Source organism: Salmo salar, chromosome 23, assembly GCF_965601325.2.
Source record: "Salmo salar chromosome 23, fSalSal1, whole genome shotgun sequence".
Lineage (NCBI taxonomy): Eukaryota > Metazoa > Chordata > Actinopteri > Salmoniformes > Salmonidae > Salmo > Salmo salar.
Window position 1 is genome coordinate 1,513,998 of NC_138313.1, and position 72,089 is coordinate 1,586,086.

General features: G+C 43.6%; 1 protein-coding gene across 1 annotated transcript; it reads right to left on the reverse strand.

The window, feature by feature from the left end:
* Positions 1-14,370: 14,370 nt before the first annotated feature.
* On the reverse strand, positions 14,371-51,587 carry LOC106583884 (aspartate beta-hydroxylase domain-containing protein 1-like). The gene is made up of 5 exons (XM_082967837.1): positions 51,459-51,587; positions 31,777-31,983; positions 24,008-24,215; positions 23,553-23,666; positions 14,371-14,591 (listed from the first exon to the last, which is right to left on the reverse strand). Exons 1-5 carry the CDS (start codon positions 51,585-51,587, stop codon positions 14,482-14,484), a joined length of 768 nt encoding a protein of 255 aa, XP_082823963.1. The 3' UTR covers positions 14,371-14,481.
* Positions 51,588-72,089: the final 20,502 nt, after the last annotated feature.

Below are 72,089 nucleotides of genomic sequence, written 5' to 3' on the forward strand. Positions count from 1 at the left end.
TGAGCACTGCGCCCAGAAAAATACGCGTTGCGATACAGACTAGACGTCATGTTGGGGAGATCTAAAATCGAAAATACTATGTAAATAATCCATTACCTTTGATTCTCTTCATCAGATGTCACTTCCAGGTATCACAGGTCCATAACGAATGTAGTTTTGTTCAAAAAAGCTCATCATTTATGTCCAAAAATCTCCGTCTTGTTAGCACATGATCTAAGCCAGCCGGACTTCTCGTCATGAACGAGGGGAAAAAATATATTTACGTTCGTTCAAACATGTCAAACGTTGTATAGCATAAATCATTAGGGCCTTTTTTAACCAGAACATGAATAATATTCAAGGTGGACGAATGCATACTCTTTTATAACGTATTGGAACGAGGGTACCCAACATGAACTCGCGCGCCAGGTGTCTAATGGGACATCATCGTTCCATGGCTCTTGTTCGGTCAGATCTCCCTCCAGAAGACTCAAAACACTTTGTAAAGGCTGGTGACATCTAGTGGAAGCAATAGGAAGTGCCAAAATATTCCTCAGCCCCTGTGTTTTTCAATGGGATAGGTTTAAAGGTAATACAACACATCAGGTATCCACTTCCTGTCAGAAAATGTCTCAGGGTTTTGCCTGCCAAATGAGTTCTGTTATACTCACAGACACCATTCAAACAGTTTTAGAAACTTTAGAGTGTTTTCTATCCATATATAATAAGTATATGCATATTCTAGTTACTGGGTAGGATTAGTAACCAGATTAAATCGGGTACATTTTTTTTATCCAGACGTGCAAATGCTGCCCCCTAGCCCTAACAGGTTAAAGCATGTTGGTATTACAGACTTAATCAGGGACATGTTGAAAATGTCAGTGAAGACACCTGCCAGTTGGTCAGCACATGCCCGGAGCACACGTCCTGGTAATCCGTCTGTCCCCGCAGCCTTGTGTATGTTGACCTGTTTAAAGGTCTAGCTCACGTCGGCTATGGAGAGCGTGATCACACAGTCGTCCGGAACAGCTGATGCTCTCATGCATGCCTCAGTGTTGCTTGCCTTGAAGCGAGCATAGAAGTGATTTGGCTCGTCTGGTAGGCTCGTGTCACTGGGCAGCTCGTGGCTGTGCTTCCCTTTGTAGTCTGTAATAGTTTGCAAGCCCTGCCACATAAGACAAGCATTGGAGCCGGTGTAGTATGATTCAATCTTAGCCCTGTATTGACACTTTGCCCGTTTGATGGTTCGTCGCAGGGCATAGGATTTCTTGTAAGTTTCCGGGTTAGAGTCCCGCACCTTGAAAGCGGCAGCTCTACCCTTTAGCTCAGTGCGAATGATGCCTGTAATCCATGGCTTCTGGTTGGGGTATGTAAGTACAGTCACTGTGGGGATGACGTACTCAATGCACTTATTGATAAAGCCAGTGGCTGATGTGGTGTACTCCTCAATGCCATCGGAAGAATCCCGGAACATGTTCCAGTCTGTGATAGCAAAACAGTCCTGTAGTTTAGCATCTGCTTCATCTGACCACTTTTTTATAGACCGAGTCACCGGTGCTTCCTGCTTTAATTTTTGCTTGTTTGCAGGAATCAGGAGGATAGAGTTGCGGTCAGATTTACCAAATGGAGGGCGAGGGAGAGCTTTGTATGCGTCTCTGTGTGTGGAGTACAGGTGATCTAGAATTTCTTTCCCTCTGGTTGCACATTTAACATGTTGATAGACAATTTGTAGAACTGATTTAAGTTTCCCTGCATTAACCTGTCTGGGCTAGGGGGCAGTATTTTCACAGCCGGATGAAAAACGTACCCAATTTCAACAGGTTACTACTCTGGCCCAGAAACTAGAATATGCATATTATTAGTAGATTTGGATAGAAAACACTCTGAAGTTTCTAGAACTGTTTGAATGGTGTCTGTGAGTATAACAGAACTCATATGGCAGGCAAAAACCTGAGAAAATTCCAAGCAGGAAGTGGAAAGTCAGAATTGTAGTTCTTCTTTTGATTCTCTATCGAAGCTACAGTGTCTGTGGGGGACGTTGCACTTCCTAAGGCTTCCATTGGCTGTCTAAAGCCTTCAGAAAGTGGTTTGAGCATTTTCCTGTCAATGGACAGATAATAGGAGCTCAGTTTCTGAGTGGTCTGCCTGGCAACAAAGGGATTGGATATGCGCAGTCACGCGAGCACGCCGTTCCTTCTTTTTCTTCTTGAATGAATATGCTATTGTCCGGTTGGAATATTATCGCAATTTTACGTTAGAAATACCATAAAGATTGATTTTAAACAGCGTTTGACATGCTTCTAAGTACGGTAATGGAACTTTTGACTTTTCGTCTCTCGTTCCGCGCTCGCGCGTTACACCTCTGGATAAGTGATCTGCACGAACAAAACGGAGGTATTTGTACATAAATATGGATTATTTCGAACAAAAACAACATTTCTTGTGGAAGTAGCAGGCCTGGGAGTGCATTCTGATGAGGATCAGCAAAGGTAAGAGAATATTTCTAATACTAATTCTGAGTTTAGGTTGCCCCAAACTTGGCGGGTGTCTGAATAGCTCGCCGTGATGGCTGAGCTATGTGCTCAGAATATTGAAAAATTTGCTTTCTCCGTAAAGCTATTTTAAAATCTGACACAGCGGTTGCATCCGGTGGTAGTCTATCTATAATTCTTTAAATAATTGTTATATATTTTGTCAACGTTTATGATGAGTATTTTTGTAAATTGATGTGCACATTCACCGGCCGTTTTGGTGGGAATACATTTTCTTAACATCACGCGCCAATGTAAAATGCTGTTTTTGGATATAAATATGAACTTTATCGAACAAAACATACATGTATTGTGTAACATAATGTCCTAGGAGTGTCATCTGATGAAGATCGTCAAAGGTTAGTGCTTCATTTAGCTGTGTTTTGGGTTTTATTGACAAATGTCCTTGCTTGGAAAATGGCTGTGTGATTATTTTTGTCTATGTACTCTCCTAACATAATCTAATGTTTTGCTTTCGCTGTAAAGCCTTTTTGAAATCGGACAATGTGGTTACATCAAGGAGAATTGTATATTTAAAATGATGTAAAATAGTTGTATGTTTGAGAAAGTTGAATTATGACATTTTGTTGTTTTTGAATTTGCCGCCCTGATATTTCACTGGCTGTGTGACGCTAGCGTCCCACCTAGGCCATAGAAGTTAAAGTCTCCGGCTACTAGGAGCGCCGCCTCTGGGTGTGGTTTGCTTATTTCCTTATACAGCTGACTGAGTGCGGTCTTAGTGCCACAATCTGTCTGTGGTCGTAAATAAACAGCCACGAAAAGTATAGCTGAAAACTCTCTAGGCAAGTAGTGTGGCCTGCAATTTATCACAATATACTCTACTTCAGGTGAGCAAAATCTAGAGACTTCCTTAGATTTCGTGCACCAGCTGTTGTTTACAAATATGCACAGACCGCCCCCTCTTGTCTTACTGTTGTGTGCTGTTCTATCTTGCCGGTGCAGCGTGTATCCCACTAGCTGAATATCCATGTCGCCATTCATCCACGATTCCGTTAAACATAGGATATTACAGTTTTTGATGTCCCGTTGGTAGGATATTCGTGATCGTACCTTGTCTAGTTTATTGTCCAATGATTGCATGTTGGCGAGTAGTATTGATGCTAACGGCAGCTTTCCCACTCGCCTTTTCCGGGTCCTGACCAGGCATTTGTCCTCTGTACCTGCGTCGCTTCCTCTTGCAAATAACGGGGATGTCGACCCTGCCAGGTGTTTGGAGAATGTCTTGTGCTGCGTCTTGTTTGTTGAAGAAAAAATCTTTGTCTAATCCGAGGTGAGTGATCGTTTTCCTGATATCCAGAAGCTCTTTTTTGCCGCAAGATACGGTTGCAGAAACATTGTGTACAAAATAGGTTACAAATAACGCGAAAAAAACCACATAATAGCACAATTGGTTGGGCGCCCGTAAAACTGCTGCCATTTCTTCCGGCGTCATTTTAGGTAAAAAAAAAAAAAAACATTAGGTACAATAATAGAAATATACATGTAAATAGGCCTAAACGTAACATAATATTGCTATAATCCTACCCTGAAAGAAATGATGTGTACCCAGAAGCACCTCTCTGACATAGGGTCCAGCATATCTCTTGATGATTTCTTCCTCAAAGAAATCTCGAGCCATGATACCTGAAAATGGAGGCAAGAGTGAATGATTGTGGAACACATAACAGTCTGTGAGGTGTAGGTTACAATATTTTATGTACCTTTTTCTCTGTAAATAGCCAAACTTTCTATCAAAAATCAAAATGGGCCTGGTCCCTGGCAAGAAATTGCCCCCCCACACATGGAGTTTGAGTGGATGCCGGAGCTGAGAGGATCACCAAAACCAAAGGTATTTTGGTTTCAGAGCATTTTATTTAAAAAAAGACAGTATATAGAAAATAAACATTCTCTGAGGGCAGATATACGGGTGACAGCTGATGCATTGGTATAGAGCCAGGCGGTATTGGCGGAGAGTCACTCCTCATTAGCAGAGAGTCAGGCGGCATTGGCGGAGAGTCAGGTGGAAGATGACACGTTGAAAAGAGCGAGGGACGAGATGGAGTCGCAATCCATGCCAGGCACACATGTGAGCTCTGGAACTCCACCTCCGACAGAGTCAACGTACGTGGCGGGTTCGTCAGGTCGTCGGTTCACCCTGACATTTCCATTCCTCTTCTGACAACAGAACTTGACCAACTGCTCACCAAACACAGCAAGGGTCACCCGGCCTGTTATGCTGTTCTGCTATTACAAGGATGTGTAACTGATGAGAGATACCACGAGTGGGCACAGAATACAAACAAACATAAAATACTATTTCAAAATGCTGATGTTTATTTAGTTATGGATCCATAACGAATTACTATGGGAATAAATATCACTGAATTACAGAAATATTGGAACAAAGTTGTCTAATGAACCTCTTTGGGAAAGGCGTACCGCTAGCGCCCGGCCTCGACAACATCCGGTGAAATTGCAGAGTGCGAAATTCAAAAATACAAAATTCGTAATATTAAACATTCATGAAAATACAAGTGTTATACATCGGTTAAAAGCTTAACTTCTTGTTAATCCAGCCGCTTTGTCAGATTTCAAAAAGGCTTTACGGCGAAAGCATACCATGCGATTATCTGAGGACAGCACCCTGCGTACAAAAGCATTAAACATTTTCCAACCAAGCAGATGCATCACGAAAGTCAGAAATAGCCATCAAATAAATAATAAATAACTTCCTCTGTTTGCAATTCAAAGGGTCCCAGCTCTTTTGTTCAATAAAGATCTTCTTTATATCTCAAAAAAGTCTTTTTTTTGGCGCGCTTGACTCAGTAATCCACAGGTTTCCCTCGTTCAAAATGCATACAAAATGAATCCCAAACATTACCAATAAACTTGGTCCAAACAAGTCAAACAACGTTCCTAATCAATCCTCAGGTACCCTAATATGTAAATAAACTCTAAAATTTAAGACGGAGAATAGTATATTCATTACCGTAGATAAATAACGAAGTGCGTGCCCTCACCGGAACGCGCAACAAACACTACAGCCAAAATGGGAGCCACTTACAAAAACTGCAAATTCTAGCTCATTTTTCAAAAAACAAGCCTGAAACTCTTTCTAAAAACTGTTGACATCTAGTGGAAGCCCTAGGAACTGCAACCTGGGAGGTATTCCTTTTATATTCCCATTGACAGCCATAGTAATCAGGGGTGAGCTGAAAAAATAATTCTGGATGGATTGTCCTCGAGTTTTTGCCTGCCATATCAGTTCTGTTATACTCACAGACATTATTTTAACAGTTTTGGAAACTTTAGAGTGTTTTCTATCCAGTACTATCCTAGCTTCTGGGCCTGAGTAACAGGCAGTTTACTTTGGACACCTCATTCATCCAAACTTCCGAATACTGCCCCCTATCCCGAAGAAGCTAATGAAGGTAAACAAATTGTTGCTTACTGGAAAATACTCTTCCAAACACACAGTCACTTTGTACAGCGCCATTATTGGTATTAGCAGGGTTATATTTTGGCCTTTATAAATATTATTTTGGCCTTTATTAAGATTACAATCGCTCACTGTTGTTTTTTTTAAATGATATAATCTCCAAAATATGGTTATATATAGCCTTCCTGCTGTGGACGTCTATTTCAGCACCGTTTCGCGCTGCTCCGAGACAAGCATGGAGAAACGAAAATGTTCAAATATTCCATGATATTCTTAAGATATATGTGTTAACTGAATACAAGCAAGTGATGTCTGCTAAATAATCAAGTTAGGTTTCTCCAGAAATAAATAATTTTAAATAACAAACTGGCTTTATTTACAAATTAGTGAGAATGTCTCATCCCATGTTCAAGAATTGCCTTTTTCTCGCTCACTCTAGGTTAAATTACATTTACATTTACATTTAAGTCATTTAGCAGACGCTCTTATCCAGAGCGACTTACAAAATGGTGCATTCACCTTATGATATCCAGTGGAACAACCACTTTACAATAGTGCATCTAAATATTTTAAGGGGGGGGGGGTTAGAAGGATTACTTTATCCTATCCTAGGTATTCCTTAAAGAGGTGGGGTTTCAGGTGTCTCCAGAAGGTGGTGATTGACTCCGCTGTCCTGGCGTCGTGAGGGAGCTTGTTCCACCATTGGGGTGCCAGAGCAGCGAACAGTTTTGACTGGGCTGAGCGGGAACTGTGCTTCCTCAGAGGTAGGGGGGCCAGCAGGCCAGTGGTGGATGAACGCAGTGCCCTTGTTTGGGTGTAGGGCCTGATCAGAGCCTGAAGGTATGGAGGTGCCGTTCCCTTCACAGCTCCGTAGGCAATCACCATGGTCTTGTAGCGGATGCGAGCTTCAACTGGAAGCCAGTGGAGAGAGCGGAGGAGCGGGGTGACGTGAGAGAACTTGGGAAGGTTGAACACCAGACGGGCTGCGGCGTTCTGGATGAGTTGTAGGGGTTTAATGGCACAGGCAGGGAGCCCAGCCAACAGCGAGTTGCAGTAATCCAGACGGGAGATGACAAGTGCCTGGATTAGGACCTGCGCCGCTTCCTGTGTGAGGCAGGGTCGTACTCTGCGAATGTTGTAGAGCATGAACCTACAGGATCGGGTCACCGCCTTGATGTTAGTGGAGAACGACAGGGTGTTGTCCAGGATCACGCCAAGGTTCTTAGCACTCTGGGAGGAGGACACAAGGGAGTTGTCAACCGTGATGGCGAGATCATGGAACGGGCAGTCCTTCCCCGGGAGGAAGAGCAGCTCCGTCTTGCCGAGGTTCAGCTTGAGCTGGTGATCCGTCATCCACATTGATATGTCTGACAGACATGCAGAGATGCGATTCGCCGCCTGGTTATCAGAAGGGGGAAAGGAGAAGATTAATTGTGTGTCGTCTGCATAGCAATGATAGGAGAGACCATGTGAGGATATGACAGAGCCAAGTGACTTGGTGTATAGCGAGAATAGGAGAGGGCCTAGAACAGAGCCCTGGGGGACACCAGTGGTGAGAGCGCATGGTGCGGAGACAGATTCTCGCCACGCCACCTGGTAGGAGCGACCTGTCAGGTAGGGCGCAATCCAAGCGTGGGCCGCGCCGGAGATGCCCAACTCGGAGAGGGTGGAGAGGAGGATCTGATGGTTCACAGTATCAAAGGCAGCAGATAGGTCTAGAAGTATGAGAGCAGAGGAGAGAGAGTTAGCTTTAGCAGTGCGGAGAGCCTCCGTGACACAGAGAAGAGCAGTCTCAGTTGAATGCCCAGTCTTGAAACCTGACTGATTAGGATCAAGAAGGTCATTCTGAGAGAGATAGCAGGAGAGCTGGCCAAGGACGGCACGTTCAAGAGTTTTGGAGAGAAAAGAAAGAAGGGATACTGGTCTGTAGTTGTTGACATTGGAGGGATCGAGTGTAGGTTTTTTCAGAAGGGGTGCAACTCTCGCTCTCTTGAAGACGGAAGGGACGTAGCCAGCGGTCAAGGATGAGTTGATGAGCGAGGTGAGGAAGGGGAGAAGGTCTCCGGAAATGGTCTGGAGAAGAGAGGAGGGGATAGGGTCAAGTGGGCAGGTTGTTGGGCGGCCGGCCATCACAAGACGCGAGATTTCATCTGGAGAGAGAGGGGAGAAAGAGGTCAAAGCACAGGGTAGGGCAGTGTGAGCAGGACCAGCGGTGTCGTTTGACTTAGCAAACGAGGATCGGATATCGTCAACCTTCTTTTCAAAATGGTTGACGAAGTCATCCGCAGAGAGGGAGGAGGGGGGGGGGGGGGGGGGAGGAGGATTCAGGAGGGAGGAGAAGGTAGCAAAGAGCTTCCTGGGGTTAGAGGCAGATGCTTGGAATTTAGAGTGGTAGAAAGTGGCTTTAGCAGCAGAGACAGAAGAGGAGAATGTAGAGAGGAGTGAGTGAAAGGATGCCATGTCCGCAGGGAGGCGAGTTTTCCTCCATTTCCGCTCGGCTGCCCGGAGCCCTGTTCTGTGAGCTCGTAGTGAGTCGTCGAGCCACGGAGCAGGAGGGGAGGACCGAGCCGGCCTGGAGGATAGGGGACAGAGAAAATCAAAGGATGCAGAAAGGGAGGAGAGGAGGGTTGAGGAGGCAGAATCATCAGATAGGTTGGAGAAGGTTTGAGCAGAGGGAAGAGATGATAGGATGGAAGAGGAGAGAGTAGCGGGAGAGAGAGAGCGAAGGTTGGGACGGCGCAATACCATCCGAGTAGGGGTAGAGTGAGAAGTGTTGGATGAGAGCAAGAGGGAAAAGGATACAAGGTAGTGGTCGGAGATTTGGAGGGGAGTTGCAATGAGATTAGTGGAAGAACAGCATCTAGTAAAGATGAGGTCAAGCGTATTGCCTGCCTTGTGAGTAGGGGGGAAGGTGAGAGGGTGAGGTCAAAAGAGGAGAGGAGTGGAAAGAAGGAGGCAGAGAGGAATGAGTCAAAGGTAGACGTGGGGAGGTTAAAGTCACCCAGAACTGTGAGAGGTGAGCCATCCTCAGGAAAGGAACTTATCAAGGCGTCAAGCTCATTGATGAACTCTCCAAGGGAACCTGGAGGGCGATAAATGATAAGGATGTTAAGCTTGAAAGGGCTGGTAACTGTGACAGCATGGAATTCAAATGAGGAGATAGACAGATGGGTCAGGGGAGAAAGAGAGAATGTCCACTTGGGAGAGATGAGGATTCCAGTGCCACCACCCCGCTGGCTCGATGCTCTAGGGGTATGCGAGAACACGTGGGCAGACGAAGAGAGAGCAGTAGGAGTAGCAGTGTTATCTGTGGTAATCCATGTTTCCGTCAGCGCCAGGAAGTCTAGGGACTGGAGGGTAGCATAGGCTGAGATGAACTCAGCCTTGTTGGCTGCAGACCGGCAGTTCCAGAGGCTGCCGGAGACCTGGAACTCCACGTGGGTCGTGCGCGCTGGGACCACCAGGTTGGAGTGGCAGCGGCCACACGGTGTGAAGCGTTTGTATGGCCTGTGCAGAGAGGAGAGAACAGGGATAGACAGACACATAGTTGACAAGCTACAGAAGTGTTGTTTCTTGTATTATTGTCTCCTGTGTCTTTAGAGAACTGTTTCACTTTGATATCCTTTTTCTTCTGTCCTGATTTTCTCTTTCTTTTCTTCTGTTAACTAGATATTCTTTGTTGTTCTTCGTTAGCTAGCTAGCTTCTTCCAAAAGAGTCCCTAGCAACTGCTTAGCAACTGGTAAACAATTCAGCTAGCTAAGATAACTACAATTTTATGAAAAATAGTTATTTTTCAAAAGCCTATCTTCTTTGTTTGTTGCTTGTTTTTTCTCCTATTCAGTCTTGCAGTTTTCTTTTGCTTTTTTCCGATGTACTTCACTCTAAAAATCATGTAAATTTCAATATTTGTAGGAGCTCATTTTTCAGCTGCTGCATGAAAATGAGTTTTTAAATTAAAACTAAATCTCCAAAATATCATTACTTTTTAAACAAAGCGATTATTATTAATTCATTTAGAATTATATAAAAGCCCCTTAGATATTCTCACAGATCCTAACAGATAATTCCCCTGAGATATTAATTTAGAATCCTCCAATCCTCTAAATGTAATTATTGGCGGAGAGTCACGTCACTGAAACAAATATTTTTAGATATACTGTAGGCCTACCACAGGCGAAATGAGTCTCACTAGTTTTGAGTAATGTGCTGTTAAAAATGGTGTAGGTCTTATTTATTTAAAGAGCATATTGTAGTTGGAAGCAAAAGCTTACAACTATTTTAGCACCATTTTGCGCTGCTCTGAGACAAGCATGGGGACTGGTCTTGATAAATCAATGAGATTTTTATTTTCACTTAATCTCCGTTTGGGTATTGGTTAGACTAGAATTAGAAAATTAGTTATGGATCCATAACGAATTACTATGGGAATAAATATCACTGATTTACAGAAATATTGGAACAAAGTTGTCTAATGAAGGCAAACAATTTAGAATCCTCACATCATCTTATGCTGTAGCCTACTCCCGACCGTCACGTTGTACAGTGCCATATTTTTCATTTTTCTCGGAAAAGAAACACCATAATATTAATCAAATTAATTAAGCCAAATTTCTTAAAATCAATTCCATATACAATGTTATTACAAAAAAGGTTTTAAATTCTCTGGTAATGCCAATATGGAAGACTATGAAATGCTTCTCAAAGATGCCATCTGGTGGTTAAACTAGCACTAACTTGCATTAACAGAAAAAATGGTTGACAATTAAATAACGTGCCACAGAATGCTGCAGGTGTGCTGCAGTATGACGCAACTTTTAAAGGCGAAACCACTATGTTCACCCTCGGGTTGGTATTGTCATCAGAACAACGACTAAGAGTGATTTATCTATTTTACAAGCATTCCGTACACTAGAAATAAAGTATTTCCTCGTTTCCCATGGCAAATCTACTATTTCAGATAGAGTTTTGTACATTTGAATGTTGCAGTAATAGGACCTAAGCCTAGCATTTGAGTGAGAGACAATGTTATTTTGACAGCAGGCCTGATCCAAATGACTCGACTGCCACCGCATGGAGAGAAAGAGAACTGCTCATTTTCAAGGAATCACAAGGCTCATTTGAATTTCCTGATGCAACAGGAAATTTCTCTGTGACGAGTGATCAAGTTAAGATCCAACATCTGTAGTGTCGTTTTAACTCCAAAAATATTAACACCATAACCAGAGTAGTTTCAACACAAAATGGGGGTGGGACCATATAAACACCAAAATAGTGTTACATTTGGCTCCATAGAAGTTGAATTAACTCTTGCGACATTACCGTGCAATAGCACCTCGCATCAAATGAAAGATTCTGGCTTGCCTACAGGGAAGCACGGGGGAACCATTCCTCCCTACCTGAACTAAATGGTCAAGTCCTACACTCCGGCATGAGCACTCCATTCTGCCACCTCTGGCCACTTGGAACCTCCATCCCTGCGAGGGGACAATTCCCACTCATCCCAATTTCAGTTATTCTCTTTTGTGGCACCTCAGTGGTGGATCTAATGCACTTTGGATTAGATAGTCTTCTAAATGACTAAAATATAATGAAAATATTGAATGAGAGCATATTTGGACAATTTTATTAGCTGCATATTCACATACAGTGCAGAGCATGCTTCATAAGTGCTATGATTTGTTCTTACAGACTATGCTTGTCACTACCACATGATTGTGTATATACACAATAATGTGGTATTGAAAAGCATGAGTAGGTGTGTCCTACTCATTCCAGGGTTTTTCTTTATGCCAAGAGTGTGCAAAGCTGTCATCAAGGCAAAGGGTGGCTACTTTGAAGAATCAAAAATATCAAATATATTTAGTTTTGTTTAACACTTTTTTTGGTTACTACCTGATTCCATATGTGTTATTTCATAGTTTTGATGTCTTCAGTATTATTCTACAATGTGGAAAATAGTACAACTAAAGAAAAACCCTGGAACAAGTAGGTGTGTCAAAACTTTTGACTGGTACTGTACATGCATGCTCACACAAAAAAATGTATTGAGTCAAACAAAATGAAATATCTATATCACTGTATATGCCAAAAGGGGTCACCGTAAATAAACATCAGGCACAATTGAGAAAAGAATAGATAGAAAACAGGCACAACAAAATAAGAAAATAAATAGATAAGAGTCATAAAACAGGAGTTAATTGACTTTTTCCCCACAGTTTCTGCAGTTACTTGTGGTATTTACTAGTTTGTTGTGGGATTCAATAAATTAAGTTGAGCACATGTTTATGAAAAGCATGACTACAGTCGTGGCCAAAGGTTTTGAGAATGACACAAATATTAATTTTCACAAAGTTTGCTGCTTCAGTGTCTTTAGATATTTTTGTCAGATGTTACTATGGAATACTGAAGTATAATTACAAGCATTTCATAAGTGTCAAAGGCTTTTATTGACAATTACATGAAGTTAATGCAAAGAGTCAATATTTGCAGTGTTGACCCTTCTTTTTCAAGACCTCTGCAATCCGCCCTGGCATGCTATCAATTAACTTCTGGGCCACATCCTGACTGATGGCAGCCCATTCTTGCATAATCAATGCTTGGAGTTTGTCAGAATTTGTGGGTTTTTGTTTGTCCACCCGCCTCTTGAGGATTGACCACAAGTTCTCAATGGGATTAAGGTCTGGGGAGTTTCCTGGCCATGGACCCAAAATATCGATGTTTTGTTCCCCGAGCCACTTAGTTATCACTTTTGCCTTATGGCAAGGTGCTCCATCATGTTTGAAAAGGCATTGTTCGTCACCAAACTGTTCCTGGATGGTTGGGAGAAGTTGCTCTCGGAGGATGTGTTGGTACCATTCTTTATTCATGGCTGTGTTCTTAGGCAAAATTGTGAGTGAGCCCACTCTCTTGGCTGAGAAGCAACCGCACACATGAATGGTCTCAGGATGCTTTACTGTTGGCATGACACAGGACTGATGGTAGAGCTCACCTTGTCTTCTCCGGACAAGCTTTTTTCCAGATGCCCCAAACAATCGGAAAGGGGATCCATCAGAGAAAATGTTTTTACCCCAGTCCTCAGCAGTCCAATCCCTGTACCTTTTCCAGAATATTAGTCTGTTCCTGATGTTTTTCCTGGAGAGAAGTGGCTTCTTTGCTGCCCTTCTCGACACCAGGCCATCCTCCAAAAGTCTTCGCCTCACTGTGCGTGCAGATGCACTCACACCTGCCTGCTGCCATTCCTGAGCAAGCTCTGTACTGGTGGTGCCCAGATCCCGCAGCTGAATCAACTTTAGGAGACGGTCCTGGCGCTTGCTGGACTTTCTTGGAAGCCCTGAAGCCTTCTTCACAACAATTGAACCGCTCTCCTTGAAGTTCTTGATGATCCGATAAATGGTTGATTTAGGTGCAATCTTACGGAGCAATATCCTTTTTGTGCAAAGCAATAATGACGGCACGTGTTTTCTTGCAGGTAACCATGGCTGACAGAGGAAGAACAATGATTCCAAGCTCCTTTTGAAGGTTCCAGTCTGTTATTCGAACTCAATCAGCATGACAGAGTGATCTCCAACCTTGTCCTCGTCAACACTCACACCTGTGTTAACGAGAGAATCACTGACATGATGTCAGCTGGTCCTTTTGTGGCAGGGCTGAAATGCAGTGGAAATGTTTTTTGGGGATTCAGTTCATTTGCATGGCAAAGAGGAACTTTTGCAATTAATTGCAATTCATCTGATCACTCTTCATAACATTCTGGAGCATAGGCAAATTGCCATCATACAAACTGAGTCAGGCAGACAGTGAAAATTAATATTTGTGTCATTCTCAAAACTTTTGGCCACGACTGTACATATGTTGAGCGAAAACTGTGATGATACAGTTCTACAAAATAAGAAATAGACTTGTTTTATCGGAGGATTCGTTTGCATCATGAGGTCACCTATCAAAAAGCTGTGATCATCCCGCAATGTAATTTGTGTGTTTTTGAGTTTTTCTATTAACATAGTTCAGTCCAAATATATGTGTGTGCATTTGAGTGCACGTGTGCAGTTTAAAGCAGCAAAGACCAGTTCTGATCTTAGATGACAGTACGTTCATTCTGTTTCTACACACTGGGCAAAACTGGTTGAATCAACATCGTTTACACGTCATTTCAAAAACAAAAAGTTCAGTGTCATGATGTTGAATCAACGTGGATTCAAAAAAAGTTAGCAACATAAGGAAATGTAATCCTTTTTTCACCCAACTTTTTACCCAAATCCAATGACATGGTGATTTATTTATTTTCACATTGAATTCAACTTAGTTGACAACTCAACTAAATGTAAATCAAAACTAGATGTTGAACTGACATCTGTGCCCAGTGGGTAAGCTCCCTTTGGCTATTTGGACTGTTTCAGTGGATTCACACAGTAATACTCGGTCTGGATGAACATTGAGTTTGAAGAGCACAGCCCTTGAGACTAGGTTTGGGCACCTTTCCCTCATATCAAAGAAGGATGGAACTAGAACATGTGCACAGTGGGAGTTGTAGTTCATTGTTCAGGGCAGAAAATGTAGTCCAAGGCCTGTCTTTCTGCTGCAGCCACATTTGGATGCCAGAGGTCCACACTGAAAATCACTCGTGGCCCGTCCTCTGCCACCCCTTCACGAAAAACAAAAACAAGAAAACATTATAAACTAAGACCGAGATTAGACGTATTATAGAGCACTATAAAGCCGAAAATGAGCCTTTTTAAAGACATTTTCCCTGACGTTCACAGAGATTGCATTCATGGTAAGAATGTTGTATCAAACATAAATTAACTTTAAAAGTCTGTTATAGTGTGCTGCTCCGTAACCCACCTCAGATTCATTCCTGTCTTTGTACAGATAATGCACTTGTAATTATGGAGTTAGCTTCCAAAATTGAACAGAGTGGATGGGACTGTAACCAATGTTCACATGCACTGCCAGAATTCTCAGTTGTCTGCGAAACTACTGCTTATTACCATCTAGTGCTCTAAAAGGCTAAGTCTTGTTTTATGGTCAGTTTTTTTCAAGTTCAGAACGAGAAAGTGTTAAACTAAATAATGGGCATGTACACTGAGTGTACAAAACATGAGGAGCACCTGTTCTTTCCATGACAGACTGACCAGGTGAAAGCTATGATCCCTTGTTGATGTCACGTTAAAGAAAGATTTTTAAGACTTGACATGGCTTGTGTATGTGTGCCATTTAGAAGGTGAATGGGCAAGACAAAAGATTTAAGAGCCTTTGAACGGGGTATGGCAGTAGGTGCCAGGCGCACTGGTTTGAGTGTGTCAAGAACTGCAACGCTTCTGGGTTTATCATGCTCAACAGTTTTCCGTGTGTATCAAGAATGGTCCACCACCCAAAGGACATCCAGCCAACCTGACACAAGCATGGGCCAGCATCCCTGTGGAATGCTTTCAACACCTTGTAGAATCCATGACCCAACGAATTGAGGCTGATGAGGGTAAAATGGGGTGCAACTCAATATCAGGAAGGTGTTCCTAATGTTTTGTATACAGTGTGTTGTATATCAGCCTAATTGAGGTGTAGATTACATCCCGTACATCTAATGGTAATGTCCGCAATAGAAGCTGCTTGTGGATTTGTGGACGATAACTACTGTTCCTAGGAGGGAAACGAGGTACAACATACTATGAGGAGTCACGCTCTCGTGACTTTGGATGAAGGATCTAAAGTCAAACCTGACAAGTCCAATGAAATCCGCACCTCGCTGGAAGCCCTGCCTTCTACAGGTGAAAAGCATGAGGCATTGATTCATTCTTTCAATTTAATACCACTCTACAGAGCACAGGAACACCTGTACTTCATTTCCCTCATTCAGGGAAGAGTAGTTATAGTCATAACTAGGGCTGTTGTGATGACCATATTACTGCCACACCAGCAGTCATGAGTCATGACCGCAGTCAAATTCAATGTGACTGTTGAGCCATGGTAATCTTGTTGATGTACTCTGGACATGCATTAGTAGTACCCGACTTGCTAACTACCATCAGGTCCTAATGGACTGGTAATCAGGGCTCTATTGTCCCTCTAATCACTCTGACATCAATACAAATGTAATCGAAAATAACATCAAACACTTTATCAAAACAGGCCTATTGTACTTTTTAAAACTCACCTTACTGTGATGATCAATTAGAAGTGTAAAACATGGTTGTTGTGGATGTGGTTTCAAAATGAAATTACATTTTACTGGTCACATGTGTTTAGAAGATGTTATTGCGGGTATAGTGAAATGCTTGTGTTTCTATCTTCAACAGTGCAGTAATATCTAACAATTTCACAACAACACACACAATACACACAAACCTAAGTAAAGGAAGGGAATTAAGAATATATAAATACAGTTTAAGTCGGAAGTTTACGTACACTTAGGTTGGAGTCATTAAAACTCATTTTTCAACCACTCCACAAATTTCTTGTTAACAAACTATAGTTTTGGCAAGTTGGTTAGGACATCTACTTTGTGCATGACATAAGCAATTTTTCCAACAATTGTTTACAGACAGATTATTTCGCTTAAAATTGACTGTATCACAATTCCAGTTAGTTAGAAGTTTACATACACTAAATTGACTGCGCTTTTAAACAGCTTGGAAAATTCCAGAAAATGATGTCATGGCTTTAGAAGCTTCTGATAGGCTAATTGACATAATTTGAGTCAATTGGAGGTGTACCTGAGGTGTACACTCAGTGCCTCCTTGCTTGACATCATGGGGAAATCTAAAGAAATCAGCCAAGACCTCAGAAAAAAAATTGTAGACCTCCACAAGTCTGGTTCATCCTTGGGAGCAATTTCCAAACGCCTGAAGGTACCACGTTCATCTGTACAAACAATAGTACGCAAGTATAAACACCATGGGACCCCGTGGCCATCATACCGCTCAGGAAGGAGACGAGTTCTTTCTCCTAGAGATGAATGTACTTTGGTGCGAAAAGTGCAAATCAATCCCAGAACAACTGCAAAGGACCTTGTGAAGATGCTGGAGGAAACAGGTACAAAAGTATCTATATCCACAGTAAATAAAACAAGTGCTAAATCAACATAATCTGAAAGGCCGCTCAGCAAGGAAGAAGCCACTGCTCCAAAACCGCCATAAAAAAGCCAGACTACGGTTTGCAACTGCACATGGAGACAAAGATCGTACTTTTTGGACAAATGTGGCCATCGTTATGTTTGGAGGAAAAAGGGGGAGGCTTGCAAGCAAAAGAACACCATCCCAACCATGAAGCACGGGGGTGGCAGCATCATGTTGTGGGGGTGCTTTGCTGCAGGAGGGACTGGTGCACTTCACAAAATAGATGGCATCATGAGGAGGAAAATTGTGGATATCAGTCAGGAAGTTAAAGCTTGGTCGCAAATGGGTCTTCCAAATGGACAATGACCCCAAGTATACTTCCAAAGTTGTGGCAAAATGGCTTAAGGACAACAAAGTCAAGGTATTGGAGTGGCCATCACAAAGCCCTGACCTCAATCCCATAGAAAATTTGTGGGCAGAACTGAAAAAGCGTGTGTGAGCAAGGAGGCCTACAAACCTGACTCAGTTACACCAGCTCTGTCAGGAGGAATGGGCCAAAATTCACCCAACTTATTGTGGGAAGCCTATAGAAGGCTAGCCGAAACGTTTGACCCAAGTTAAACAATTTAAAGGCAACACTACCAAATACTAATTGAGTGTATGTAAACTTCTGACCCACTGGGAATGTGATGAAAGAAATAAAAGCTGAAATAAATCCTTACCTCTACTGTTACTCTGACATTTCACATTCTTAAAATAAAGTGGTGATCCTAACTGACCTAAGACAGGGAATTTTTACTTTGATTAAATTTTAGGAATTATGAAAAACTGAGTTTAAATGTATTTGGCTAAGGTGTATGTAACTTCCGACTTCAACTGTATATAGATGAGAAGTCAGAGCGGCATAGTCTAAGATACAGTAGAATAGAATACAGTGTATACATATGAGATGAGTAATGCAAAATATGTAAAAAATTATTAGTGACTGTAAACATTATTAAAGTCTATCAAATCCTAACACAACGAAATGGACAGCGCTTTCTAAGGTGATGATTAACTCAAAACACCCATTCCATATTAGCGCTTATGCATAGGTTTATGAGCCCAAGCCTGGAAGAAAAATCTGAATTAAAATGATGATTGTGCCATTATACAACACACAGCCTACCGCATATTAGGCATGGCAGAAAAACATCACTGATTTAAGATGTCTTTGGTACATAATTGGTCTATCCTTTGAGTGTGGACTGTATACTGTAACCAGTCCATGCATACTGGATGGCCTAGTTACCTTATGCTATGTTCCAAAATTTCTATCCATGAGTATGGGAGAGAATGTAGAGCTCTAGACAATACTGTTGATTCATTGATTGTGCAGGGCGGCTTACAGTTAGCCTACAATTAGTGAATTTGTATTTGATTTTGAATAGCCTAGTAATGGGGATTTTTTTATATTTTCATAATTACCTTTAGCTACACAGAATATCTCACCACCATGTGTTTCCATCTCCTCCTCTCTGTCCTTTATTCCTTGCTCGAGCGTGCAGAAGGGCTGTCAACAGTTTAGTGAAATATGTTTAGTTGCGAAAACATGTTACTATTGATGTTCCCGAACAGATTTCACTTGGTTTCCCAAATTAAGCACTGGGTAGCTGCAGGAATTAGCCCATGGCATTCAGAGTTTGGGCAGAATATCACCTGTCGGGCAGCGAGAGCATGCTCCTCAAACAGTGTTTTATGCATGGAGTGAAATAAGTGTTCTTATATTTATTTTTCAGTGGACAGCTCCGCCCTAAAACTGAAGTAGCCTACAAAACGGACCGGCGGGAAAGCCGGTGACCTCCATTCGCTATTCTAGTGCATACAGATGACATATTTTTCCCATGCCCCTATTCCTGCCCATGGGCCATTCTAAATCTAAACTAATTTTACATATTAGTAAAGACAAGATTAAATTGAGAATAGTCTGATGGGTGAAAATATGATCACTTGATGAGAGAACAGCTTGCAAGCTTTTTTTGCTACTTTCTCAAATCGCCTATAGTCACTTTTATGCTTTTATGCTAAACATAACTTTACTAGCTCCATAATGGGAAAATATTCTTTCTATTTTATTCAGTTAAGTTCAATTATATTCTTCTTAATCATATAAAATAAAATATTGGCATATTTTGTCAGCTAACAAGCCTATAGCATGGATCATAGCAAGATAACATTCTGTAGGCCTACAGTAGGCAAACTCATATTCTGTTCTTCTGAAATACATTTTCTTCATATTATAATGTTTCATTAGGCCTGACTAAAATAAAGAATGGCTGTATTGTGATGGTGTATATTACATTTATTTATTATAATTTTTTGAATGTAGATGTTCCAAAGGCGCCCATCAGCGGTGTGGAGGCCTGAAGATGCAAAACATGTTTATGTTGATTAACGGTCAATTACCATGAGACCAAAAGTCTTCTGCATGACAATAACCGGCTGACAAAATGTCATGACTGCCACAGCCATAGTCATAATGTGACGTTCCCTTTCAGTCAGTCAACTTCAGTACAACATATTATGGGGAAATAGAATCACATCCCATGCCGACCCCAAAGGATACTAAACCCTGCAAGATGTGGCAACCTGAGTATTGCGCACAAGGTGCGCTGCCTAGTGACTTTCCCCTGTCCCAGCCTTAAGCACACTGGGAGCAGTGACATCAAAGAGATAAAACCTCATAAAAATGTGTGGTAATGCCCAACTCGCCTCAGCACAAATATCTCCTACAGTCAAATAATTTAAATAATTTATACCTAAAGGGGTCCTACAATTCAAAATCAATTAGCTAAATGATCCATGGCATGACCATTTAAAAAAAAAAAGATTAACCCCTCCACCCTCTTCGGGAGGGCAAAACATTTTTTTACAGCTTTTTTGCTAAATATACATACATTTTACTTTTATATAAAGCAGTCACATAACAATAATACATTACCAAACATAAGCTCTTTAATCCCAACCCTCAGCCACTCTCAGCCCATCCCACCTATCACCATAGACCACCCTCGTTTGGTTTCCATGTGTCATATATTTTCAAATTGTGCTGTGATGTTTGACAACATTTTTTAACCTTTCTAATCGTATATTATCCACAGATTGTGAGCTAAAGATTAAAACCTTTCCTACGAGTATTATTGACTGACTAATGCTTTCCAAATCGCCCAACATTGCTATTTGTAAGGTTAATTTTAAGTGCATGTTGTGATTTTTAACCATTCCTGAACCTGTCACCAGAAACAACCTACATAGGGGCAATACCAGAATAAATTAACTATTGATTCTGTCACTTCACAACAAAATCTACAGAGCTGAGATTGTTCATTGCCCCATATATATAGAATTCTGTTGGTGGCAAGAATGTTATATAAAAATGTAAATTGAAAAACTCTAAGTGTTGAATCAAGTGTAGTTTTTTGTACCTGTCCATAAACCATGTGCCATGGAATTGGTACATCGAAAATCTCCCATTGATTTCGCAACCTGTATGGCGCAGCTGTCAACATTTTTATCCTCAGATGAAACTGGTCTATTTTTCTATTTTTGGCGGTTCCTTTCAGCCAATTTGTATCTTTAATATATGGCAAACAAGTTCCTTACCTTCTCCCTTTTCCACTTTTCCACCTCCAGTTTTGTGGTAGTGCTGCAATCAGTTGGTTGTAAATTTGGATTGAGCAGATATTCCCATATATTTTCGATAACTGCACAATCATTCCAAGATGGCGTAGCAGTCGGACATGTGTTTTGTCTTATCCCGTCCTGTCCCGTGTAAATATCATTTTCTTGTCGTATATATTTTAATCTCATTTTCCATCTACGGACTGACTATACTCTCCTGCAACCCGGTTCACCCAATGTGGTACGGCTCTGATATTGTTATACTTTAGAACCGGAACCCCCATCAGCAGCTAGCCAGCTAACTAGCTAGTAGTCAGTTAGCCACTGCTAGCGGTCTTCACCGTTAACTCGGACACCAGCCAGCCTCAGCTCGGTTAATACCTGCCAGTCTACACAGCGCGATATCAACCCAGAGCATATCGGACTGCTTTTTCTCTACCACATTTCCGGATTCCTACCGCAAGCTCTGAACCTTTACACCGGATCATCGCAGCTAGCTAGCAATCCAAGTGGCTACTCCTGGCTAACGTCTCTGTCCCGAAGAAAGCACCAGTTAGCCTCGAGCTAGGCCCATCTCCTGGCCAGCTGAAGAGGTCCACCAGCTAATTCTTGGGCTACAATACCTCTTTTGCCAATTGGCCTAGACCCTTTACTGCTGACACGGAGCCTATGTATCACGACTGGTCTGCCGACGTAATCGTCCGAGGTGGTTTCAACAGGCTCTTCCGTTGCGACATTGCCGAAGGCCCATCTGCTATCCCCGGCCCGCTAGCTGTCGGAATCGCCGTGTCTCCAGCTCGCCTAGTGTAGTAGCGACTACTGAATCGGCTCCCTGACTCACCTATTGGTACTCATTGGACCCTATGATCACTCGGCTACACATGCCTCTCCCTAATGTCAATATGCCTTGTCTATTGCTGTTTTGGTTAGTGATTATTGTCTTATTTCACTGTAGAGCCCCCAGCCCTGCCCAATAGGCCTTAGATAGCCCTTTTGTTCCACCCCCCACACATGCAGTGACCTCACCTGGCTTAACTGGTGCCTCTAGAGACAAAACCTCTCTCATCGTCACTCAATGCCTAGGTTTACCTCCACTGTACTCACATCCTACCATACCCTTGTCTGTACATCTTGCCTTGAATCTATTCTTCCACGCCCAGAAATCTGCTCCTTTTACTCTCTGTTTCCGAAACACTAGACGACCAGTTCTTATAGCCTTTAGCCGTAACCTTATCCTACTCCTCCTCTGTTCCTCTGGTGATTTAGAGGTTAACCCAGGCCCTGCAGCCCCCAGCACCACTCCCATTCCCCAGGCGCTCTCATTTGTTGACTTCTGTAACCGTAAAAGCCTTGGTTTCATGAATGTTAACATTAGAAGCCTCCTCCCTAAGTTTGTTTTATTCACTGCCTTAGCACACTCCGCCAACCCTGATGTCCTAGCCGTGTCTGAATCCTGGCTTAGGAAGACCTCCAAATATCTTGAAATTTCATCCCCAACTACAATATTTTCGGACAAGATAGAACTGCCAAAGGGGGTGGAGTTGCATTCTACTGCAGAGATAGCCTGCAGAGTTCTGTCAAACTATCCAGGTCTACGCCCAAACAATTCGAGCTTCTACTTTTAAAAATCCACCTTTCCATTAAACAAGTCTCTCACCATTGCCGCTTGCTATAGACCCCCCTCAGCCCCCAGCTGTGAATTGATCGCCCCCCATCTATCTTCAGAGTTTGTACTGTTAGGTGACCTAAACTGGGACATGCTTAACACCCTGGCCGTCCTACAAGCTAAGCGAGAGGCCCTCAATCTCACACAAATGATCAAGGAACCTACCAGGTACAACCCTACAAGGTGTGCTGCAGTATGACACACCTTTTAAAGGAGCAACCACTGTAGCTATGTATACTAAACAAGAGAGCTACCCAAGCAATTCCACCATTAGGAAGCCTGAATAGCTAGCCCAAATCTGCGAGTTAGCTAACCTGGCTAGCACGCTATGCAGTGCTTGTTAGCTAGATTGGTTACGAAAGTCTACTTTGGACCGTAACCGGTAACAGAGCGCACAGGAGCCGGAAGACATTCAACCCGACCAATGACCGAGCCCATCTCCACGTCCCTCAGCTCAATCTCAGCTGAGGAACAGGCACCCGAGAGAGAAAGTCACCATCAGACACACCAAGCCCTCTAAAGAATGCTACACGATTGTCAAGAGTGGACAAGTAGGGGAAGTGGACAGTGGACAAGTAGGGGAACAGTGCCCGCCGTCCACTAGTCTCGCACACAAACTGATTCAAGTGTGGACAGCCTGAGCATGCACCGAGCTGAAACATCCAAGTCAATAAATGTGAGTATCTTTTAATTCATTGGGGTTTGGTCACGAACCCTGGCTTCTTAGCCTTCATTGTTTCGGTCGGGTTAGCCATCTTACTTAGTGCTATAGCCAGGTCAAGCAATCCGAAGAATAACTAATTGTTCATCATTAAGAAACTTATGAGAACCATAAAAACTTTGGCACTCAAAGTCCAAGGGGTGAGCACGCTCTACCACTAAGGGACAGTTTAGATGGTGCAATGTAAGACGGTCTCTTGTTGCAATTGTTTGTTTTAGTAGCGTGAATCGTTCCTGTTCACACTGAGGTTAAGAGCGGAATAATTGAAGGAATGAATCCGAGCCTCACGCTTGTCATCTGTGGAAGGCGGGGCTTCCAGCGAGGAGTGGATTTCATTAGCTTTGCCAGGTGGGATTTTAGGTTCTTCTACACAAGTTGCAAGAGTGTGACTCCCCATAGTATGTTATAACAAAGTTGACTGACTGAAAGGGAACTGGAATCTGAGCACAGCTTGAGTTTGTTTGGAGAGTGACTGCCTTGTTATGGGAGGTGGAGTTGACTGACCATTGTGGGAGACAGTGTGCAGGAAGGAGTCATCCACCAGGAGGCAGTGTCCCTCTGACCAGCACTGAGGCTCTCCTCCCACCACCAGCTCACACTGAGGTGGGGTCTGCACTCCTTAAAAGTAGTTGTGTCAAAAGGATAGATTCATGGCAATCATATAATTACACTGATTTGCATTGTATATAGCAGACTTGACATACTAACACTTTGTTAACAAACAGTGAAGTAAAACAACTTCATATCTTTTGGGTTATGATGGAGTTAGTTGTGCTAAGCTCATGAGGCATTTATTTATCAAACGTTATATCATTCATTTCAATGATCGTTAATATTAGACTGCACATTTAATATACAAAATCATGCACAGAGAGCATGTAAGCAAAACTTTCCCAAATTGTTCAGAACTATACTGAGACCAAATGATATGTGGGCTGGAACATGTCTGTCTCACTCACCGAGGTGGCAGCATAGGCGAGTATTGGTGGGGCCATACACTCCCCCTAGTGTGGCCCCAGGCCCAAGCAGCCAGAACCCGGCGGCCCCCAGGGAGTTGCTACTTATGAAGGTGCGCAAGGAGAGAAGACTGCGGTAGGTACAGGGACAGGAGCGGCAGTTCCCTGCTACACACACGCCTGCGCTGTACAAGGGGAATACAGCTTGGCCCTGAGAAAGACACATAGACCTGCCTTGTCACACACACAACTGTGTTAAATAAATGTTACACACACCACTGCAACATTCAAACACAGCTATTGCAAACCCATGTACCCACACTTGTTTGTATTGTATGTGTTTTGAACAGCTGCACTGCATGCACATTAGCACATATTCTTTTACGTATGACAACTTTATAGTTCTGATAATGTTGACTCAATGCTTTTCCACTATACAAATAAGGAGGACGTAGCCATGTGGCTTTTGTAGGCTGGTATTTAGTTTAATAATTACATTTGAGTGTCATTATTTGAGTCATCAATAAAGCCTAGGGGAGAGTGGGGTAAGTTGAGTCAAAGGGGTAAGTTTCTGAATAATTTGACCAAATGTTTAGGAAGAGGTCATGATTTCATTGAGTCTATGAAGGAAGAAACCACATGGAAAAAGTGGTAAGCAAGTTAGGTCTAAAAAAACATATTTTCACCAAGTCAAATGAATTTATTGTGTTACAGAGGTTTCACGATCCTTGTCCCTAAACCAAAGAAGTTCATTTTAAGAATGTTCTATACATCAGTTGGGGTCTCTATAAGTTTCAATATCAGGTCCTAAACCTAGCATGAAAGTGCATCATTGTAGCTGTGTGGGATAATATAGTCAAAATGTTTGCCTTGGGGTAAGTTGTGGCATTCGGATGAGTTGAGATGGGACTTCGAATACCTGAGGGTCGGCTAATGGCTACTGGCAAGCAGATTGTCCTTTCCGGCTCTATCCCAACATATGGTCGTGGAGTTGATCGCTTCTCCTGGCTATTTGCACTGGACTCGTGGATGATACAGTGCCTTGCAAAAGTATTCACCCCCCTGGCCTTTTTCCTATTTTGTTGCATTACTACCTGCAATTTAAATTTATTTTTATTTGGATTTCATGTAATGGACATACACAAAATTGTCCAAATTCGTGAAGTAAAATTAAAAAAATTACTTGTTTCAAAATATTCCCAAAAAATTAAACGGAAAAGCAGTGCGTGAATATGTATTCACCCCCTTTGCTATGAAGCCCCTAAATAAGATCTGGTGTAACCAATTACCTTCAGAAGTCACATAATTAATGAAATAAAGTCCACCTGTCACATGACCTCAGTATACAGTTGAAGTCGGAAGTTTACATACACTTAGGTTGGAGTCATTAAAACTCATTTTTCAACCACTCCACAAATTACTTGTTAACAAACTATAGTTTTGGCAAGTCGGTTAGGACATCTACTTTGTGCATGACAAGTAATTTTTCCAACAATTGTTTACAGACAGATTATTTCACTTATAATTGACTGTATCACAATTCCAGTTAGTTAGAAGTTTACATACACTAAGTTGACTGTGCCTTTAAACAGCTTGGAAAATTCCAGAAAATTATGTCATGGCTTTAGAAGCTTCTGATAGGCTAATTGACATCATTTGAGTCAATTGAAGGTGTACAGGTGGATGTATTTCAAGGCCTACCTTCAAACTCAGTGCCTCTTTGCTTGACATCATGGGAAAATCTAAAGATATCAGCCAAGACCTCAGAAAAAATTGTAGACCTCCACAAGTCTGGTTCATCCTTGGGAGCAATTCCCAAACGCCTAAAGGTACCACGTTCATCTGTACAAACAATAGTATGCAAGTATAAACACCATGGGACCACACAGCTGTCATACCGCTCAGGAAGGAGACATGTTCTGTATCCTAGAATATGAACGTACTTTGGTGCGAAAAGTGTAAATCAATCCCAGAACAACAGCAAAGGACCTTGTGAAGATGCTGGAGGAAACAGGTACAAAAGTATCTATATCCACAGTAAAACGAGTCCTATATCGACATAACCTGAAAGGCCGCTCAGCAAGGAAGTAGCCACCACTCCAAAACCGCCATAAAAAAAGCCAAACTACGGTTTGCAACTGCACATGGGGAAAAGATTGTAGTTTTTGGAGAAATGTGGCCAAACGTAATGACCATCGTTATGTTTGGAAGAAAAAGGTGGATGCTTGCAAGCTGAAGAACACCATTCCAACCTTGAAGCATGGGAGTGGCAGCATCATGTTGTGGGGGTGCTTTGCTGCAGGAGGGACTGGTGCACTTCACAAAATAGATGGCATCATGAGGAAGATAATTATGTGGATATATTGAAGCAACATCTCAAGGCATCAGTCAGGAAGTTAAAGCTTGGTTGCAAATGGGTCTTCCAAATGGACAATGACCCCAAGCATACTTCCAAAGTTGTGCCGAAACGGCTTAAGGACAACAAAGTCAAAGTATTGGAGTGGCCATCACAAAGCCCTGACCTCAATCCCATAGAAAATTTGTGGGCAGAACTGAAAAAGCGTGTGCGAGCAAGGAGGCCTACAAACCTGACTCAGTTACACCAGCTCTGTCAGGAGGAATGGGCCAAAATTCACCCAACATATTGTGGAAGGCTACCCAAAACATTTGATCCAAGTTAAACAATTTAAAGGTAATGCTACCAAATACTAATTGAGGGTATGTAAACTTCTGACCCACTGGAAATGTGATGAAAGAAATAAAAGCTGAAATAAATCATTATCTCTACTATTATTCTGACATTTCATATTCTTAAAATAAAGTGGTGATCCTAACTGACCTAAGACAGGGAATTGTTATTAGGATTAAATGTCAGGAATTGTGAAAAACTGAGTTTAAATCTATTTGGCTACGCTGTATGTAAACTTCCGACTTCAAGTGTATATACATACCTGTTCTGAAAGGCCCCAGAGTCTGCAACACCACTAAGCAAGGTGCACCACCAAGCAAGCGACACCATGAAGTTAAAGGAGCTCTCCAAACAGGTCAGGGACAACGTTGTGGAGAAGTACAGATCAGGGTTGGGTTAAAAAAAAATATCCGAAACTTTGAACATCCCATGGAGCACCATTAAATCATTTATAAAAAAATGGAAAGAATGTCGCACCACAACAAACCTGCCAAGAGAGGGCCGCCCACGAAAACTCACGGACCAAGCAAAGAGGGCATTAATCAGAGAGGCAACAAAGAGACCAACGATAACCCTGAAGGAGCTGCAAAGCTCCACAGCGGAGACTGGAGTATCTGTCCATAGGACCACTTTAAGCCGTACACTCCACAGAGCTGGGCTTTACAGAAGAGTGGCAAGAAAAAAGCCATTCCTTTAAGTGTTCACCAAAATGCACGTGGGAGACTCCCCAAACATATGGAAGAAGGTACTCTGGTCAGATAAGACAAAAATTTAGCTTTTTAGCCATCAAGGAAAATGCTACGTCTGGCACAAACCCAACACCTCTCATCATCTGAGATCACCATCCCCACAGTGAAGCATGGTGGTGGCAGCATCATGCTGTGGGGATGTTTTTCATCGGCAGGGACTGGGAAACTGGTCAGAATTGAAGGAATGATGGATGGCACTAAATACAGAGAAATTCTTGAGGGAAACCTGTTTCAGTATTCCAGAGATTTGAGACTGGATGGAGGTTCACCTTGCAGCAGGACAATGACCCTGAGCATACTGCTAATACAACACTCAAGTGGTTTAAGGGGAAACATTTAAATGTCTTGGAATGGCCTAGTCAAAGCCCAGACCTCAATCCAATTGAGAATCTGTGGTATGACTTTAAGATTGATGTACTCCAGCAGGAACCCATCCAACTTGAAGGAGCTGGTGCAGTTTTTCCTTGAAGAATGGGCAAAAATCCCAATGGCTAGATGTGCCAAGCTTATAGAGACATACCCCAAGAGACTTGCAGCTGTAATTGCTGCAAAAAGTGGCTTTACAAAGTATTGCCTTTGGGGGGGGGGGGTGAATAGTTATGTACGCTCAAGTTTTCCATTTTTTTGTCTTATTTCTTGTTTGTTTCACAATAAAAAATATGTTGCATCTTCAAAGTGGTAGGCATGTTGTGCCAATGAAATGATACAAACCCCCCAAAAATCTATTTTAATTCCAGGATGTAAGGCAACAAAATAGGAAAAATGCCAAGGGGGTGAATACTTTCGCAAGCCACTGTATCAAAACTCTGACCGGGAAAAGTGTTGGATTTTATCGACAACTTTGATTTATTTTGTGAGCAACCTCAGTTCTCAAAAAGGGATGGCTTACACCTGAATAGAAGAAGAGCTAGATTGCTAAGTTCTAATATTGCAAATATACTAAACAATCTGATCTGAAATTCCGCAGCTGTAGCTTTGGACTGATTCATGTAAATACCAACAGTTTGATTTAGAAAATAGATTTTATAGTAATTCTGGCTTCTCAAACCAACAAACATTCTGATAATTACTCAGTCTTGGTTAAATATAACTGTGCCGGACTCTGACGGGTTCTAATGTTTATAGGTCTGCCAGAGTTGGGGGTGTCGCCATATTCATAAAGAACAACTTAAATATTTATGGGTCTATTTCCACCTCTGCCCTAAGCAGTTTGAATGTCTAGTACTTAATGTATACTTTGGTAGTAATCCCCAGCTAACGCTAGTGGGAATTTATTACCCTCCCTTGGCTCCCCCTTGTGTTCTTAGCAAATTGTCTGACTTGCCATCTAAGTATGCTAAATCTGAATTATTAATAACAGGTGATCTTAACCTGGATTGGTTGATGCCAGTGTCAGATAGACTAACAGATATTTGTACTGAGCTAAACTTAACTCCGCTGATAACTCAACCAACCTGCCCCAACTTTAAACACCCTGATACATCTACTCTTTTAGATATTATTCTGACTAATGCCCCCTCATAAGTATATAGCCAATGGAATATTTGCTAATGAGCTCAGTGACCATTGTCCCATTGCCTGCATAAAATATGTTAAACATTGAGATATTAAAGACATGATAGATCAGATGCATAGTATATTAAGGACTGAGATCTGTAGAAAGACAGGTTGGTTAATTCTTGAAGCCCCTGTAGTCTCCTTGGTTTTCATGCCCCCCAGTTTTGGAATGGCCTGCAAGGCTCTTTACATCTTTTAAATAAACTTCAGTTAGTGCTAAATACGGCTGCTAGAATCCTGACTAGAACCCCAAAATTTGATCATATTACTCCAGTGCTAGCCTCCCTACACTGGCTTCCTGTTAAGGCAAGGGCTGATTTCAAGGTTTTACTGCTAACCTACAAAGCATTACATGGGTTTGCTCCTACGTATCTTCCGATTTGGTTCTGCTGTACATAACTACACGTACGCTATGGTCACAAGACGCAGGCCTCCTAATTGTCCCTAGAATTTCTAAGTAAACAGCTGGAGGCAGGGCTTTCCCCTATAGAGCTCAATTTTTATGGAACGGTCTGCCTACCCATGTGAGAGATGCAGACTCGGTCTCAACCTTTAAGTCTTTATTGAAGACTCATCTCTTCAGTAGGTCCTATGATTGAGTGTAGTCTGGCCCAGGAGTGTGAAGGTGAACGGAAAGGCACTGGAGCAACGAACCGCCCTTGCTGTCTCTGCCTAGCCGGTTCCCCTCTCTCCACTGGGATTCTCTGCTTCTAACCCTATTACAGGAGCTGAGTCACTGGCTTACTGGTGCTCTTCCATGCTGTCCCTAGGAGGGGTGCATCACTTGAGTGGGTTGAGTCACTGACGTGGTCTTCCTGCCTGGGTTGGTGCCCCCCCTTGGGTTGTCCCATGGCGGAGATCTTTGTGGGCTATACTCGGCCTTGTCTCAGGAGGGTAAGTTGGTGGTTGAAGATATCCCTCTAGTGGTGTGGGGGCTGTGCTTCGGCAAAGTGGGTGGGGTTATATCCTGCCTGTTTGGCCCTGTCTGGGGTATCATCGGATGGGGCCACAGTGTATCCTGACCCATCCCGTCTCAACCTCCAGTATTTATGTTGCAGTAGTTTATGTGTTGGGGGCTAGGGTCAGTCTGTTATATCTAGAGTATTTCTCCTGTCTTATCCGGTGTCCTGTGTGAATTTAAGTATGCTCTCTCTAATTCTCTCTTTCTTTCTCTCTCTCTCTCGGAGGACCTGAGCCCTAGGACCATGCCTCAGGACTACCTGGCGTGATGACTCCTTGTTGTCCCAGTCCACCTGGCCGTGCTGCTGCTCCAGTTTCAACTGTTCTGCCTGCGACTATGGAACCCTGACCTGTTCACTGTGATTACTATTATTTGACCATGCTGGTCATTTATGAACATTTGAACATCTTGGCCATGTTCTGCTATAATCTCCACCCGGCACAGCCAGAAGAGGACTGGCCACCCCTCATAGCCTGGTTCCTCTCTAGGTTTCTTCCTAGGTTTTGGCTTTTCTAGGGAGTTTTTCCTAGCCACTGTGCTTCTACACCTGCATTGCTTGCTGTTTGGGGTTTTAGGCTGGGTTTCTGTACAGCACTTTGATATATCAGCTGATGTAAGAAGTGCTATATAAATACATTTGATCTGATTTGATTCCCTAGTGCCTCTAGGGCAGTTTAGGATTCTGGTGATGAATGTGTTAATGCCAGCTGTTATTGTTTTGATTGAGTATAAACATCTGTCTGTATTGTTGATTGTGGTACTGAAATTGTAAATTGTAGTCAAACCAACTATAAATTGTAGAAATGTATGTAAATATTGAAAGCATTAATTGAGTAAACTAAAAGGTGTGCAACATGAAAACATTGTCCCATTTACATTGTATAATTTATTGACCGTCCTTAACTTGTAAGGCTGGGATTGCCAGGGACCTTAAGATACAATATCACAATACCTAGGTGCCGATACGATATGTATTGCGATTTTGTTTATTCTATATGTATATCGATTCAATACTGTGATTATATATTGATTCGATGTTTCAAATGTATTGCTCACCATATGTCTGCTGCAGAGGGACAAGTGAGAGCCATGAGATAAGGAGTTTTGATCAGTCATGAAAATAAAAGTGCTGAAAACGAATTGGCTCCCTGTTCAAAAAGATGGAGAACAAGCTTTGAAGGAAAAATACTGGAGTTTTGGTGCAGGTACAGCAAACTAGCGCAAAAATAATTTTGTGATATTGTCAAAACAATACGATATGATATCGTCAAAAATAATATCCCGACATGTAACTGTATAGATTTTTTCCCCCCATCACTACTAACTAGCCCCATAGATGTCCAATGTCGAACCAGCTTTGCCAAGGTCGCACACCAGGTCAGCAGGTCGAAGCGAATTGGACCAACAATTGGGTAGCGAGTCAGTTCAGCCCCCCTTTAAATCAATTTCCCGTGGATTGTGGCATAGCAAGAGTTAGAAGTGCAAACTTACGGCACCAAAGCATAGTGGGAGTTTGACTGCAACGGTGCAGACTGCCTCCATTTGAAGTGAATGACTTACGCCGAATTTCAAATATGTGTGTGTAGGGTGGGACTAGTAGTGCAGGGTCAGAGGCTATGGAAACATAAAAAATGTATTCCATCTCCCTCTGTTTTGGAAGAACTCACTGATGTGACATGACTGGATCTGTGAAAGCTATGTAAGAGAACCTTTGCTTTCACCTAATTGTCCAATCAGGTTAGATCAGTGAATAAATCAAGGAAATGAGGAAGGAACAATTAATTAAAAGGTGTTGAACAGGTACTGGGAGTTGTACCTTGGGTCCCAGGCCAGTCCAGCCCATCTTCGGATCAATGCCTCTCTGGTAGACCGCTTGGAACTCTGCGAGGATTATGGGATAGTTGGCCTCCAAGACCTCAATGTCATGTCGATGGGCGTCACGTGGGAAAAAAGGAATGCTAGGGACATCTGGGAGGAAGAAGAGATGAGGCTTTTGGATGGAGGAGCGATCATTTAATGTGGCCTGAGAAAGACAAATCACAGAGAAAGAACTAAACATTAGACATTGGTTAAAACATATTTATTGTAATTGTTTTGCACTGAGGATGAAAACAAACAAAATTATGCAACGGATGTTTTTGTATTATTTATCTTTTTGCTTTCTGTACTTTAAATCCCAACTACCAGGACACCAAACACTCACTGAGTGGCTGGTAGAAACACATAGCAGCACCCCTAAAGCAAAGCAGGTTAGGGATTGTCTTGTTCAAGGGCATAACAGTAGTCCACACTTAAGAAAGAGAATTCTTCAAGGGTTCTTTGGTAAGGCTGTTTTGGTAAACAGCTGAGGGATATCACAGGAGAAATGTAACCACTCAAATTCATAGAGCTACAGATGCAAGCACTGGCAATTAGTTTTGTTTTTATTTCTTTTTGTGATTTTTACCCCCTTTTTTCTCCCCAATTTCATGATTATGATCTTGTCTCATCGCTGCAACTCCCCAACGTTCTCAGGAGAGGCGAAGGTCGAATCATGCGTCCTCCGAAACATGACCCGCCAAGCCACGCTTCTTAACACCCTCTCAACCCAGAAGCTGGCCACACCAATGTGTCGGGAAAAACATTCAACTGACAACCAAAGTCAGCCTGAAGGTGCCCGGCCCACCACAAGGAGTCGCTACAGCGCGATGAGCCAAGTAAAGCCCCCGGGCCAAACCCTCCCCTAACTAGGACGACGCTGGGCCAATTGCGCGCCGCCCTATGGGACTCCCATTCATGGCCGGGATCGAACCCCAGGCTGTAGTGATGCCTCAACACTGTGATGCAGTAACTTAGACCACTGAGCCACTTGGGAGGCCCGGAAATTATAGTTTTGATCATGTTTTGATGTTATACAGTGTTTGTTTTTACTCTATTGTTTGTAAACAATGTCAATAAATATAAACCCTGGAAGCCACTGGCCCCCATATTGGTACACCTCAGAAGGAGCAGTCCTCCATAGGAATAAATGGAATTCTACAGTATTTCAATAACATAATAAAATGTATTTATACCACAGCATTATTGAATACTTGTTTCTGATTGGCTTGAAGGGCATTCTAGAGTGTGCATTATTTAAGTGATAATGCCCTCGAAGCCGGTGTTTGGAGGAGATATGGGCACGGGTGTTGTTAGGTCCGTGCCAATATATCCTCCAAACACCGGCTTCGAGGGCATTATCTCTTTTATTCAACGGGTTACCAACATATTCAAATAATGATATTCAAATCAAATCAAATTTTATTGGTCACATACACATGGTTAGCAGATGTTAATGCGAGTGTAGCAAAATGCTTATGCTTCTAGTTCCAACCATGCAGTAATATCTAACAAGTAATCTAACAATTTCACAACAACTACCTTTTACACACAAGTGTAAAGGAATGAATAAGAATATGTACATATAAATATATGGATGAGCGATGGCCAAACGGCATAGGCAAGATGCAGTAGATGGTATAGAGTACAGTACATACATATAAGATGAGTAATGTAGGGTATGTAAACATTATACACTGCTCAAAAAAATAAAGGGAACACAAACAACACAATGTAACTCCAAGTCAATCACACTTCTGTGAAATCAAACTGTCCACTTAGGAAGCAACACTGATTGACAATACATTTCACATGCTGTTGTGCAAATGGAATAGAAAACAGGTGGAAATTATAGGCAATTAGCAAGACACCCCCAATAAAAGAGTGGTTCTGCAGGTGGAGACCACAGACCACTTCTCAGCTCCTATGCTTCCTGGCTGATGTTTTGGTCACTTTTGAATGCTGGCGGTGCTTTCACTCTAGTGGTAGCATGAGACGGAGTCTACAACCCACACAAGTGGCTCAGGTAGTGCAGCTCATCCAGGATGGCACATCAATGCGAGCTGTGGCAAGAAGGTTTGCTGTGTCTGTCAGCGTAGTGTCCAGAGCATGGAGGCGCTACCAGGAGACAGACCAGTACATCAGGAGACGTGGAGGAGGCCGTAGGAGGGCAACAACCCAGCAGCAGGACCGCTACCTCCGCCTTTGTGCAAGGAGGAGCAGGAGAAGCACTGCCAGAGCCCTGCAAAATGACCTCCAGCAGGTCACAAATGTGCATGTGTCTGCTCAAACGGTCAGAAACAGATTCCATGAGGGTGGTATGAGGGCCCGACATCCACAGGTAGGGGTTGTGCTTACAGCCCAACACCATGCAGGACGTTTGGCATTTGCCAGAGAACACCAAGATTGGCAAATTCGCCACTGGCGCCCTGTGCTCTTCACAGATGAAAGCAGGTTCACACTGAGCACGTGACAGACGTGACAGAGTCTGGAGACGCCGTGGAGAACGTTCTGCTGCCTGCAACATCCTCCAGCATGACCGGTTTGGCGGTGGGTCAGTCATGGTGTGGGGTGGCATTTCTTTGGGGGGCCGCACAGCCCTCCATGTGCTCGCCAGAGGTAGCCTGACTGCCATTAGGTACCGAGATGAGATCCTCAGACCCCTTGTGACACCATATGCTGGTGTGGTTGGCCCTGGGTTCCTCCTAATGCAAGACAATGCTAGACCTCATGTGGCTGGAGTGTGTCAGCAGTTCCTGCAAGAGGAAGGCATTGATGCTATGGACTGGCCCGCCCGTTCCCCAGACCTGAATCCAATTGAGCACATCTGGGACATCATGTCTCGCTCCATCCACCAACGCCACGTTGCACCACAGACTGTCCAGGAGTTGGCGGATGCTTTAGTCCAGGTCTGGGAGGAGATCCCTCAGGAGACCATCCGCCACCTCATCAGGAGCATGCCCAGGCGTTGTAGGGAGGTCATACAGGCACGTGGAGGCCACACACACTACTGAGCCTCATTTTGACTTGTTTTAAGGACATTACATCAAAGTTGGATCAGCCTGTAGTGTGGTTTTCCACTTTAATTTTGAGTGTGACTCCAAATCCAGACCTCCATGGGTTGATAATTTATATTTCCATTGATTATTTTTGTGTGATTTTGTTGTCAGCACATTCAACTATGTAAAGAAAAAAGTATTTAATAAGATTATTTCTTTCATTCAGATCTAGGATGTGTTGTTTAAGTGTTCCCTTTATTTTTTTGAGCAGTATATAAAGTGTAATTGTTAAAAGTGACTAGTGATACATTTATTACATCTAATTTTTATTATTAAAGTGGCTAGAGATTTGAGTCAGTATGTTGCGTTGTGCAGACCTCACTACCCTCTGGAGAGCCTTACGGTTGTGGGCGGAGCAGTTGCCGTATCATGGCGACGTCGTGCACTATTTTCCAGAGAACGCATTGATCCTGTTTGATTATCCCTTACAAAAGTATTTCTTGTTGTAGTGGGTACAGTAACATTAGTAGTCTCTTCAAAAAAATACTTGAAGGAATATGTTTTTATTTATATACACTGAGTATACAAAACATTAAGAACACTTGATATTTCCATTACATTGACTGACCAAGTGAATCCAGGTGAAAGGTAGAATAGAATAAAGCATTATTGTCCATTCAGGATGGACATTTTACTTTAGCATCACCTTACATTAAAAGGATCACAAACACATACACTACCAGTCAAAAGTTTTAGAACACCTACTCATTCAAGGGTTTTTCTTTATTTTTACTATTTTCTACATTGTAGAATAATAGTGAAGACATCAAAACTATGAAATTACACATATGGAATCATGTAGTAATGAAAAAAAATGTTAAACAATTTAAAATATATTTTATTTTTGAGATTCTTCAAAAAGCCACCCTTTGCCTTGATGACAGCTTTGCACACTCTTGGCATTCTCTCAACCAGAGGTAGTCACCTGGAATGCATTTCAATTAACAGGTGTGCCTTGTTAAAAGTTAATTTGTTGAATTTGATTTGTTTAACCCTTTTTTGGTTACTACATGAGTCCATATGTGTTATTTCATGGTTTTGATGTCTTCAGGGATTGGTTAAATGCGGAAGACACATTTCAGGTGAATACATTCAGTTGGACATCTGACATCCCTTTCCCTTTTACTATTATTCGACAATGTGGAAAATAGTAAAAAAAAAAAGAAAAACCCTTAAATGAGTAGGTATTATAAAACATTTGACCGGTAACATACATTCTCACATAATACACATTTAAACCAGTCAGTCCATCATATTGCATTGATACATTCACTCACAACTGACCGCTGCCCCAACTGCACTGGATAGATAAGTATATATACACTGTACCAATAGAATTTCTGTTGCATTTAGTAGTCCAACAGCACAAAGAATGCATGAATGTTTAAACACATTCTTCGCCATGGGCATTCTGAAGCGCCGTCCAGAGGGAAGCCTCTTGAACTGAGGGTGTAGTAGAGGGTGGGAGTGGTCGCCAGCGACAGACAGTGCCTTCTTTTCAGTTGCCTTGTGGAACAGACTGCTCAACTGTGCCTTTGGCCGACCAATTACTTTTCTTGCTGTGTTTACTATTCTGGTCAGTTTGCTTTCGCTCATTACCATGTCATATTGAATGTGAGGATGCTCTCCACCAAGCTGCTGTACTCCCTCTCCAGAACACCCTGGCTGACCCCAAACCCCTTCAATATCCTGATTAAAAACAGGCGCTGGCTTGCCCTATGGGACTCCCAATCACAGCCGTTGTGATACAGCCTGGAATCGAACCAGGGTCTGTTGTGACACCTCTAGCACTGAGATGCAGTGCCTTAGACTGCTGCGCCACTCGGGAGCCCATGTACATGGATGGACGCTTCTCCCTCTATGTCACTAATACCATGGTTGCCCTTAGTTTGAAGATGCAATCCAGGGAGAGGTGTTTTATACAACAGCCTTCTGTGTGTTCTCTTTCGACTTTGTCTGCATATTTGCAATCAAACTCTAGCCTTTTGTCCATCTCCTTAGCTATCATACTCTAATTCTACTGCTTTCAGAACTCGGTCCTCCAGAAAAGTGGAATGCAACAATTTTGCAGTTCTACTACGTGATACCTTTCAAAAAAAGTTGTGTTAGAAAGGACTACCTGCACATATTGACCAGCTCATATTTATTGACAGAAGAGCCCTACATGGCAGACCAATCCGAACTCATCTCTCGGCATGTCCAGCCCACTCATTATCTCAGCCAATCATGGCTAGCGGGAAGGTTGCTGTCTTTTTGGTTAAACCAACTAGGCTCGTAATTTAACAATGTTATTCGTATTTACAGATGGCATTTACGTTTGTTATTAAGGCACATGAAAGTTCACATGTTCCAGAAGGCATTTCTGACCAAAAACGCATTTTGATAAAAAGGCTCTTGTGAAGTAGTAACGTGTGACATACGCCTAGTTTCCTGAAACGAGTCACATGTAGCCTATTCTCATTGTATTACTTATCTTAAATTCATCACTGTCCATAAATGCTGACAACAATCCATAGACAAAATTGGTAAGAAGTGAAATAATAAAAGTCTGGAGAATAACAGTAGTGTTCTTGCTAAGAAAAGCACACTAATTAGTCTATATTTTAGCCTATTGTAGGGGATGATATTTGATCTAATGACTTACATCAGCTATTGTGAAAGATCAAATAAATTAAACAGATAATAAAGTATCCTGAAGACAAGATGACATAGCCTAAATCTGCACCTACACCAAACACAAATGACCTTGCAATGTATTGTCTTCCCACTAGCATCAGTTACATATTTGGGTTCACAATCTATTTGGGCAAAATAATGTTCATCATACAGTTAGACAAACAAAGTCACCCTAACCAAAATTCCAGCTGAATGCTGCCCTTTCGATGTTACAACCATGGGACGGAGAGAAGATTTAGCAATTTCATAACTAATTTCAGACAATTCTATGCATTTTGCCATGAGGTGGAGATAAAAATGTGCAGTTTTTCAGCTAATTTCCTGCAATTCTACACATTTTGCAGTAGGGTGGAGAGAAATGTTAGTTGTTTTTAGTATGATATCTGACTTAGAGTGATTAACAAAATCAAATCGGACCCCCGGGTCGGTATTTCGACCATGAATAATGCAAGTTTAGATGTTTAGGTGGCCGCCAGACTAACTTACAAGGCAGCAGCTGGGGTCCAAACACATTAAAGCACATACATTACATATAAAACAAAAGATAAAACAGTATACAACATTATTACACGACTACATATCTACAATACAAAATGTACAATACAAAATGTATAATACAACAATATTACAATGTTTGCATATGCATGTGTGTGTCTCTTCATAAGGTGTATTTTTACCAGTTTTTTAAATCTAATTCTGATGCTTGCATGTAGTCATTGCTCTATGTAGTACTGTGCACCTCCCATAGTGTGTTCTGGAATTGGGGACTGTGAAGAGACCTCTGGTGGCATGTCTTGTGGGGTATGCATGGGTGTCCGAGCTGTGTGCTAGTAGTTTAAACAGACAGCTCGGTACGTTCCGCTTGTCAACACTTCTTACAAAAACAAGAAGTTATGACTTCAATCTCTCTTCCACTTTAAGCCATGAGAGATTGACATGCATATCATTACAGTTAGCTCTCCGTGTACTTTTAAGGCCCAGCATTGCAGCCCTGTTCTGAGCCAACTGCAATTTTCCTAAGTCCCTCTTTGTGGCACCTGGCCAAACTACTGAACAGTAGTCCAGGTGAGACAAACTTGGGCCTGTAGGACTTGCCTTGTTGATAGTGTTGTTAAGTTGGGACTAGGGGGCAGTATTTGCACGGCTGGATAAAAAACGTACCCGATTTAAACTGGTTACTACTCTTGCCCAGAAATGAGAATATGCATATAATTAGTAGATTTGGATAGAAAACACTCCAAAGTTTCTAAAACTGTTTGAATGGTGTCTGTGAGTATAACAGAACTCATATGGCAGGCCAAAACCTGAGAAGATTCCATACAGGAAGTGCCCTGTCTGACAATTTGTTCTCCTTCTGTGGCATCTCTATCGAAAATACAGCATCTCTGCTGTAACGTGACATTTTCTAAGGCTTTCATTGGCTCTCAGAAGGCGCCAGAAAGTGTAATGGGGTGTCTGCAGTCTCTGGGCTAAGTACAGCAGCTCTGTTTGTGAGTGGTCAAGCTGGGAACGGTGACACTGGAGATGCACGTTCATGAGAATAAAAAAAAAAATGTATTTCAGCCTTTGAATGAATACAACGTCGCCCAGTTGGAATATTATCGCTATTTTACGAGAAAAATGGCATAAAAATTGATTTTAAACAGCGTTTGACATGCTTCGAAGTACGGTAATGGAATATTTTGACATTTTTTGTCACGAAATGCGCTCGTGCGTCTCCCTTCGGATACTGACCTGAACACACGAACAAAACGGAGGTATTTGAATATAACTATGGATTATTTGGAACCAAAACAACATTTGTTGTTGAAGTAGAAGTCCTGGGAGTGCATTCTGACGAAGAACAGCAAAGGTAATCCAATTTTTCTTATAGTAAATCTGAGTTTGGTGAGGGCCAAACTTGGTGGGTGTCAAATTAGCTAGCCGTGATGGCCGGGCTATGTACTCAGAATATTGCAAAATGTGCTTTCGCCGAAAAGCTATTATAAAATCTGACACCGTGATTGCTTAAAGGAGTTCTGTATCTATAATTGTTAAAATAATTGTTATGTATTTTGTGAACGTTAATCATGAGTAATTTAGTAAATTCACCGGAAGTTTGCGGTGGGTATGCTAGTTCTGAACATCACATGCTAATGTAAAAAGCTGTTTTTTGATATAAATATGAACTTGATTGAACAAAACTTGCATGTATTGTATAACATAATGTCCTAGGAGTGTCATCTGATGAAGATCATCAAAGGTTAGTGCTGCATTTAGCTGTGGTTTTGGTTTTTGTGACATATATACTTGCTTTGAAAATGGCTGTCATTATTTTTGGCAGGGCAGCATTTTTTAGGTATTTGTATTTCGTGCCACGGGATTCCACTGGCTGTTGAAATGCAAACGTCCCACCTTGCCCAGGGAGGTTAAGAAGACAGAGCTACGCTTTATTATGGACAGACTTCTCCCCATCTTAGCTTCTGTTGTATCAATATGTTTTGACCATGACAGTTTACAATTCAGGGTTACTCCAAGCAGTTTAGTCACCTAAACTTGCTCGATTTCCACATTATTCATTACGAGATATAGTCAAGGTTCAGGGTTTAGTGAATAATTAGTCCCAAAAAGAATGCTTTGTTTTGGAAATATTTAGGACTAACTTATTTATTGCAACCCATTCTGAAACTAACTGCAGCTCTTTGTTAAGTGTTGCAGTCATTTCAGTTGCTGTAGTAGCTGACGTGTATAGTGTTCAGTCATCTGTATACATAGACTAACTTTACTCAAAGCCAGTGGCATGTAATTAGTAAAGATTGAAAACAGTAAGGGGCGAAACAGCTACCCTGGGGAATTCCTGGTTCTATCTGGATTATGTTGGAGGGGCTTCCATTAAAGAACACCCTCTATGTTGTTAGACAAGTAACTCTTTATCCACAATATAGCAGGGGGTGTAAAGCCATAACACATCACTTTTTCCAGCAGAAGACTATGATTGATAATGTCAAAAGCTGCACTGAAGTCTAACAAAACAGCCCCCACAATATTTTTATGATCAATTTCTCTCAGTCATTTGTGTAAGTGCTGTGTTTGTTGAATGTCCTTCCCTATAAGCATGCTGAAAGTCTGTTGTCAATTTGTTTACTGTAAAATAGCATTATATCTGGTCAAACACCATTTTTTCCAGAAGTCTACTAAGGGTTGGTAACAGGCTGATTGGTCGGCTATTTGAGCCAGTAAAGGGGGCTTTACTATTATTGGGTAGTGGAATTACTTTTGCTTCCCTCCAGGCCTGAGGGCACACACTTTCTAGTAGGCTTAATTTGAAGATATCCTCTCCAGCGTCTCATCCCGTCAGCGGGATCAAAATCCAGCGAAAAATCATATCGCCAATTAGCATTCAAAAAAAAATCATAATAAAAATTAAAAAAAATTAATATATATATTTTTTTTTTATAGATACACCTCTCCTGAATCGACCCACGTCGTCCGATTTCAAAAAGGTTTTAAAGGAAAAGCAAATCATTAGATTATGTTAGATGAGTCCATCGTAAAAAGCAGCTTCATAGCCATTTTCCGACCAACCACTTGCATCACATATAATCAAAAAACAGCTAAATGCAGCACTAACCTTTTACAAACTTCATCAGATGGCACCCCTAGGACATCATGTTATACAATGCATGCATTCTTTTGTTCAATAAAGGTCATATTTATATATAAAAACAGCATTTTACATCGGCGTCTGACGTTGACTAAATAATTTCCCCTCAAATGCGTCCCGGTAAACAATGCTACAATTCCCTAAATTACTATCCGATAACGATTTTTTAAATTTATATTGTCAATCTAACATTTATAGATGAATATCTCTTGAGAACACCTGTCATACCAGATTTTAAATTAACTTTACTGGGTAATCACACTTTGCGATAAAAGGAGATGCGATACTCAGAAAATGAGCTAATATACAGAGCTCGGCGCCATCTTGGAAACAATCGCATGTCACATCTCATCTTGTATAATATTGTCAATAATCACCTACCTTTAGTTGTCTTCATCAGAAAGCATCCCAGGTCCACAACAGATGTATTTTCGGTCAAAAAGTCCATACTTCACGTTCCATTAGCCTGCTGTTGGTAGCGCGTCCTATGGCTCTCTCCAAGCGCAGGGCTGAAGTTCCGGATAAAATGAGATTCTCCCGCCTGTAGGTTCGTTCGAACATGTCTAATGTTGTAAAACATTAATCTTCAGGGCCTGTAACACCAAGAGAGCCAATAAGATTCGAGGGGGATGATTTCATTGCCTTTAAAACCGTTTCCAAAGGTGGGGGTAGACATGGCCGCCGGCGTCATAATGGTGATGGCCCATCCCCTGTGACCAATTTCCAACGCGTCTCATTCACCGAGTTTCGACTGTATAAGGCTCAAACCACTGTGAAAAGACTGGTGACATCTAGTGGAAGCAATAGGAAGTGCTCACTGAACCATGGTTAACGGTGTGATTTATAGGGAAAGATGAGAAGTCGAGTCCACAATTCTGAATTCCACTTCCTGTTTCAATCGGTCTCGGGGTTTTGACTGCCATTTGAGTTCTGTTATACTCACAGACACCATTCAAACAGTTTTAGAAACTTGAGGGTGTTTTCTATCCATATATAATAAGTATATGCATGCCCTAGCTTCTGAGTTTGATTAGTAGGCCGTTGAAAATGGGAACGATTTTTTTTCAAAATGCGCTGTGGCGCCCCCTATCCTAGGGTATCCTCAAGAGGATATGGCAAATAGGAGTGGCAATATCATCCGCTATTATCCTCAGTAATTTTCCATCTAGATTGTCAGACCCCGGTGGCTTGACAATGTTGATAGACAACAATACTTGTTTCACCTCTTCCACACTAATTTTACGGGAATTCAAAAGTACAGTGCTTGTCTTTCATAATTTGGTCCGATATACTTGGATAGGTTGTGTCAACGTTTGTTGCTGGCAAGTCATGCCGAAGTTTTCTTATCTTGCCAATGAAAAAGTAATTAAAGTAGGCAATAGCAGTGGGTTTTATGATGAAAGAGCAATCTGATTCAATGAATGATGGACCCAAGTTTTCCTTTTTTCCCAAAATGTCATTTAAGGTGCTCCAAAGCTTTTTACTATCATTCTTTATATCATTTATTTTTGTTCCATAGTATAGTTTATTTTTTATTTAGTTTAGTCACATGATTTCTTAATTTGCAGTACGTTTGCCAATCGATTGGGCTGCCAGACTTATTTGCCATACCTTTTGCCTCATCCCTCTCAACCATACAATTTTTCAATTACTCAGTCATTTTCTTAATGGGTGCATATTTATTATTAGTAACTGGAATAAGCAAATTCATAAACGTGTCAAGTGCAGTGTCATTACACACCAAAGACCAGCAAATATTCATTACATCATCAACATAAGAATCACTACAAAACTTATTGTATGACCTCATACACTATATTAGGCCCAGCCTTTGGAACTTTGGTTCTCCTAGATATAGCTACTATATTGTGATCACTACATCCTATGGATTTGGATAGTGCTTTAAAGCAAATTTCTGCAGCATTAGTAAAGATGTGATCAATACAAATAGCACAGGAATTTAATTCCTGTGTTATTTGTAACTACCCGGTAGACTGACAACCTGAACCAGGTTGCAGGCACTGGTTACAGTTTGAAGTAATTTCTTGAGTGGGCAGCTTGATGAGTGACAGTCAATATTTAAATCACCCAGAAAATATACTTCTCTGTTGATATCACATACATTATCAAGCATTTCACCCATATTATACAGATACTGACTGTTAGCACTTCCAACAAGTGTCCCACCCTGATCTGTTCCACCTGTCTTGTGATTGTCTCTACCCCCTTCAGGTGTCGCTGATTTCCCTGGTGTATATATCCCTATGTTTCCTGTCTCTCTCTGACAGTTCGTCTTGTATGTCTTTCAAGTCAACCAGCGTTTTTTTCGTACTCCTGCTTCTATTCTCTTTTGCTAGTCCTCCCAGTTTTTGACCCTTGCCTGTTTTCTGGACTCCGTACCCGCCTGCCTGACCATTCTGCCTGCTCTGACCTCGAACCTGTCTGCCACTCTGTACCTCCTGGACTCTGAACTGGTTTTGACCTTTTGCCTGTCCACGACCATTCTCTTGCCTTCCCCTATTGGATTATTAAATACATATCAAGACTCAATCCATCTGCCTTCTATGTCTGCATCTGGGTCTTGCCTTGTGCTGTTATAACAAGCTTCCAACAAGAATGGGCTTTAGGTGAGGCAGATGAACCTGTAGCCATATTATAGTTTTTAACATGAGATCTTCTCTAAGCTTTACAGGAATGTGGTTCTGAATATGTGACCCGATTCAAGAAACTAGGCGCATGTCGCAAGTCCCGACTTCACAGTAGAGCCGTTTGAACGTAAACATTATTTTTGTATCAAGATACATTTTTTGGCAGAAATGCCTTCTCGAACATGTGAACTTTCATGTGCCTTAATATCAAACTTGTATGGCATCTGTAAATACGAATAAAATTGTTAAATTACGAGCCTAGTTGGTTTAGCCACAGAAAAAGCGAGCAAACCTTCCCGCTAGCCATGATTGGCTGAGATAATGAGTGGGTTGGACATGTCAAGGGATGAGTTTGAACTGGTCTGCCATATAGCACGCATCTGTCTATTGGAGCTGGTCAGTATGTTTAGGTAATGTGTAGAACGCGGCTTTAAAAAAATTGCGTAGTAAAACCATAAACCTGCACTGTCAAGTTAACCTCTATGGGCTAGGTGGGACGCTAGCGTGCCACCCGTGGTGCACTCCATCCGCAGGGCCGGCGCAAATTTGAATCCAAATAAATGTCAAAATTCAAATTTTTCAAAAATACAACTATTTTACACCATTTGAAAGATAAACATCTCCTTAATCTAACCACGTTTTACGATTTCAAAAAGCTTTTACGGTGAAAGCATAAATTTAGAGTATGTTAGGACAGTACATTTACAAGAGTTGTGTGTAATGTTTTGTCAAGTCAAAGACAGGGTCACCAAAACCATAAAACCAGCTAAAATGATGCACTAACCTTTTACAATCTCCATCAGATGACACTCCTAGGACATTATGTTAGACAATGCATGCATTTTTAGTTCTATCAAGTTCATATTTATATCCAAAAACAGCGTTTTACTATGGCATTGATGTTGAGGAAATCGTTTCCCTCCAATAACCGGCAGTCAAGTCAGCGTCACAAATTAAATAATTAAAATTAGAAAACATTGGTAAAATATTATATTGTCATTTAAAGAATTATAGATTTACATCTCTTGAACGCAATCAACTTGCCAGATTTAAAAATAACCTTACTGGGAAATCACACTTTGCAATAATCTGAGCACTGCGCCCAGAAAAATACGCGTTGCGATACAGACTAGACGTCATGTTGGGGAGATCTAAAATCGAAAATACTATGTAAATAATCCATTACCTTTGATTCTCTTCATCAGATGTCACTTCCAGGTATCACAGGTCCATAACGAATGTAGTTTTGTTCAAAAAAGCTCATCATTTATGTCCAAAAATCTCCGTCTTGTTAGCACATGATCTAAGCCAGCCGGACTTCTCGTCATGAACGAGGGGAAAAAATATATTTCCGTTCGTTCAAACATGTCAAACGTTGTATAGCATAAATCATTAGGGCCTTTTTTAACCAGAACATGAATAATATTCAAGGTGGACGAATGCATACTCTTTTATAACGTATTGGAACGAGGGTACCCAACATGAACTCGCGCGCCAGGTGTCTAATGGGACATCATCGTTCCATGGCTCTTGTTCGGTCAGATCTCCCTCCAGAAGACTCAAAACACTTTGTAAAGGCTGGTGACATCTAGTGGAAGCAATAGGAAGTGCCAAAATATTCCTCAGCCCCTGTGTTTTTCAATGGGATAGGTTTAAAGGTAATACAACACATCAGGTATCCACTTCCTGTCAGAAAATGTCTCAGGGTTTTGCCTGCCAAATGAGTTCTGTTATACTCACAGACACCATTCAAACAGTTTTAGAAACTTTAGAGTGTTTTCTATCCATATATAATAAGTATATGCATATTCTAGTTACTGGGTAGGATTAGTAACCAGATTAAATCGGGTACATTTTTTTTATCCAGACGTGCAAATGCTGCCCCCTAGCCCTAACAGGTTAAAGTGTATTGCTAGCTAGCTAACGTTAGATGGTTGGCTCACTAGCTAACGTTATGTGTATGCTCGCCACTATCTGGAGGACCGAGTTTTGAAATCAGTGGAATTCGAGTAGGATAGCTAAGGAGATGGAGAAAACACCATTCTGGATTACATCTTCAAACTAAGGGCAACCATGCATTGCATCAGAAAGGGAGATGCTACATTTTCAGATATTACACGTTTCTAATTTTGACAGACAGTGGTTTCATTTCAAGTGTACTGTTAGCTAGCTAACATTAGGTTTCTGGGTCGCTAGCTAATGTTGTGTATGATCCTATTCTTCGTATCTCAGACACATTTGCTTGACTAGTTATAGCCATGAACCTGGTTGGTTAGGTACCTGCAGATTCATGCAGGGTAGTAACGTCATGAGTTGTGATTGATCCATTGTTTAGCTAGCTAGCTACATGTCTTAACAAAAGACTCCACTATGCAAGTGTCCATTTCAATAGACTGCAACTGTTGATAAAAATACAGTGGCTTGCGAAAGTATTTACCCCCTTGGCATTTTTCCTATTTTGTTGCATTACAACCTGGAATTAAAATGGATGTCTTTGTATCATTTGATTTACACAACATGCCTACCACTTTGAAGATGTAAAATATTTTTTAATGTGAAACAAACAATAAATAAAACAAAAAAACAGATCTTGGGCGTTCATAAATATTCACCCCCCCCAAAGTCAATACTTTGTAGACCCACCTTTTGCAGCAATTACAGCTGCAAGTCTCTTGGGGTATGTCTCTATAAGCTTGGCACATCTAGCCACTGGGATTTTTGTCCATTCTTCAAGGAAAAACTGCTCCAGCTCATTCAAGTTAGATGGGTTTCGCTGGTGTACAGCAATCTTTAAGTTATACCACAGATTCTCAATTGGATTGAGGTCTGGGCTTTGACTAGGCCATTCCAAGACATTTAAATGTTTCCCCTTAAACCACGCAAGTGTTGCTTTAGCAGTATGCTTAGGGTCATTGTTCTGCTGGAAGGTGAATCTCCGTCCCAGTCTCAAATCTCTGGAAGATTGAAACAGGTTTCCCTCAAGAATTTCCCTGTATTTAGCACCATCCATCATTCCTTCAATTCTGACCAGTTTCCCAGTCCCTGCCGATTAAAAACATCCCCTCGGGGTGATGAGAGATGTTGGGTTTGCGCCAGACATAGCGTTTTCCTTGATGGCCAAAAAGCTACATTTTAGTCTCATCTGACCAGAGTACCTTCTTCCATATGTTTGGGGAGTCTCCCACGTGCTTTGGGGAGTCTCCCATATGTTTGCTTATTTTTTTCTTTACGCTATGGTTTTTTTCTGGACACTCTTCCGTAAAGCCCAGCTCTATGGAGTGTACGGCTAAAGTGGTCCTATTATGGACAGATACTTTGCAGCTCCTTCAGGGTTATCATTGGTCTCTTTGTTGCCTCTCCGATTAATGCCCTCCTTGTCAGGTCCGTGAGTTTTGGTTGGCGGCCCTCTCTTGGCAGGTTTGTTGTGGTGCCATATTCTTTCCATTTTTTAATAATGGATTTAATCGTGCTCCGTGGGATGTTCAAAGTTTTTAATAATTTTTATAACCCAACCCTGATCTGTACTTCTCCACAACTTTGTCCCTGACCTATTTGGAGAGCTCCTTGGTCTTCATGGTGCCGCTTGCTTGGTGGTGCCCCTTGCTTAGTGGTGCTGCAGACTCTGGGACCTTTCAGAACAGGTGTATATATACTGAGATCATGTGACAGATCATGTGACACTTAGATTGCACACAGGTGGACTTTATTTAACTAATTATGTAACTTCTGAAGGCAATTGGTTGCACCAGATCTCATTTAGGTGCTTCATAGCAAAGGGGGTGAATGTTTTGAAACAAGTATTTTTTTTTCTTTTCACTTCAACAATTTGGACTATTTTGTGTATGTCCATTACATGAAATCCAAATAAAAATCAATTTAAATTGCAGGTTGTAATGCAACAAAATAGGAAAAACACCAAGGGGGGATGAATACTTTTGCAAGGCACTAGCTGGTCAATTTGCTCTGGCTATCTACCTCGATTTCAGACCATGGGTAAGATAGTCTAGTTAGCTACATTTTCAGATATTACGTGTTTCTAATTTTGACAAAGTATTTTCATTTCAAGTTAAAGTGTACTGTTAGCTAGCTAGCTAATGTTAGCTGGCTTGCTCGCTAACTAACATTACGTCATACGTTGGGATTCATTGTTTACCTAGCTAGTTATCTAGCTACATTTCTTAACAAAAGACTCTCGTCTTAGTGTGCCAGAGCACAGAATAACTGATTAATTTTTGAACGCTCAACACCCGTTAAATATGTCTGGTGTCAGTAAACGTTGGCAACAAAGCATAATTCAATTGTTGCCAGCAGCACAGTTAGTCACCAACGCTCTGGATAACATGTAAGCAGCCTAACCAGCTATGCTGGAGTGAGTAAAGTCAAATCAAATCAAATTTTATTTGTCACATGCGCCGAATACAACAAGTGTAGAATTTACCGTTAAATGCTTACTTACAAGCCCTTAACCAACAGTGCAGTAAAATGGTCAGAGTGGGGCATTCTCTCATTATGTGTCTGGAAGTAGCTTGCCAATGTTAGCCAGTTAGTTTGGGTGCATATTCAACACCCGTTGAGTATGTCAGTAAACTTCGGCAACAAACTGTAATTAAATTGTTGCCAGCAGCACAGTTGCAGTTGTAACAGGTGTAAAATATACTTTATGTATTTCACCGAAAATCCCTCATATTTATTTTAATTTATTATTTTAAGGTTATTTTAAGATGTATTACATTACTTTCAAGAGTGAATTATTTTATTGTATTTATTTTCTAAATTGTGTTATGTGTTAATGCTGTGATGTCATCAACGGGAGCCATGCTCTTACTCCTCAGTTTGCTCAGAGCGTGATGAGGAGAGGTAGGTGTTACGTATGCTCCGGTCTTTTGAATGCACATGTTCGCAAATGTTCACAAATTCACATGAAAGGACAAGAAAAAGTCACTGATTTAGTGTTGCATTACTGTTTATAGGAATATATATTCACGTGAATGGGGATAATGTTCCAGTGCAACTTTGCAAGGCTAGCTCAACTATTGTTAGCTTTGTGGCGGGTGCAGACATCGTGAGTTTTTTTTAATTATTTTCTCATGGGTTTTCTGCACTTTTGTCTTTTATCAGGCAAATATACTTGTATGGAGTCCAGACTGCAGCAGTAACTTTTGCTTTGTATTTGTATCCATTCCATGCAGGTATGTTGTGAAATGTGAAGATTTTGTATTTCATGTTTAATGTGCCTAGTTAGCTGTCGCTCATTTTGTTACTTGCCCGGGCATGTCAAAAATTGCGTTGTTGCTCCATTAGTATGCTTCAGGTATAATGGTACAATAGTACACTCTCTCTAAGAAATATTTTGCACTTATTAGCAAATTATTAGTGTATTGGTGTACAACATTTACAAAATGTAATGAGTCTTTTGAAAATATGAACATGTACATTTTGTACAATGGATTTTTTGTTGATACTCTTACTACAGTTTGCTCAGAGCGTGATGAGGAGAGGCAAATATACTTGTATGGAGTCCAGACTGCAGCAGTAACTTTTTCCTTGTATTTGTATCCATTCCACGCAGTCATTAAAAGAGAGACAACCGGCTGAATTGTATCCAGAGCCTTATCTTCCACCTACACCTTACCAGAACACAACGCAGAAAGGTACCGGTGCAGAACCGGTTACACAGTCACCAACGCTCTGGATAACATAACAGCCTAACCAGCCCTGCTAGGGCAAGTAATGTTCAGTGAGCTGTTCTCTCTCTCTTAGATGTCTGGAAGTACCTGGCAAGTTAGTACAGAATGCTCCGATCAACCCTTGAAGAGATGGGTGGGACTAAGGCTTGAACAAGGGTGTGAACAGTGCTGAATGGGTGTAGACAAAAAGGCTCTCCAATTGGAGTACCAAAACACTGAAAAACAGTTCTCAAAAGTGAGTTTACAAGTTAATCAACTTTCAATTCAGAATTACTTCCCCATTGTTTCCTCAAATGCAGTGTATGATATACCATTTTGTAGCTCTGAGTCTCTATGTTTATCCAATGTAAAAAACAGAAATTCAAAATGTTGCTACAAAAGATCGAATCCAGGTGGTGAGTCACATATAGACCGCAACACCGCCCGCCCCTCTTGGCATTTCTGTCTTTTTGGTACATGTTCTAGCCATGTATTATGTTCTAGCCAACGGTATTATCTAAGTGAGTTTCAGAGATAGTCAGAATATGAATGTCATCTGTTACAAGAAAGTGATTGACTTCATGAACCTTGTTTCTTAGGCTACATATGTTTGTAGGGGCTATTTTAGCACTTTTCTGGGTTGCTTTATTGTTTTTAATGCTTTACTGGGAAGCTTATCAGAAGTAGACTTGCTCATGTTATTTATATTGGAGCAGTGGACTTCCTACTAGGGCACACCGCCTCAGTGCTAACAGTGTAACTCGGGTTCATCGGCACATGATTACTGCACACAATAGCTGTAGAATCAACAGAGGTATTCAGGGCATTTAGGGGGACATAAATTAAGGTACTTACATTGTCTGCCAACGCCCCTGGGATAATGTACATTTGATGCAGCATTATGAATACTCACAATGGTAGGGATTAACTGAGCTGGTCTTGGGTCATTGAGAAGTCATTGTCTTAGACGAGTATACAAAACATTAAGAACACCTTCCTAATATTGAATTGCACCGTCGGGGCATTTACTTTACAGGGTGTCAATTGTTCCACAGGGATGTTGGCCCACGACTCCAATGCTTCTCACAGTTGTGTCAAGTTGGCTGGATGTCCTTTGGGTGGTGGGCCATTCTTGATATACACAGGAAACTTAGCAGCATTGCAGGTCTTGACACAAACCAGTGCACCTAGCACCTACGACCATACCCCGTTCTTAAATATTTTGTCTTTCCCATTCACCCTCTGAATGGTACACATATACAACCCATGTCTCAATTGTCTCAAGGCTTTAAAAAATCCTTCTTTAACCTGTCTCCTCCCCTTCATCTACACTGATTGAAGTGGATTTAACAAGTTACATCAGTAAGGGATCATAGCTTTCACCTGGATTCACCTGGTCAGTCTATGTCATGGAAAGAGCAGGTGTTCTTCATTATTTGTTCACCCAGTGCTTTTAATTCAAATGTAAATCAAATGTATTTCACATTTGAATTAAAAACACTGTGTGAGCAGACCACAGTGGGCTTCTCTTTTGCGCTATAATAGCTTGACCTAAGAGGAGTTCAAACAAATGGGTACAAGATATAGACAAGAGTACGACGATAACGCTTAGAAAGGATGGAAGGTATTACCTGAGCGGGGCTCGGTTTGTGAGTCAATATCCTAACACGACCTTGAAATGTGAAGAGAGTACCCGCTCGGTTATCAAATCACGTAGATGGCTTAGGCTGTTGCGTGATAGCAACCAAAGTCAATGTGAGTCAGTTTACAACATTCCATCATTGGTTTCTCTGAGAGTTCCCCATATTGACATTGGATGTGGCCTCAGGCCCTATTGTGCTGGGAAAAGTCATTCCAATTTTTACACCTTCCTCTATTACTAATAGGGATAGTCCAAATGGTGCAGAAAACCAATCGCGCAAATGTCACCATTCCCAATGTCACCATACCCTCTGCCTGAGACGATAACGGAGAGCCGGGGTCTGGTGGCAGTCCGCCTGTCGTCGATACCTGGAGGTTGTCTTGAGAAGAGCCGATCTGGCTCTCTTCCAGGTACGGTGACAGCGGCAGACAAACATTTGGGCCGAGGGTATGCTGACCTCTCAGGGAAGAGTGGGGGCTGATATCCCAGGGAGCACTCAAAAGGCGTGAGACCTGTGGCTGCGCAAGGGAGGGTGTTGCGGGCGTACTCTACCTACAAGAGCTGCTGGGTCCAGGTGTTGGGATTGGCAGAGACCAGGCAGCGAAGAGTCGTCTCCAGGTCTTGATTGGCTCACTCCGACTGGCTGTTAGACTGGGGGTGGAAACTGGAGGACAGGCTGGCCGATGACCCAATGAGCGTGCAGAATGCCTTCTAGAACTGGGATAAGAACTGAGGACCACGGTCAGAGACCATGGACACCGGAAGTCCATAGATCCGGAAGATGTGCTGCACCATGAGCTGGGCCATCTCTTTGGCTGAGGGTAGCTTGGGGAAAGGGATGAAGTGGGCGACTTTGGAAAACCGGTCCACTACCGTAAGGATAACCGTGTTGCCATCAGACTGGGGGAGTCTAGTGACGAAGTCCAGGGTTGTATGTGACCAGGGATGGTGAGAGACGGGAAGTCGTTGAATGAGGCCAGCCGGAGCTTGCCGAGGAGTCTTACTCTGGGCACACACGGTGTAGGCGGCGACAAACATGGAGATGTCAGGAACCAAGGTGGGCCACCAAAAATGTTGTTGTACAAAGGCCAGGGACCGACGGGAGCCAGGATGGCAGGCCAGTCGAGAGGAATGAGCCCATTCCAGAACCCGAGGAATGGCAGAGTCCAGGACAAACATCCGGTTAGTCCCCGGTGTCCGGCTGGGAACGCTGTGCCTCACGGACCCGGTTTTCTATACCCCAGTTGAGTGCAGCCGCGAGACAAGAGGTAGGGAGGATGGTCTCAGGGTCCGATGGTGTAGCAGTGGGGCAATAGAGGCGTGACAGCGCATCCGGCTTCACATTCTTGGACCCCTGGGCGGTAGGATATGGTTAAGTTAAATCGGGTGAATAGCAGGGCATATCGAGCTTGCCTGTACTTAAGGCGCTGGGCGGTGCAGAGGTAATCCAGGTTCTTATGATCTGTCCATACTATGAATGGGTGTTCCACCCACTCTAACCAGTGCCTCCACTCCTCCAACACCATCTTCACCGCCAGAAGTTCCCGGTTACCCACGTCGTAATTCCTTTTCTTGGGATTGAGACGATGGGAGAGCAAAGAGCAAGGATGCCGCTTTCGGTCTTGGGCCGAACGCTGGGACAGAACCGCCCCAACTCCGACGTCCGAGGCATCGACCTCCACCACGAACTGTCGGGACAGACCTGGATGGATTAGGATGGGGGCGGTAGTGAATAGATGATTGAGGTCCATGAATGCCTGGTCTGCAGCTGGAGACCATGTAAATGGGACCTTGGGAGAGGTGAGGCTGACAGGGGGGAAGCCCGGGTGCTGTATTTTGTATTTGTATTTATTATGGATCTCCATTAGCTACTGCCAAACAGCAGCTACTCTTCCTGGGGTCCAGCAAAATTAAAGCAGCTTTAAAACATTTTTAAAACAATACAATACATTCACAGATTTCACAACACACTGTGTGCCCCCAGGCCCCTACTCCACCACTACCACATATCTACAGTACTAAATCCATGTGTATGTATAGTGCGTATGTTATCTTGTGTGTGTGTGTGTGTGTGTGTGTGTGTGGTGTGTGTGGATATGCATGTGTCTGTGCCAATGTTTGTGTTGCTTCACAGTCCCCACTGTTCCATAAGGTGTTTTTTATCTGTTTTTTAAAAGTAATTTTACTGCTTGCGTCAGTTACTTGATGTGGAATAGAGTTCCATGTAGTCATGGCTCTATGTAGTACTGTGTGCCACCCATAGTCTGTTCTGGACTGTGAAGAGACCTCTTGTGGCATGTCTTGTGGGGTATGCATGGGTGTCCGAGCTGTGTGCCAGTAGTTTAGACAGACAGCTCGGTACATTCAACATGTCAATACCTCTCATAAATAAAAGTACTGATGAAGAAAATCTCTCCTCCACTTTCAGCCAGGAGAGATTGACATGTTGAGTTTAATTAGTTTATAAATTCAACCATTTTAAAAACAAGCACACATAAAACTTGAAAAAGCCATACATGCACATGAATAAAATCATTGTGGATAACACACAATAAAGTCTGGAACTTATTTCCATTGTGGTCCTTTTGAAACAAGATGGCTATACAAGATCGAACACAGTTAGGTCCGACATGCATATTATTAATATTAGCTCTCCATGTACATCCAAGGGCCAGCCGTGCTGCCCTGTTCTGAGCCAATTGCAATTTTCCTAAGTCCTTTTTTGTGGCACCTGACCACACAACTGAACAGTAGTAGTCAAGGTGCGATGAAACTAGGGCCTGTTGGACCTGCCTTGTTGATAGTGTTGTTAAGAAGACAGAGTTGCGCTTTATTATGGACAGACTTCTCCCCATCTTAGCTACTACGGCATCAATATGTTTTGACCATGACAGTTTACAATCTAGTGTTACTCCAAGCAGTTTAGTCATCTCAACTTGCTCAATTTCCACACTATTTATTACAAGATTTAGCTGAGGTTTAGGGTTTAGTGAGTGTTTTGTTCCAAATACAATGCTTTTAGTTTGAGAAATATTTAGGGCTAACTTATTCCTTGCCACCCACTCTGAAACTAACTGCAGCTCTTTGTTGAGTGTTGCAGTCATTTCAGTCACTGTAGTAGCTGACGTGTATAGTGTTGAGTCATCCTCATACATAGAAACTCTGGCTTTACTCAAAGTCAGTGGCATGTCGTTAGTAAAAATTTAAAAAAGCAAGGGGCCTAAACAGCTACCCTGGGGAATTCCTGATTCTAACTGGATTATATTTGATAGGCTTCCATTAAAGAACACCCTCTGTGATCTGTTAGAGAAGTAACTCTTTATCCATATTATAGCCACAACACATACGTTTTTCCAGCAGCAGACTATGATCAATAATGTCGAAAGCTGCACTGAAGTCTAACAAGACAGCCCCCACAATCATTTTATCATCAATTTCTCTCAGCCAATCATCAGTCCTTTGTGTAAGTGCTGTGCTTGTCGAGTGTCCTTCCCTATAAGCATGCTGAAATACTGTTGTCAATTTGTTTACTGTAAAATAGAATTGTATATGGTCAAACACTCTTTTTTACAGAAGTTTACTAAGGGTTGGTAACAGGCTGATTGGTCGGCTATTTGAGCCAGTAAAGGGGGCTTTACTATTCTTGGGTAGCGGAATGACTTTAGCTTCCCTCCAGGCCTGAGGGCGCACACTCTCTAGTAGGCTTAAATCGAAGATGTGGCAAATAGGAGTGGCAATATCGTCTGCTATTATCCTCAGTAATTTTCCATCTAGATTGTCAGACCCCGGTGGCTTGTCATTATTGATAGACAACAATAATTTTTTCACTTCTTTTACGGAATTCAAAAGTACAATTCTTGTCTTTCATAATTTGGTCCCATATACTTAGATGTGTTGTGTCAGCATTTGTTGCTGGCATGTCATCCCTAAGTTTGCTTATCTTGCCAATGAAAAAGTAATTAAAGTAGTTATCAGTGCAATATCAGTGGGCTTTGTGATGAATGAGCCATCTGATTCAATGAATGAAGGAGCCGAGTTCGCTTTTATTTCAAAGAATGTAATTTAAGGTGCCCCAAAGATTTTTACTATCATTCTTTATATAATTTCTTTGTTTTATAGTGTAGTTTATTTTTATTTAGTTTAGTCACATGATTTCTTAATTTGCAGTACGTTTTCCAATCAGTTGGGCTGCCAGACTTAATTGCCATACCTTTTGCCTCATCCCTCTCAACCATACCGTTTTTCAATTCCTCATCAATCCAAGGGGATTAAACCGTTTTTACAGTAATTTTCTTAATGGGTGTGTGCTTATTAGTAACTGGAATAAGTGGTGGTCTATAGCAGCTTCCCACAAGAGGTGAGGCAGATGAACCTGTAGCTATATTACTTCAACTGTATTTAACATTAGATCGTCTCTGAGCTTTACAGGAATGTGGTTCTGAATATAGACCGCAACACCGCCTCCGTTGGCATTTCTGTCTTTTTGGTAGATGTTATAACCATGTATTGCTACCACTGTATCATCAAAGGTGTTATCTACGTGAGTTTCAGAGATTTCAGTCAGAATATGAATGTCATCTGTTACAGGCAAGTTATTGAATTCATGGACCTTGTTTCTTAACCTCTTGGGGCTAGGTGGGACGCTAGCGTGCCACCCGTGGTGCACTCCATCAACAGCAGGTGCATTTCAAGAGCGGCAAATTTGAATCCAAATAAATGTCAAAATTCAAATTTTTCAAAAATAAAACTATGTTACACCATTTGAAAGATAAACATCTCCTTAATCTAACCACGTTTTACGATTTCAAAAAGGTTTTACGGCGAAAGCATAAATTTAGAGTATGTTAGAACAGTACATTTACAAGAGTTGTGTGTAATGTTTTGTCAAGTCAAAGACAGGGTCACCAAAACCATAAAACCAGCTAAAATGATGCACTAACCTTTTACAATCTCCATCAGATGACACTCCTAGGACATTATGTTAGACAATGCATGCATTTTTAGTTCTATCAAGTTGATATTTATATCCAAAAACAGCGTTTTACTATGGCATTGATGTTGAGGAAATCGTTTCCCTCCAATAACCGGCAGTCAAGTCAGCGTCACAAATTAAATAATTAAAATTAGAAAACATTGGTAAAATATTATATTGTCATTTAAAGAATTATAGATTTACATCTCTTGAACTCAATCAACTTGCCAGATTTAAAAATAACCTTACTGGGAAATCACACTTTGCAATAATCTGAGCACTGCGCCCAGAAAAATACACGTTGCGATACAGACTAGACGTCATGTTGGGGAGATCTAAAATCGAAAATACTATGTAAATAATCCATTACCTTTGATTCTCTTCATCAGATGTCACTTCCAGGTATCACAGGTCCATAACGAATGTAGTTTTGTTCAAAAAAGCTCATCATTTATGTCCAAAAATCTCCGTCTCGTTAGCACATGATGTAAGCCAGCCGGACTTCTCGTCATGAACGAGGGGAAAAAATATATTTCCGTTCGTTCAAACATGTCAAACGTTGTATAGCATAAATCATTAGGGCCTTTTTTAACCAGAACATGAATAATTTTCAAGGTGGACGAATGCATACTCTTTTATAACGTATTGGAACGAGGGTACCCAACATGAACTCGCGCGCCAGGTGTCTAATGGGACATCATCGTTCCATGGCTCTTGTTCGGTCAGATCTCCCTCCAGAAGACTCAAAACACTTTGTAAAGGCTGGTGACATCTAGTGGAAGCAATAGGAAGTGCCAAAATATTCCTAAGCCCCTGTGTTTTTCAATGGGATAGGTTTAAAGTCAATACAACACATCAGGTATCCACTTCCTGTCAGAAAATGTCTCAGGGTTTTGCCTGCCAAATGAGTTCTGTTATACTCACAGACACCATTCAAACAGTTTTAGAAACTTTAGAGTGTTTTCTATCCATATATAATAAGTATATGCATATTCTAGTTACTGGGTAGGATTAGTAACCAGATTAAATCGGGTACATTTTTTTTATCCAGACGTGCAAATGCTGCCCCCTAGACCCAACAGGTTAAGCTACATATGTTAATATGGGCTATTTTTAGCACTTTTCTGCGTTGCTTGATTGTTTTTAATGCTTTACTGGGAAGCTTATCAGAGGTAGACTTTCTCATGTTATTTACATTGGAGCTGATAGTGCAGGGTTAGCTGCATAAAGTGGTCTTCCTACTATTGCACACCGCCTCAGTGCTAAGAGTGTAATTCTGGTTTATAGGCTCATGATTACTGCTTACAGTAGCTGTAGGATAAACAGATGTATTTGGCGCAATTAGGGGTACATAAATTAAATTACTTACATTGTGTTTGCCAATGCCCCTAAGATCATGTACATTTGATGCAGCATTATGACAACTCATTGTCACAATGGTAGGGATTAACTGAGCTGGTCCTGGATAATTTACCAGTCAATGTTTCAACGCAGTCTTGAAATTCGTGGACAGAGTCCAGGAGCCAAGATGATTTGGATGGACTCCGTCATTCCTGTAAAGTCTCTTCTGTTTCCGGAAGGTGTCAAAGCTATCAAAAAAAGTGACTCCAGCAGAGCTACAGTAGTCTTTTAGCCAGATGTGTAATGCCAGCAGTCTGCTGGATCTTTCACATCCGCGGCCCAACGATGGTACTGGACCTGTTTTTTTTTTAGTCTTTTAATGCTATTATCAGTTCTTTAAAATCCATTTTCAAATGTTCTGAGCTAGCCCTCCTGATGTCGTTTGACCCCACATGGACTACGACAGTGTCCGCTTCCGGCATCTGTGGTAGAACAGTCGGAAGCAACCTTGTTATATCCTGTACTCGTGCTCCTGGGTAGCACAGGGTTTTTGCCTTGGGGACCGAGATGTTTCTCACCATAGAACTGCCTATGATGACAGCTGGTGGTGTTGAATGTGCCGGTTTCTCAGGCAGCCTCACTGTCTGGGAGCTCTGAGGATCTGAACCCAAGGTAGAAGCAACCGGAGAAGGAGACAGAGCCAAGGACGAAGACGCAGGTACCTTCGGATCCGAACTTGATTGGGAAGCCACCACGGACGAAGGCGCTGGAACCTCTGGATCCAGGGCGGTATAGCTGTTTCTGGTTTGTGTCAGTTTCGGGCTCAACATCTCCATGGAGACCCCCATTGCCAGAGGACGCCTTCTTCGACTTCCACGTGTGTCGTACCTCCATGGCTGGTTGGTTGGGTTGAGATCAGCTCCGTTCTCCAGGGATGGGGGAGACCCCTTTGGGGATGGAACCCAGCCTAGCACCGGCCAGTTGGCTGGAGAGAGCCGACACGGCGGCGAAACTTCCACCAGACCAGAGTGGCGTCCGGCTACTGGGGTGGAAGAAAAATAAAAAGTAAGTGGGCGTGGGTTCACCAGTAGCTTATGTAGGTTTGCTACTTGCTTGCTAAGAGTAGTTACTTCGCTCCTGTAGTTCTCCGCAAGTATGCAGTTGCTACATTGAAAGTCAACGCGGTCCACAATGTCCTGGAACAAAGCAAAGTAAACGCAGCTCCTGCAACATTGGAAACGTTCAATAGCGGCCTCCATTTGAGCCGCCGAGCCAGCTAGGCTTTCGCGTCTCTTCCCCTATACAGAATCTGTCAGGATCCTGGGACAGATAGCAGCGCACACAGCAATTTAGCCGAACAGAGCCGCAGGATTCAAAATAAAATAAAAGTATATAAAACAAACACTGTATAAGCTTTTAAACCGAGGTCTTTAGTTCAGGTGTCAGCATTCGACAGATTTCAGTTTTGAACATACGTCGCACTCTGACGTCAGTGTCCCTGTACTCTCACTGGTCAAGATGGAGGTCCAGATGCAGGTAGCTAACCATCCAGTCTATAACTAGTCAAGCAAATGGGTCTGAGATACAAATAACAAGATCATACACATAACGTTAGCTAGCGAGCCAGCCACCTAACGTTAGCTAGCTAATAGTACACTTTATCTTGAAATTAAACAACTTTCTGTCAAAATTAGAAACGTGTAATATCTGACAATGTAGCTAGCTAGACTATCTTACCTGTATACATCATCGATGGATGCGTCTCCTGTCGGATGCCATGGTTGCCCTTAGATTGAAGATCCGGAGACAGATGTTATCTCAATCTCCTTAGCTATCATACTCGAATTCCACTGATTTCAAAACTTGGTCCTCCAGAAAGTGGAGAGCATAGACGTAACATTAGTTAGCTAACCGTACACTTTAACTTGACATTAGGCTTATGCACGCAATTTTTTAAAGCTGCGTTAGAGAGGATTACCTAGACATACTGACCAGCTCAAATAGACAGAAGCGTGCTTTATGGCAGACCAATCCAAACTCACCTCTCGGCATGTCCAGCTTACTCATTATCTCAGCCAATCATGGCTAGCGGGAAGGTTGTTGACATTTTCTGTGGCTAAACCAACTAGGCTCATAATTTAACAATTGTATTTGTATTTACAGATGGCATACAAGTTTGTTATTAAGGCACATGAAAGTTCACATGTTCGAGAAGGCATTTCTGCCCCAAAAAAAATCATTAAAAAAAGTTTGTTCTAACAGCTCGCCTGTGAAGTAGTGACCCGTGACATACGCCTAGTTTCCTGAAACAAGTCACATATGGAAAAACAAAAAAACAGAAAATTCAAATGTTCAATCAATTTTATTCGTGCCTTTGTTAAAACTAGGCTTCCCTTCAAAAAAAATACCCCAACCACCACAGCGCACGGTCAAGACGCGCAGTCAAATGACGATAACATTATTAGCCTAAACATCGTTATAAGTGCCAAAATAGTGAAACTCAGCACAAAAGCAATAATGGAATTATAATGAATATGTCGATAAGACAACAATAAAAATGCTTGTGGTCGTCTTCATGCAATGTCCTCAGTTGGATTTAATTAAGCTGTTATCCCTTATCCTAACAGTTCACACAATTTTCGTAACTTTCACTTGCTTTACACACTTTGACATGCCTTTGTTTGGTTGTAGTGCATAATGATCTCCAGTTTTCTCTTCATTGTCATTCTTCAGCACTGTTCTGGAGTACAACGGCTGTACAGGTGCCTTATTTTGTGCAAAGGGAGGCAGCTCCTATCTCACTTTGTTCATGTTGCCGGCCAGACTTGTTTTCTTAGCAAGCAACTTGCTTGTCAATGACAGTGAAGTGAAGAAATTGTCCATGGTGACATTTCTCCCCTTGCCAACTTAAGGTTCCACAAGCCTAATCACTCGCTCACCTGCTGCCCAATATGGATATTTTCCCAGATATTGAAAGCCATTCAGCATGTACAATTACGCACACTCTCACTGTGCAGCCTACTCTAAATAGGCCAGAGTAGACTGGTAAGACGTCTGTCACGACACCGACGGATGGTGGCGCCCCTCCTCGGCCGGGCGGAGCTCGGCGGTCGTCGTCGCCGGCCTACTAGCTGCCATCGATCCTTTTTTGTTTCACTTTCTGTTGGTTAGGTCTAGGTAGGCACGCACCTGTTTTGGGTTAGTCATTAGTAGGGGGGGGGGGTTATTTAGTTTAGCGTAGGATGTCTGTGTTTTGTGCGTGATTGTGTTTCTTGTCCGGTTTATGTGCTTGAGGAACGTGTGCTGGTTTTCCTCTGCCTGTGGTTGGTTTCGTTGTGTTCACCACCGCAGAAGTATTTAAGGGCTGCGTCCCTATATTTTTGGCGACCACATCCATTGTCTTGAATAAAGAAGTGTGGTCAAGAATTCTCTGTCTCCTGCGCCTGACTCTACCTCTCCTGCTTTTTTTTTGAGCCAGCCCGTGACAGAAATCACGCACCAAACTTGATGGAGTCAGCAGGAGCTTCAGCGCCAACCCTGTCCATGTAGGAAAGAGTTGACCAACACTCCACCCTGCTCCACCGTCTGGGGAACGCCATGGATCAGGTGTTGGCGCGCATGGAGAGCTGGGACCGAAGCGCTCTCGGCCCCCTGAACGCGGCAGGTCAACAGCCTGCGCCCCCACCAGCACCCACAGCACCCAGTACCAGTGGGGTGAAACTCGCTCCCCCCAGGGAGTACGATGGGACGGCCACTGGGTGTAAGGGCGTCTTACTCCAGTTGGAGTTATACCTGGCGACCGTTCGTCCCTCTCCCTCGGGGGAGGAGAGCGTCAGCGTCCTCGTCTCCTGTCTCACGGGTAAGGCCCTGGAATGGGTAAACGCCGTGTGGGACAGCCAGGGACAACTACCCAGAGTTCGCTCCTGCACCTCATGTGGTCGCAGAGGGCACACTGTGGACCGGTGCTGGAGAGACTCACCTGGGAGTCCAGAAGGCAGGCAGAGCGCTCCTTTGACACCTCAAGTGAGTCAGCACCAGCCTCACCCAGAGCCCCCTGTCCGTCACATGTATGTGTCAGTGTCTTTTCCTTGTTTCTCCCCTCACTCCCGGTTTAAGGCGCTAGTCGATTCAGGCGCGGCGGGGAGTTTTATGGACCGTGGGGTCGCGGCTAAGTTAGGGATTCCCCTGGTCCAGTTGGACCAACCCTTCCCCATGCACGCCCTAGACAGTCGACCACTAGGGTCAGGGCTGGTCAGGGAGGTCACTGTGCCACTGGTCATGGTAATGCGGGGGGGTCATGAGGAGCGGATTAGTCTTTTCCTCATTGATTCCCCAGCGTTTCCAGTGGTTCTAGGGATTCCCTGGCTAGCCACTCACAACCCTAAGATTTCGTGGGGACAGAGGGCTCTTAAGGGGTGGTCAAATGAGTGCTCGGGCAGGTGCATAGGAGTTTCCATCGGTGCGACTACGGTGGAGAGTCCAGACCAAGTCTCCACCGTGCACATTCCCTCAGAGTATGCCGATTTGGCTATCGCCTTCAGTAAAACGAAGGCGACCCAATTACCACCTCATCGACGAGGAGACTGTGCGATAAACCTCCAGGTGGGCGCTGCACTTCCTCGTAGTCACGTTTATCCCCTGTCTCAGGAGGAAACAGCGGCTATGGAAACATACATCACTGAGTCTTTGAGGCAGGGATACATTCGGCCATCTAACTCACCCGTCTCCTCGAGCTTCTTTTTTGTGAAGAAGAAGGAGGGAGGTCTGCGCCCGTGCATTGACTATAGAGGTCTAAATGCCATCACAGTGGGTTTCAGTTACCCACTACCTCTCATCGCCTCGGCGATAGAGTCATTTCACAGGGCGCGCTTCTTCACGAAATTGGATCTCAGGAGTGCATATAATCTGGTGCGTATCCGAGGAGGGGACGAGTGGAAAACCGCATTTAGTACCACATCTGGCCATTATGAGTACCTCGTCATGCCGTATGGGTTAAAGAATGCTCCCGCAGTCTTCCAATCCTTTGTGGACGAGATTCTCCGGGACCTGCTCGGTCAGGGTGTAGTGGTGTACATCGATGACATTCTGGTCTACTCCGCTACACGCGCCGAGCATGTGTCACTGGTGCGTAAAGTGCTTGGGCGACTGGTGGAGCATGACCTATACGTCAAGGCTGAGAAATGTGAGTTTTCCAAACCAGCCGTCTCTTTCTTGGGGTATCGCATTTCCACATCAGGGGTAGTGATGGAATGTGACCGCATCTCAGCCGTGCGTAATTGGCCGACTCCCGCCACGGTGAAGGAGGTGCAGCGGTTTTTGGGATTTGCCAATTACTACCGGAGGTTTATCCGGGGCTTTGGGCAGGTGGCGGCTCCCATTACCTCACTGATGAAGGGGGGCCCGGTGCGGTTGGGGTGGTCCGCGGAGGCGGACAGGGCCTTTAGTCGTCTGAAGGTTTTGTTCACCGACGCTCCGGTGCTGGCGCACCCGGACCCCTCTTTGCCCTTCATAGTGGAGGTGGACGCATCCGAGGCTGGGGTAGGAGCTGTGCTGTCCCAGCGCTCGGGCGCCCCCCCCCAAGCTCCGCCCCTGCGCCTTCTTCTCTAGGAAGTTGAGTCCGGCGGAGCGTTACTATGATGTGGGGGACAGGGAGTTGTTGGCTGTGGTCAGAGCCCTGAAGGTGTGGACACATTGGCTTGAGGGGGCGCGTCACCCTTTTCTCATCTGGACTGACCACCGCAATCTGGAGTACATCCGGGCGGCGAGGAGACTGAACCCGCGTCAAGCCAGGTGGGCGATGTTCTTTACTAGATTTCAGTTTAACATCTCGTATATCCCAGGTTCCCGGAACACTAAGGCCGACTCACTGTCTCGTCTCCATGACGCCGAGGAACGGTCCACCGATCCCACTCCCATACTTCCAGCCTCCTGCCTGGTGGCACCGGTGGTCTGGGAGGTGGACGCGGACATCGAGCGGGCGTTACGGACGGAGCCTACTCCTCCGCAGTGTCCAGTGGGTCGTAAGTACGTTCCGCTCGGTGTTCGCGATTGTCTGATTCGGTGGGCTCACACGCTTCCCTCCTCGGGTCACCCAGGGGTTGAGCGGACAGTGTGTGGTCTTAGTGGGAGATACTGGTGGCCCACCTTGGTGAGGGACATGAGGCACTATGTCTCCTCCTGTTCGGTGTGCGCTCAGAGTAAGGCTCCCAGGCACCTGCCTAGAGGGAAATTACAGCCCCTCCCGGTTCCACAACGACCATGGTCCCACCTGGCGGTGGATTTCCTGACCGATCTCCCGCCGTCTCAGGGCAACACTACGATCCTGGTCGTTGTGGACCGGTTCTCTAAGTCCTGCCGTCTGCTTCCGTTACCCGGTCTTCCTACGGCCCTGCAGACCGCGGAAGCCTTATTCACCCACGTCTTCCGGCACTACGGGGTGCCCAAGGATATCGTCTCAGATTGAGGCCCCCAGTTCACGTCCCGAGTGTGGCGGGCGTTTATGGAGCGACTGGGGGTTTTGGTCAGTTTGACCTCGGGGTTTCACCCCGAAAGTAATGGGCAGGTAGAAAGGGTAAACCAGGAGGTGGGCAGGTTTCTGCGGTCCTACTGCCAGGACCGGCCAGGGGAGTGGGCAAGGTTCGTGCCATGGGCCGAAATGGCTCAGAACTCTTTGCGCCACTCCTCCACCAACATGTCACCATTCCAATGTGTGTTGGGTTATCAGCCGGTCCTGGGGCCATGGCATCAGAGCCAGACGGAGGCCCCTGCGGTGGAAGAATGGGTTCAGCGCTCAAGGGAGACCTGGGACGCTGTGCAGGAATCCCTGGAACGAGCCAGGGAGCGACAAAAGGAGAGCGCTGACCGGCACCGCAGCGAGGCCCCCGTGTTCACCCCAGGGGAGAGAGTCTGGCTCTCGACCCGGAACCTGCCCCTCCGCCTGCCCTGCCGGAAGCTGGGTCCGCGGTTTGTGGGGCCATTTAAAGTCCTGAGGAGAATAAACGAGGTGTGTTACAGATTACAACTTCCTTCTTATTATCGTATTAACCCCTCGTTTCATGTGTCTCTCCTCAGGCCGGTGGTAGCTGGTCCGCTGCAGGAAAATGAGGTACGGGAGGTCCCTCCACCCCCCCTGGACATCGGGGGGCCCTCGGTGTACACAGTCCGGTCCATCTTGGACTCCAGACGCCGGGCGAGGGGCCTGCAGTACCTCGTGGACTGGGAGGGGTACGGCCCGGAGGAGAGGTGCTGGGTACCGGTGGAGGACATATTGGACCCAGCGCTCATCCGGGAGTTCCACAGCCTCCATCCGGATTGCCCTGCGCCTCGCCCTCCGGGGCGTCCTCGAGGCCGGCGTCGGCGCGCTGCGGGAGCCGCACGTCAGGGGGGGAGTACTGTCACGACACCGACGGATGGTGGCGCCCCTCCTCGGCCAGGCGGGGCTCGGCGGTCGTCGTCGCCGGCCTACTAGCTGCCATCGATCCTTTTTTGTTTCACTTTCTGTTGGTTAGGTCTAGGTAGGCACGCACCTGTTTTGGGTTAGTCATTAGTAGGGGGGGGGTTATTTAGTTTAGCGTAGGATGTCTGTGTTTTGTGCGTGATTGTGTTTCTTGTCCGGTTTATGTGCTTGAGGAACGTGTGCTGGTTTTCCTCTGCCTGTGGTTGGTTTCGTTGTGTTCACCACCGCAGAAGTATTTAAGGGCTGCGTCCCTATATTTTTGGCGACCACATCCATTGTCTTGAATAAAGAAGTGTGGTCAAGAATTCTCTGTCTCCTGCGCCTGACTCTACCTCTCCTGCTTTTTTTTTGAGCCAGCCCGTGACAGAAATCACGCACCAAACTTGATGGAGTCAGCAGGAGCTTCAGCGCCAACCCTGTCCATGGAGGAAAGAGTTGACCAACACTCCACCCTGCTCCACCGTCTGGGGAACGCCATGGATCAGGTGTTGGCGCGCATGGAGAGCTGGGACCGAAGCGCTCTCGGCCCCCTGAACGCGGCAGGTCAACAGCCTGCGCCCCCACCAGCACCCACAGCACCCAGTACCAGTGGGGTGAAACTCGCTCCCCCCAGGGAGTACGATGGGACGGCCACTGGGTGTAAGGGCGTCTTACTCCAGTTGGAGTTATACCTGGCGACCGTTCGTCCCTCTCCCTCGGGGGAGGAGAGCGTCAGCGTCCTCGTCTCCTGTCTCACGGGTAAGGCCCTGGAATGGGTAAACGCCGTGTGGGACAGCCAGGGACAACTACCCAGAGTTCACCCGCCGCTTTCGGGCAGTATTCGATCATCCCCCGGAGGGGAGAGCGGCGGGTGAGCGGCTGTTTCACCTGAGGCAGGAGATGAGGAGCGCGCAGGATTTTGCTCTCGAGTTCCGGACCCTGGCCGCGGGAGCAGGGTGGAATGATAGGGCCCTTATAGATCACTACCGTTGTAGTTTGAGGGAGGACGTCCGCCGGGAATTAGCCTGTCGGGACACGACCATCACCCTGGACCAACTGGTGGATCTGTCCATCCGACTGGACAATCTGCTGGCCGCCCGCGGACGTCCGACCCGGGCCCTGCTCATTCCACCCTCCAGCCCTCCTGCTCCCACGCCTATGGAGATAGGGGGGGCAGCAGCCAGGAAGACTGGAGGGGGAGTTCACTCCTGCACCTCATGTGGTCGCAGAGGGCACACTGTGGACCGGTGCTGGAGAGACTCACCTGGGAGTCCAGAAGGCAGGCAGAGCGCTCCTTTGACACCTCAAGTGAGTCAGCACCAGCCTCACCCAGAGCCCCCTGTCCGTCACATGTATGTGTCAGTGTCTTTTCCTTGTTTCTCCCCTCACTCCCGGTTTAAGGCGCTAGTCGATTCAGGCGCGGCGGGGAGTTTTATGGACCGTGGGGTCGCGGCTAAGTTAGGGATTCCCCTGGTCCAGTTGGACCAACCCTTCCCCATGCACGCCCTAGACAGTCGACCACTAGGGTCAGGGCTGGTCAGGGAGGTCACTGTGCCACTGGTCATGGTAATGCGGGGGGGGTCATGAGGAGCGGATTAGTCTTTTCCTCATTGATTCCCCAGCGTTTCCAGTGGTTCTAGGGATTCCCTGGCTAGCCACTCACAACCCTAAGATTTCGTGGGGACAGAGGGCTCTTAAGGGGTGGTCAAATGAGTGCTCGGGCAGGTGCATAGGAGTTTCCATCGGTGCGACTACGGTGGAGAGTCCAGACCAAGTCTCCACCGTGCACATTCCCTCAGAGTATGCCGATTTGGCTATCGCCTTCAGTAAAACGAAGGCGACCCAATTACCACCTCATCGACGAGGAGACTGTGCGATAAACCTCCAGGTGGGCGCTGCACTTCCTCGTAGTCACGTTTATCAAATCAAATCAAATCAAATTTATTTTTATATAGCCCTTCGTACATCAGCTGATATTCTCAAAGTGCTGTACAGAAACCCAGCCTAAAACCCCAAACAGCAAGCAAAGCATGTGAAAGAAGCACGGTGGCTAGGAAAAACTCCCTAGGAAAAACTCCCTAGAAAGGCCAAAAACCTAGGAAGAAACCTAGAGAGGAACCAGGCTATGAGGGGTGGCCAGTCCTCTTCTGGCTGTGCAGGGTGGATATTAAAACAGAACATGGTCAAAATGTTAAAATGTTAAAATGTTCATAAATGACCAGCATGGTCAAATAATAATAATCATAGTAGTTGTCGAGGGTGCAACAAGCACGTCCGGTGAACAGGTCAGGGTTCCATAGCCGCAGGCAGAACAGTTGAAACTGGAGCAGCAGCACGGCCAGGTGGACTGGGGACAGCAAGGAGTCATCATACCAGGTAGTCCTGAGGCATGGTCCTAGGGCTCAGGTCCTCCGAGAGAAAGACAGAAAGAGAGAATTAGAGAGAGCATATTTAAATACACACAGGACACCGGATAGGACAAGAGAAATACTCCAGATGTAACAGACTGACCCTAGCCCCCCGACACATAAACTACTGCAGCATAAATACTGGAGGCTGAGACAGGAGGGATCAGAAGACACTGTGGCCCCATCCGATGATACCCCCGGACAGGGCCAAACAGGCAGGATATAACCCCACCCACTTTGCCAAAGCACAGCCCCCACACCACTAGAGGGATGTCTCCAACCACCAACTTACCGTCCTAAGACAAGGCCGAGTATAGCCCACAACGATCTCCGCCATGGCACAACCCAAGGGGGGGGGGGGGGGGGCGCCAACCCAGACAGGAAGACCACGTCAGTGACTCAACCCACTCAAGTGACGCACCCCTCCCATGGACGGCATGGAAGAACACCAGTAGGCCAGTGACTCAGCCTCTGTAAAAGGGTTAGAGGCAGAGAATCCCAGTGGAAAGAGGGGAACCGGCAAGGCAGAGACAGCAAGGGCGGTTCGTTGCTCCAGCCTTTCCGTTCACCTTCACACTCCTGGGCCAGACTATACTTAATCATAGGACCTACTGAAGAGATAAGTCTTCAGTAAAGACTTAAAGGTTGAGACTGAGTCTGCGTCTCTCACATTGGTAGGCAGACCATTCCATAAAAATGGAGCTCTATAGGAGAAAGCCCTACCTCCAGCCGTTTGCTTAGAAATTCTAGGGACAATTAGGAGGCCTGCGTCTTGTGACCGTAGCGTACGTGTAGGTATGTACGGCAGGACCAAATCGGAAAGATAGGTAGGAGCAAGCCCATGTAATGCTTTGTAGGTTAGCAGTAAAACCTTGAAATCAGCCCTTGCCTTAACAGGAAGCCAGTGTAGGGAGGCTAACACTGGAGTAATATGATCAAATTTTTTGGTTCTAGTCAGGATTCTAGCAGCCGTATTTAGCACTAACTGAAGTTTATTTAGTGCTTTATCCGGGTAGCCGGAAAGTAGAGCATTGCAGTAGTCCAGCCTAGAAGTAACAAAAGCATGGATTAATTTTTCTGCGTCATTTTTGGACAGAAAATTTCTGATTTTTGCAATGTTACGTAGATGGAAAAAAGCTGTCCTTGAAACAGTCTTGATATGTTCTTCAAAAGAGAGATCAGGGTCCAGAGTAACGCCGAGGTCCTTCACAGTTTTATTTGAGACGACTGTACAACCATCCAGATTAATTGTCAGATTCAACAGAAGATCTCTTTGTTTCTTGGGACCTAGAACAAGCATCTCTGTTTTGTCCGAGTTTAAAAGTAGAAAGTTTGCAGCCATCCACTTCTTTATGTCTGAAACACAGGCTTCTAGCGAGGGCAATTTTGGGGCTTCACCATGTTTCATTGAAATGTACAGCTGTGTGTCGTCTGCATAGCAGTGAAATTTAACATTATGTTTTCGAATGACATCCCCAAGAGGTAAAATATATAGTGAAAACAATAGTGGTCCTAAAACGGAACCTTGAGGAACACCGAAATTTACAATTGATTTGTCAGAGGACAAACCATTCACAGAGACAAACTGATATCTTTCCGACAGATAAGATCTAAACCAGGCCAGAACTTGTCCATGTAGACCAATTTGGGTTTCCAATCTCTCCAAAAGAATGTGGTGATCGATGGTATCAAAAGCGGCACTAAGATCTAGGAGCACGAGGACAGATGCAGAGCCTCGGTCTGACGTCATTAAAAGGTCATTTACCACCTTCACAAGTGCAGTCTCAGTGCTATGATGGGGTCTAAAACCAGACTGAAGCGTTTCGTATACATTGTTTGTCTTCAGGAAGGCAGTCAGTTGCTGTGCAACAGCTTTTTCTAAAATTTTGGAGAGGAATGGAAGATTCGATATAGGCCGATAGTTTTTTATAATTTCTGGATCAAGATTCGGCTTTTTCAAGAGAGGCTTTATTACTGCCACTTTTAGTGAGCTTGGTACACATCCGGTGGATAGAGAGCCGTTTATTATGTTCAACATAGGAGGGCCAAGCACAGGAAGCAGCTCTTTCAGTAGTTTAGTTGGAATAGGGTCCAGTATGCAGCTTGAGGGTTTGGAGGCCATGATTATTTTCATCATTGCGTCAAGAGATATAGTACTAAAACACTTTAGTATCTCCCTTGATCCTAGGTCCTGGCAGAGTTGTGCAGACTCAGGACAATGGAGCTTTGGAGGAATACCCAGATTTAAAGAGGAGTCTGTAATTTGCTTTCTAATGATCATGATCTTTTCCTCAAAGAAGTTCATAAATTTATTACTGCTGAAGTGAAAGCCATCCTCCATTTGCGAAGGCTGCTTTTTAGTTAGCTTTGCGACAGTATCAAAAAGAAATTTCGGATTGTTCTTATTTTCCTCAATTAAGTTGGAAAAATAGGATGATCGAGCAGCAGTAAGGGCTCTTCGATACTGCACGGTACTGTCTTTCCAAGCTAGTCGGAAGACTTCCAGTTTGGTGTGGCGCCATTTCCGTTCCAATTTTCTGGAAGCTTGCTTCAGAGCTCGTGTATTTTCTGTATACCAGGGAGCTAGTTTCTTATGACAGATGTTTTTAGTTTTTAGGGGTGCAACTGCATCTAGGGTATTGCGCAAGGTTAAATTGAGTTCCTCGGTTAGGTGGTTAACTGATTTTTGTCCTCTGACGTCCTTGGGTAGGCAGAGGCAGTCTGGAAGGGCATCAAGGAATCTTTGGGTTGTCTGAGAATTTATAGCACGACTTTTAATGCTCCTTGGTTGGGGTCTGAGCAGATTATTTGTTGCAATTGCAAACGTAATAAAATGGTGGTCCGATAGTCCAGGATTATGAGGAAAAACATTTAGATCCACAACATTTATTCCATGGGACAAAACTAGGTCCAGAGTATGACTGTGGCAGTGAGTAGGTCCAGAGACATGTTGGACAAAACCCACTGAGTCGATGATGGCTCCGAAAGCCTTTTGGAGTGGGTCTGTGGACTTTTCCATGTGAATGTTAAAGTCACCAAAAATTAGAATATTATCTGCTATGACTACAAGATCCGATAGGAATTCAGGGAACTCAGTGAGGAACACTGCATATGGCCCAGGAGGCCTATAAACAGTAGCTATAAAAAGTGAGTGAGTAGGCTGCATAGATTTCATGACTAGAAGCTCAAAAGACGAAAACGTCATTGTTGTTTTTTTTTTTGTAAATTGAAATTTGCTATCGTAAATGTTAGCAACACCTCCGCCTTTGCCGGATGCACGGGGGGTATGGTCACTAATGTAACCTGGGGGTGAGGCCTCATTTAACACAGTAAATTCATCAGGCTTAAGCCATGTTTCAGTCAGGCCAATCACATCAAGATTATTATCAGTGATTAGTTCATTGACTATAACTGCCTTGGAAGTGAGGGATCTAACATTAAGTAACCCAATTTTGAGATGTGAGGTATCACAATCTCTTTCAATAATGGCAGGAATGGAGGAGGTCTTTATACTAGTGAGATTGCTAAAGCGAACACCGCCATTTTTAATTTTGCCCAACCTAGATCGAGGCACAGACACGGTCTCAATGGGGGAAGCTGAGCTGACTACACTGACTGTGCTAGTGGCAGACTCCACTAAGCTGGCAGGCTGGCTAACAGCCTGCTGCCTGGCCTGCACCCTATTTCATTGTGGAGCTAGAGGAGTTAGAGCCCTGTCTATGTTCGTAGATAAGATGAGAGCACCCCTCCAGCTAGGATGGAGTCCGTCACTCCTCAACAGGCCAGGCTTGGTCCTGTTTGTGGGTGAGTCCCAGAAAGAGGGCCAATTATCTACAAATTCTATCTTTTGGGAGGGGCAGAAAACAGTTTTCAACCAGCGATTGAGTTGTGAGACTCTGCTGTAGAGCTCATCACTCCCCCTAACCGGGAGGGGGCCAGAGACAATTAATCGATGCCGACACATCTTTCTAGCTGATTTACACGCTGAAGCTATGTTGCGCTTGGTGACCTCTGACTGTTTCATCCTAACATCGTTGGTGCCGACGTGGATAACAATATCTCTATACTCTCTACACTCGCCAGTTTTAGCTTTAGCCAGCACCGTCTTTAGATTAGCCTTAACGTCGGTAGCCCTGCCCCCTGGTAAACAGTGTATGATCGCTGGATGATTAGTTTTAAGTCTAATACTGCGGGTAATGGAGTCGCCAATGACTAGGGTTTTCAATTTGTCAGAGCTAATGGTGGGAGCCGTCGGCGTCTCAGACCCCACAACGGGAGGAGTAGAGACCAGAGAAGTCTCGGCCTCCGACTCCGACTCGCTTAATGGGGAGAACCGGTTGAAAGTTTCTGTCGGCTGAATAAGCGACACCGGTTGAGCATTCCTACAGCGTTTCCCTCCAGAAGCCATGAGAAAGATGTCCGGCTGCGGGGACCGTGCGAGGGGGTTTATACTAACGTTACTATCTGTACTTACTGGTGGCACAGACGCTGTTTCATCCTTTCCTACACTGAAATTACCCTTACCTAACGATCGCGTCTGAAGCTGGGCTTGCAGCACAGCTATCCTTGCCGTAAGGCGATCGTTCTCCTGTATATTATAAATACAACGACTGCAATTAGAAGGCATCATGTTAATGTTACTTAGCTTCGGCTGTTTGAAGTCCTGACGAACCATGTCCAGATAAAACCTCCGGGGATGAATGAAAAAAGTTGAGTGAGGAAAAAAGTTGAGTGAGGGAAAAAGTAAAAATATACGGTAATGAAAAAGTAAAAAACCGTCAG

Excerpts from the sequence above, each read along its gene's own strand:
- LOC106583884 (XM_082967837.1), bottom strand. The coding sequence starts at position 51,587 with ATGTTTGTCTGCCGCTGTCACCGTACCTGGAAGAGAGCCAGATCGGCT. Across the intron at positions 31,984-51,458 it reads GTTATCGTCTCAGGCAGAGG|GCCACATTAAATGATCGCTC; the intron begins GTATGGTGACAT and ends TGTCTTTCTCAG. Across the intron at positions 24,216-31,776 it reads GGACTGGCCTGGGACCCAAG|GGCCAAGCTGTATTCCCCTT; the intron begins GTACAACTCCCA and ends TGTCTTTCTCAG.